This window comes from Malaclemys terrapin, chromosome 7, assembly GCF_027887155.1.
Source record: "Malaclemys terrapin pileata isolate rMalTer1 chromosome 7, rMalTer1.hap1, whole genome shotgun sequence".
NCBI classification, from domain to species: domain Eukaryota; kingdom Metazoa; phylum Chordata; order Testudines; family Emydidae; genus Malaclemys; species Malaclemys terrapin.
In genome coordinates, this window is record NC_071511.1 from 17,656,974 (window position 1) to 17,729,062 (window position 72,089).

At 43.1% G+C, this 72,089-nt stretch overlaps 2 protein-coding genes across 3 annotated transcripts; one reads left to right on the forward strand and one right to left on the reverse strand.

Moving 5' to 3' along the window:
• The first annotated feature begins 523 nt into the window (after positions 1-523).
• CAV3 (caveolin 3) lies at positions 524-8,456 on the forward strand. The gene is made up of 2 exons (XM_054036046.1): positions 524-794; positions 5,934-8,456. The coding sequence occupies exons 1-2, from the start codon at positions 681-683 to the stop codon at positions 6,273-6,275; spliced, it is 456 nt and encodes a 151-aa protein (XP_053892021.1). The 5' UTR covers positions 524-680; the 3' UTR covers positions 6,276-8,456.
• Positions 8,457-11,627: 3,171 nt separating this feature from the next.
• OXTR (oxytocin receptor) lies at positions 11,628-26,385 on the reverse strand. 2 transcript variants are annotated; one of them, XM_054036045.1, is made up of 3 exons: positions 26,260-26,385; positions 24,635-25,900; positions 11,628-13,037 (listed from the first exon to the last, which is right to left on the reverse strand). In XM_054036045.1, the coding sequence occupies exons 2-3, from the start codon at positions 25,554-25,556 to the stop codon at positions 12,790-12,792; spliced, it is 1,170 nt and encodes a 389-aa protein (XP_053892020.1). In that variant the 5' UTR covers positions 25,557-25,900; positions 26,260-26,385; the 3' UTR covers positions 11,628-12,789. The 2 variants fall into 2 exon arrangements, with proteins under 2 accessions (XP_053892020.1, XP_053892019.1); XM_054036044.1 differs by having other exon boundaries at positions 24,635-25,903.
• Positions 26,386-72,089: the final 45,704 nt, after the last annotated feature.

Below are 72,089 nucleotides of genomic sequence, written 5' to 3' on the forward strand. Positions count from 1 at the left end.
AGCCTACTTCCTATCCCCTCCCTCTGCAACAGTAGACGTAACTATGGTGATCAGTCCTGACACTGCATTAGTCTAGCACAGCCACCAGCGTTAGACTGTCCACATGGGAGTAGGATAGTCCAAGTCCCCTCTGCAGTTGCCAGTGGAGCTAAACCTGAAGAGTGTGATCATACTGCACTCTGGAAATGGATGCTAAGTTCCTATTCCAGCATGCACCCCTGTAGAGCCCCTGAAGTTCTCCAGTCTATACTCTGAACGAACACCCCCCTAGAGTGCAGTCCCATTAAAGCCTCCAATAATATATTTTGCATCATTTTCTCTTTAAAATGACCCTTCTTCAATCTCTCTATGAATCATCCAGGCTAACGCCTTTGAAAAGATAGCTCTATGGTGTGAAAGCATAGATGAGTCCAGTGCCCCTTTAAGGAATGCTTTCAGGCCTCAGTGTGAGCTACACTATTAATTTTAGCTTGGAGGTTTGCCACAGGCAGATTTCACAGAGGGTCTTGAAGCTATAGTGCGGCAGCTGTTCACTGGTATCCAGGGTGGGGTTTGCTAAGTAAAGAAGAGCACAAAGCTTGGGATACTGAATGCACAACTTTCTTTCGAGGTATTTTGCCAGCAGAGCAAGGGTTCTGGGACTTTTTTTAAATTGACTTGTGCCCTTCTAGCGAGAAACTATGGCAGAAGAGCAAACTGGACTTGAGGAGAGGATAATAATAAAGGACCAGCACACAAAGGAAATAGACCTGGTGAACAGAGATCCAAAGCACATTAATGAAGATGTTATAAAGGTACATTTTCTGAGCGCCTTTGATTTTTATAAGCATCTCTGCATTTTAGTGCACTAAATCTATTGGTAGTTTGCTTTTATATCAGGCTCAAATTCTACAGTATGTTTAAATCACTAAATATAGGGTGTAGCTGGACAATATGCCAGGGGAAGAGGGATTATCGAGGGCACTAGTTTGAAACTGTGCTGTCAGGGGAAATCCTGCATTGCCAGGGAGATGCATACACTGACTAGGTGATTTCATTAGTCTCTAAGGTGCCACAAGTACTCCTGTTCTTCTTTTTAGGTGATTTCATGTGGCTTTCCCATCTCTGATGAATGTGCTTGTTTGATTCCTTGAACATACTCACTCCAACTTCCGTGGCTGTAGCTTGCCAATTGACTGACATTTTCCCATTAGTCTTGGGGAGCAGGAAGCCAAATATAAAACAGAGACTCATGCCCATGTCACTCTAAATAATTAAAGAGAACCTTTAAAAAAAAACCTCTGCCAAAATTCATGACACTGACTGTCTCAGCAAGTTGTCCCTGTTCAGTGCAGTGCAGGAGACGATGGGGCAGCTGAATGTGTTCACAGTCTTATTTAGAACGGAATTGTTTCTCCCTCATACCGACATGCCCTGATCAACAGAGAGACTGAGCGAGGAATACTGGACTGAATCTCAAAAGGGCGTTGTCTCTAACTTTGACCATTGAAGCATGTGGGCTTGGTGCAACAATATCTTCTTAAATGGAGTTACACCAAGGGTGAATTTGGCCCCAGGAGGGTAAGCGAAAAGATTGAAAAGGCTCTGTTAAATTATTCTTTTTCCTTGAAGCATCACAGGAATGAGATGAATGAGTGTGGATTGAACCTCTTCTTAAAGTCAATAGAGGAGGTCTTGGAATGTGAGCTTTGGTTTCTGCATTTAGAAAAAGAGCCACCTTTGAAAACAGGTGACGCAAAGGCCAGGTTAGTATTCGAAGTGGGAGGCTGAATGATCGGCCACCAAGTGCAACAGCTACTGTGTGGTAGATGGACATTCAGTGAGCAGGGCAAAATGGGATTGGGACAGCTGGGTAGTGGTGTTATATCCAGCATATGTTCCCCACCAAACATGCATTCTTGTATCTCTTCTGCACATCACTATCTGTTTTGTTAGTACCTGTAAATATATTGGTCCAGATACTGCAATCAGCTATACCAATGTACATATGGAGTAAGGCTATTTTTGATCATATAGGGGGGTAAACATAAGCTAGACTGGTATATATTTTGACTGTGTCTCCATACCTAAATGAAAAAGAGTGTAAAGGTGTAAGGTTGCTACCGATGGAACAATAGGATTTTATCAGAATTACAACAAGGAATCGCTTTGAAATTTCCAGGAGGAAAATGGTATTAGATTGAAGTGAGATTAAAAGGAGCCTTGTGGCTGAAAGATCTGTGCTTCTACAGATCTAACACAATTACTTGGATGTTACGATTCCATCTTCAGAAACTGAAGCCCTATGCCACGGCTTGCTACATGGCTCTGAAGGTAGCAAAATGCAGTTGTTTAGGTCCCAATCCTGTGGAGTGTGGGGAAGTGTGGTTCCTGCATTCTCCCTCTGGCTCCCAGACACCACTGAAGCCCAAGAGGATCTGCAGCTTCGAGGTATATACAGGAAGTGGGAGAGACCGGGGAAGAAGTCATGCTGAGTCACATGCTTCCCTCGGGGCCAGGTGGATTTCCATTTACAAATCTCCAAGGCCTTACTGTGCTGGCTGAATCAGTGTCCCTTGCTTGAGTTAAGCAGCGATGCCAGCTTGGAGGAGTTGATCACAGCTCTTTGTCAATGTCCTTAGGCTTCGTGGCTGTCACTTTCAGAAGAATAAGGGAAATGCATATTATTGGCTGCCATGCAGTTTCCTAACAAGTAGAAGAGGTCAACTGACAGCATGCCTAAGTTAGGGGACCCAAGTCCATATTAGGACACTCAAGTCAGCAGTTAGATGCTCATATAAATATGTATTCTATGCACCTAAGATCCAAACTGAATGTCAAGCAAGGTGCTCAGTGCCTTCAACTCCTGTTAGAGCCAGTTGATCTCAGGTGTGTACTGGAAGACAGCTAGAGTTCCTGTTGTAGGGCTCACTCTCCCTCCAAGTATTATTGACTATGTGTGGCACTTCTGGGTCATTGGTAATACAACGATTACCTCCTGTGGAACCTCATCTGTGCTCCCTGAGCCTGTCTGCACCAGAACAGAACAAATGGGGGTTGTTAAGGGCACTCCACTCCCTGAAGAATTAGGACCAGGTGCACCCTTCTTTGAAAAAGGGGCTTCCCCACTAGGAAGTCAAAAGGACTCTTCATGTGGTTAAAGTTAGGCACATGCTGAAGTACTTTCTGGCTTCAAAATCAGGCATGCACTTAAGTATTTTGGATGCAATTCTGGCTCCACTGGTGTCCTGTTGACTTCGGAGCCAGGATATCACTCCTCCACTTCAATGGGACTACTCATGTACTTAAAGTTAGTCATGTCCTTAAACTCTTAATTGAATCAGAGCCTAGGTCAAGCATAAAACCATTCTCTAATGATCAGTCATGCCCACAGGTTCTTTAATGTGGAGAATCAGCAAGCACAATTTATAATGGTTTCATAATAAAATGACAAATGCCTTTTAACCTGTGTTTATCATCCATGATTAATATTTTTTGTCAACACTACAGTGATAAATGCAGCTGATGAATACATTACCCACGAGAAATACGTCAGCTCCTGCTTTCTCGCAGACGTTTCTCAATCACAACTAAGCAGCTCTGTAATTAAAAGAAACCCCACCTCAAAGTTCTGCCGGGTAGCAGCAATGTCCCTGGGAGATGTGGAGAGGAAAGTGGATCTACCTCCCTCAGAGTTTGTAAAGCTGATTAATTGAGCTCTGAATATTTAAAAAAAAAAACAAATAATAAATCGGAAGGTTTGTGGGCATTTTATGAGTGCAGTCCGCCTCTTAGCAGCAAGCCCGCCAATGCCCTTGAAGGCTCGAAAGGGTAGGAATAGGCGGTGTGTGTTATTTCAAGAGTAAACAGTTTCACAGCACATTTCCTGCCCCGGGTGCTCAAGGTGGTGGACCTGCGAGCGTTGTGGTTGGGGGGACAAAGCGTCATGGGGATAAAGACCTGCATGTTTGGAACCTACCTTCCTGAATCACCTTGTGTCGCCTGGTGGCAATTCAGACTGCACGAGATACTAAAAAAACATGCCTACCATTGAACCCTTACGACCAATTGAAGAGCCTCCCCAGCTGAGGGCCCTTGTCTTCGGGATTTGTGAGGCAACCAATGCCATAGACTGGCGCATGTCCGTTAATATTGTTTTTAATTTAATTTAGTCTTTATGTATCTTCCTCTTCCAGTGGGGAGCTTTGTGTTTCTCTGTCCGTTTCTAATGCCCGCATAATCAAGGTATCTAAGCACCAAGAGCTAGCTTAATAAAGGCAATGATTTTCCACAAAAACCACCTCAACTCTTTGGGTCAGATTCTTGTGTGTTACAGCCCCTTTGTGCAGCTCAGTGAAAAAGAGCCATTATCCAGCTGCAAATGAGAATTCCCCCTTGGCATGGGGTAACTCTCTACTGGGTGTAAAAGCACTGCAGCATCTGGCCCCCCCGCCACCCTGACATAGAGGGCTGGGAAGAGTGGGGCTGGGAAGGGATCATGGTGGAGTGGAGCTCCATTCCACCCCACCAATCCTCCATTGTTATAGAGTCCGTGTAGGGCCCTATATCAGGGCTGCTACTTAAAACTGCCCAGCAGTAGCTCTAAGTGGTGTTAGGGTTGGATCAGGAAGATACAACTTGCTCCCCAGTATTCACCCCTACCTCTCTCTGAGCCAGCCTCTCCGTGTGCCTCCTGTTTTTAGTTCTGATATTTCCTGGGGCAGTATTACCCTTCCCAAGAACAGCATTACAACCTGCTGCATTGTCTCCATGCAGGATCAGAATCAGAAGTGCAGACCTCACTAAGCAGCTGCTCTAGTGGCATTTCAGACCCACGGAGAAGGAGGATGTAGGGGAAATCTCACCACAAGTCTGTACCTGCTGAAATGAGTGGGTCCCCAATACAATATCTTAGAATATACCTGGATAAGGTTTAGCTGCATCCTTACGTTTTTTCGTTGCACAGACCAAACCACCGTGGGATTCATTTTCATTACTCAGATATTAAATCATATATGAAAAGGAAGAATCCCAAGAGCAGTAAATGTGTTTCAGACACCAATGTTTTTGCTCTTGCATGCTCTTCATTATATAACTGCCTTCACATAATAACCCTAATAACGCGAGATTTATAGAAGCGAAGAATGTGTGAGGCGAGTAAAAAAGAACTGTGTAATAAGTCATCATGACCTGGTATGTATAGATAAGGTGTAGGAGACCTTGTGTAGATAAGGTATAGAAAATATTGTATGTTGGCAGGAGTCAAAACAATTGAGAAATGAGATATCAAAGAGACAAAATGCAGCTGTCTGTCCCTCATTATTTCTGTGAATGAAAGGTATAAAGGCTTGCCTGTAATTAGTTACCAGAGAGAGATCTGCTTAGCTCTCTCCTCTGCACAATTGTGAGAGTTAATAAAGCTTCTGACTTGCTGTACCTAAACAAAAGAGTGAGAACTCAGTTTTTCTCCGACAGGATGTAAGAAAAAGAGACGGTGATTTGGTGAAGAACTGGCTAAGGGCTCAACATTTTGCAGCTAATTTTGTGCCCCAAACTCAAGTGTGAAGTAGACCTTTTGGACAACGGCAGTTACTCTGGCCTAGCTGCACCAGAGCCAGCTGATGAGAAGTGAATGGAGAGTAGGGAAGACACTTTCACCTCCACACAGGACCCATTTCCCACTGGTTCTTGGCTTGGGTCCTTTATTTTGGAAGGGGTACAGAGTCTGATATCATATACCTAATTTCCTTCACTGTACCCTCTATTTTCTCCAGTTCTTCGGAATCATCACTAGTAGAATAGGGGCATGCCTATGTATGACAGATCTCAGCTGGCCAATAAACAGACGAGTGATTGTGAGCACTGTTCTCCAGTTGGATGATAATTACCTGCCCTGCTTGAATTCTGTGTGAGTGGCACTGCCCTAACCCACCCCTGTCTTGTCTGCATTCCAGGTGGATTTTGAAGACGTCATTGCTGAGCCAGCAGGTACATACAGTTTTGATGGAGTATGGAAAACCAGCTACACCACCTTCACGGTCAGCAAGTACTGGTGCTACCGGCTGCTTTCGGTTGTGTTGGGAATCCCTCTGGCAGTCATCTGGGGCTTCCTCTTTGCTTTAATCTCCTTTTGTCATATCTGGGCAGTAGTGCCCTGCATCAAAAGCTACGTGATCGAAATCCAGTGTGTCAGCAGAATTTACTCCCTGTGCATCCACACCTTCTGTGATCCACTGTGCGAGGCCCTGGGGAAGATCTTTAGCAGCATCAAAGTTGCCCTACGCAAGGAAATCTAGAGCAATTGGTGGAGAAAACTAGCAGAAACAATCACTCACCCAACAATCACACTTTCGAAGTTTTCCTGAAAGACTGTGCACCATATTCTTCTCTCAGTTACATTGGAGTAACTCCAATGACACCTATGCAGCTACTACACATTCAATCTAATGTAAAGGAGAGCAGAACTTCCCCTGTAATTATTTCATGGACCACAACCTTAGATTAACACATGCATTTATTAAGTAACAAATAAGGGTGTGAGAAAGCTAAAGTACATTTGGGTACAATGCAAAATTGTCTGTTTAGTTAGCCATTAGCTCAAAATAGTACCAGGAAGCACAGGTATGTAAGAATTATTATTGCTGCAAATAGTGGTTGTTGTAAACGCTTTTGTTTTAATTCGCAATATGCCCAAAGTGTATGGCTTGATGATGTAAATGACAAAGTTTTGTTTCTGTGTGTGTTTCCATTTAAGCAAAGCTTTTAAATCCAGGTAACCTTATTGGGTACATTTTTGACGGCTCAACATGCTTTTTCGGGAGTGCAGTTTGTGTCTGTTGTTTTGTGGCTGCAAGTGCATATCATGGCATTTGGACCCCTTAACTAACTGTGGGAATAAATCAGATAGTTAAACATGCAGCTATTACAATCTGTATCCAGGATTCAAGGGCAGGCACAAAAACTGCAGACAATTTTTTTCTCAGACCCAAATTACACTTACAAACCAGACGACTGGGCCTCCCTACCACTTCCAAATATTTACCTCAATGACCGCAAACATATTTGACTAATTCACTTAAGTTTTGGCTTATTTGTTGAGGAGGTGGGGGATTTTGTGTTATTTTCTTGTTTGATCACATGATAAACTGGGGAATTCATTTTCCTCCCTAACTGCGTTTAGTCGTAGCTAATCAGTCCTGTTGCCATGTTTCTATGTTCCCTGTAGCTACAGCTGTCTTAACACTGTAGCAAGAATTAGCTAAAATTCCTAGAATTGTGGGGCCCCCCATTAACATCAGTGGCATTGCACTGGTATAAACAAGAATAGATTTTAGCTCATTGGGCCTAATTCATTCATGCAATGTTTAACAAGAGACACCCGAGTGTATTTAATGCAGTTAGTTCAGATATACCTCCGTGTAAGCAAGAAGCGAATGAGACCCTTTGTTTTCAATGGAAGTTGCACATTTCACGTCAGAGGGGTTTTGGCCCATAAAAATTAGGGATTAAAAAAGGCCATTCAGTCAAATGCAAGGGTATTTCCTACTCTGTATTCTCAGGTAATTTATCCAGCCCGTGTTTAATGAATCACACAGTGAGGAACTCATCAATTCCCTAAGAAGATTATTCTGGATGTAAAGCATGTGGGTAATTCCATTACTATCCAGCAAGGCACTTAAGCACATGCTTAACTTTAAACATGCTTAAGTGCCTTGTTGACTCAGTGCCTGAGCTAGCTTACTTTTCAGACATTTTTCCTGGTAGGGTTAATGGTCCTTTCCTCAGTTCAGTGCATTGGCTTCCCACAAGTAGTAGGTCCCAGATCCTCAAAAGGTATTTAGGTGCCTAATTGACTCCTCCAATGACTACTAAGAGCCAAATTCTCTACTGGCACTACTCCAATGCCTTCAGGGATTTGTGCTCTCATTATTGCAAAGTAATGGCACTAAACACGCCAATGACACTAACGTTTTAAAAGGACCAATAGAGGAAAAAAAGAATGTGGTGACTGAAAAAAGAATGGCTCATCTTTGTCTAAGAGTTTGCCTTAAACAGCTGTATTGCTGGTCTAGGCAGACATGTGAGTATGCTCCAAGCTATTCACTATGGGACACATTTTTAAAGAAACTTCAGCCTCACTTCTAATTGTGCAGCCAGTGCAGGCAGAAAGGATACCTATTAGGTAACCAGCTATGTGATTTTAGGGCACAGTCAGGTAGGTAGCAGTCAAAATGCTATAATTTGTGCATAGATTGCAGGTGCAAAACATGAAAACCCAAAAGATGACAGAATTGCTTGAGAAGTTGCATTGGAATAGGACATGTCCATTGTTTCTGAGAGTGAGTTCATCCTTAAAGAAACACTCTAAATTGATTCTTTGTTCTTTGCCTCTTATGACCTGATACCCAGAGAACATCATATGGTTATGAGCAATATATTTAGTTTTTCACTGTAATAAAAGTTATAATGAAAGGTGATATGAGGGTGATTTTGTTCTATTGACTATACACTCAACTCAAAAAGCTACACACATAACTCTTCCCAGCTGTAGTCTTGGGCTATTAGTACGTGTGCAGCCTTTACGGCATTGTATCTGAGCTCATGTGCCTTTTGAAATGCGTTAATGCAATGCATTTATTCATTTTTCTCTTGTGTCAGGTGTCTTGTTTCATCTTTTCAATGTTCTAAAGTTAGCCATTTCAGAGCAGGGGGTCTGGATGATAAAGGGCAGTTCTCCTGGGCTGCCAACCCATTCATCTGCATCTTAGGTTATAACTGCTTTGGGTCAGGGATTCTGCCGTGCAGTGTTCTAGTGAAATCCTTCCAATGGGCTTACTAGCACCTCGCAGTCTAATCAATATTGAGTAGTTGCATCATCCCAGAAGCTTCCCTGCTTCCCTCTCGCTCGGTGGAGGAAGTAAGTGGCATCAGACCTTTTCCTGGTACAGTTCACACACCCATCCATGCTAGTTCAGCTGTGCTGCCTGGTACTTGGTGGGGAGGGAGTGCCAGAGCCTTGGCTCCACCCACTTCACATCTCTGCCCACCCATCACCACTCACCATGCCCTGGAGAAGGAGTGGCTCAGTGGTGGCTGCTCTTCCCCTGCATCCACACACAATACCAATAGCCTAGACAGTGCAGCAAAGTGGCTGACTATGCCGTAGGATTGTATCCAGGATCATGACCTGTCCTAAATAATAAAGGTTAAAAAATAAGTAGATTGCGGGGGGGAGCCTTTATTTTTTATTATTATGATTTGTTGTTCCCTAGGTTTAAATTATAATCAGCGATCATTTCTCAAAAACAATTTACTGAGCTTTCTGGTCGTAAACCATTTCTGCAAAGAAGCTCATCATTCACTTCCTTTAATATACAGAATGCTGATGCAGATGCAGGACAAACCGATTAAACTACCTTACCTAGATGGTGGTAAGAAGAAAGTGCAGGATTGGGCTTTAATAAGAGCACGATCAAGCTCAGTGGACAAAATCCTAAGTCCTTATTCAGGCAAAACTGAAGTTCATTGACGTCAATTGGAGTTTTGCCCAAGTAAGGGTTGAGTAAGAAGGTTACGTGCTGGCCCTCTATTTCCAGCACACTGTGAAATATAATGCAGTGCACAGTAATCAGTTCCAGAAAGATCTGGAATGTACAATGGATGGTAGGAATAACACAAGGAAACCCCAATGGCCCAGGATTCTCCACTGGCTGGCACATTATGGAGTCACTTACGCCTGTGCAAAGTGGCACTAGAACTTTGTCAAAGCAAAACAATAGCATTTAACACCCACTTTCATCATCAATCATCCTATCCAATCCTAAAGGGCCATACCCTCCTGGAGCACCACCTGGCTCAGTCTCTAGGTTGGGCCTCAATTTATGGCCATCATTGGCTATCGTAGTAACACCCAATTTGCCCAGATGCAAATGAGGCCCAGAGGAGAATCAGGTCTACTGTGTTTTATACAAAAAGGCAAAGTCATGGGCAATTTGTAGAGACATGTCCAAGCCACAAAGTTAAATCTAAATAATCCTGAGATATGAGGGCACGTGTGGGTGGGATTTAGGATTTTGGTTGGGCCTATTATATAAATAAGATTCTGAATTTTCCAAACATTGGGAAAGATTAGATTTCGGGTTTTGTTTTGTCCTTTCTCTAGTTTGAATAGGAAATAAGTGCTTTGAAATCTTGCAATTAACTAAATCAGAATCCCACTCCATCAGGCAGTGCATGCTTCAACTCAGTGGGAGTTGTGCGTGATAGAACAATGCAAGATTGGACATCGTCCAACTGGAGTTTTGTGCGTGCTAAGACTGCAGGACTAGCTTGGGGCTCGGCTGTGGGACTGAGTCACAGCTCTGCTGGGGTGAAAGTAACATTAAGCACTTACTGGTACTGGGGCCTGGCTCCGGGTCCCAGGAAGGGGTAGGGTCTCGGGCAGAAGGGTCAGGGCTGGGGGTCAGCCTCCCCCAGCCAGCCCATCTGCACTGCCTGGCCTCTGCCATCCGGGGCTTTGGCGGCGATTTAAAGGGCCCGGGGCTCCAGCCGCTGCTGCGGTAGCAGCAGCAGCAGTCAGGGACCCCAGGCCCTTTTAAATCACTGGCCCTGTGGTAGATGCCCCCTTTGACCCCTCCCCATCAGCAGCGGGCCTGCCGGAGGGTCCCTACTGGCAGGGCCACCGACGGGGGGAGGGGGGAAGCAAAAGGGGCAACGACATTAAAGCGCTGCCACAGTAGCGCTTTAACGTCGGCTGCGTACAGGCCAGTACCGGCGGCCGCTTCTTACTGGTACACCGTATCAGTCTACTTTCACCTATGCTACTTCCACTTTACACCACCGGAACTCCACTCAGGGCTGATGGAGGGGAAGAGGGACAATTGTACCAGTGCCCCAAGCTCATGGGGGGCCCTAAAGCATCTGTAACTGAGGTGAAATGGGAGGGGGGCAGCACACATGATGTACCGGGGACCCAAGTTACTCTCAACAGGCCTGACTCTACTGAAATCAGTGGAGTGCACCAGCATAAAACAAGAGTAAATAGTGATGAATGAGATCCTGTATTTCTAGCTGTAGCTTTTTTCCATGATCACAATAAAATCATTAAAATAAAAGTACATCCTTTCCTTGGGGAGTGCAGAAAGGGGGCAATCTACACCTTTCTCATTTTCCTTGAGTTTAAATGGATAGAGGATGGAGAAAGTGCAGAACTCCACTGTTCCACTGCTTTAGTGCATGAGAACAAGCCGGGATTTAAGCTCCAAGTTGAACTAATGAGTGGCACGGTGCTTTAAAGTCAGTCCCAAGCTACTATTTTTAAAAAGTGCCTGGAGACCAAAACAAAATCTATAGAACTAAAAGCTGAAAATGGATCAGCTGATGATAATGAAACAGCAAAATTGATAAATATGCAGTATTTATATCCCTTGCAAAAATACAGTCAAATCCCTCCTTCATGTGCAGTCATAACTCATGCATGGTGTCCCATTGATTTTGGAACTACTTGTGTGAGAAAGGACGATGAACGTGAGCAAAGAGTTGCCCACTCAGCCTGGCATGGCTTATCTTGCTGTCATTGAATTCAGCGGGGAAATTCACACTGACTTCACCGGGAACAGGATCGTGCCATAACTTTTCCAAAGGGGTACCACAGTGGTGCTAGCTTTATGTTTACGTAATACAATGCTGTACAGGTCATAAATGTTTGGTGCGTTAGTCTAGAAACAAAAGCATTCCATACAATCTAGATATACTTGTATTTTGTGCATGAAGCATTTTTTCCTCCCACGTTTCCTTCACATGCTTTTTTTTTTCCTCACTGCTCCCTGCTTTTCTTCAAGTTGAATTTATAAAACTTAATTTACAAAAAAAACCATCTTTTAACAAATACTCCATGCCATAACCAAGTTCGCGTGAATTACATGGCAAGAAAATTGTACTGGTGTAATACTTCACAACCTATGGTAAACCAAAGAATGAAAGTCTGGCCCCACTGAAGTTTTATCATCGACTTTAATGGAGCCAGAAATTCACCCCACGTATTTGCCTTAATTAAAGCTTTTGAACACAATCAGCATACATGTTACTGTACCGGCACCCTCATCTCATAGGCATTTATGCACATCCTTAAACGGAAACACGTGCATGGTCCCTCTGAAGCCAATGGGACTTACTCACATGCTTCAAGCTAATCATGTGCATACATAGTTTCAGGATCAGGGCCAAAATCCTTACTCAGTCAAAACTCGCTTGATGCCAATGGAGCATTATTGCTGAATAAGGACATATTAGAAGGCCTTCAACAAACCTTGAGCCAAACAGAAATCAATGGAACTGCTTCCATGAGTAATACTTTCTTACTTGAGTAAGGACAGCCCAGGTAGCTTTTACTCAGTGCCATCCCTGTGGTGCAACTCCTTAAAGTCAGTGGAGCTGTATCCACTTACACCAGGTTAGAATTTGGCTCATCAGCTTCAGTAAGTCTACTCAGCTTTCATGACAAGCCCCATAGTTATTATTCAGTCGTTATGCAAAACCTCCATTGACTTGAACGAGTGAAGGATTCAGGATCTGAGCCGTTGAATTGAACTCCATTAAGCGATCCATTCCAAACTGTGCTTTTGACTACAGCAGTTCTTTTCTTATTCCTGCCTCAGTTAAATAAAGAATTCAACACACACACACACACACATATATATACATATATAAATCCCTCCCCACCATATTCTGAATCACAGCTTTTTTACAAATATGTATTAAAGATGGTCAGAGTGAAGTAGTAATGGAGTCCGTGGAGCGCTGGGACAGTTCTCAGGCTGTGGAAGGCTGAGTGAAGCTCTTCTGACTTGAACTCCTGCAACTCAGGACAAACGTGGAGGAGTTGCTTTTTTTGCTGACGCTCAGGTCACATCCTTGCCTGGATTTTAAATAGCGTGTGGAGCAGCAGAGGAACCGGTGTATAAGGTCGTGGAAGAGATGGCCCGTGAAAAGCATGTAGATCCATGGGTTGCAACAGCTGTTTAAACTTGCTAGGAGCATGGCGATGATAAATGGGGATGCTGCAAGGTAGAAAGTATAGCAGGAAAACAACATGAAAGTGCCATTCAGTGATCTTTAGGCATTGGCAAGAAAACCTGGACATGTCCAGTGAGAAGATATTGTGGCTTTTCATAGAATCATAGAATATTAGGATTGGAAGAGACCTCAGGAGGTCATCTAGTCCAACCCCCTGCTCAAAGCAGGACTAACACCAACTAAATCATCCCAAGGCTTTGTCAAGCCTGACCTTAAAGACCTCTAAGGATGGAGATTCCACCACCTCCTTAGGTTAACCCATTCCAGTGCTTCACCACCCTCCTAGTGAAATAGTGGCTTTTGGAGATCCTGATCCCAGAATCCACCTACATCCTGGCCTGACTCCCATGTCCCCAGTTGATCAACACACACATTTGTGGGCCCAACTCTTGCTGATTTAATGCTACCATGACAAACCAATGGAATTTCCCCCCAAACCCTTCCATAGTCCAGTACAGAACAAATTACGTCTCTTTAAGCAAAAATAGCTCAATTGCTGCAAGTGGTAAAAAGAAATTGTGAAAAAATATGGGGAAAATAAATCAATTTATGTTTAAGACACATTGTTTTTAAGTCCTCCCCAGGATAGAAGCCATTTTTCCCCATCTCAGTGATCTTGCTCCTTATTTTGTGTTATGCTGGAAAGCTGAGATACCCCACTACTCAGCAGCCTGATGCCCACTTGCCATTGTCTGATTAGGAAGTGAGTAAGCTCTAAAGAAGTTGTCATATCAAAGAGATAGCCACTTCCTTGCTTTTCCATCCATCTACTTAACTTTTTCCCTACTAGCCAATTTAGAAATGACCAGTCATTGTGTGTGTTCAGGCTGTAGCGTGAAAAGGCCTACATTGCACTTCTAGATCATCAAGGCCATCCGTAGACAGCATTTGCTCACATTCAAGCCACCTAATTAGAGCGAGACTCTTTTAGAATGGGAAGAATCTGTCATTTTGCTTTGACATTTAATTGAACATTTTCATATTCAAAGCTTTGCCATTGGAAATTATGGTTATTTCAAATTTATGTAACAACGTCTAATTGCATAACCACAATTCTTCAATGAACAGTTAAATCAGGGCAGCGGGGAGGAGGGGAAGTGGATGCAGGTGGCATTGTACCAGACCTATATGCATCTGATTGATTGTCAGTGTTGCAAGCACACAGAATACATGGCTTTCCACCCCGCAGGTGAGGTTTGTACATTGAAAACACAAGATGCGTGAAGTCTGCCAGTTCAAGAGGGCAGTTTTGGGGCGGGGCAGGGCAGGTGGGGGGAGAGAACCCTTTGACAATTATTTTTAAATGGGGTTCACGCATAGGCATGTTGCTATAAGTTACTTATAATGGCTTGAATAATTCGTTGGTCTTCCATCCTAATAATATGCCCATACCAAGAAAGCTGCTGAAACCAAATCAGTGCCAATGGAGACAGTCAGTGGGTTCAGCTATGAATAGTCTCATTGCTGATCTTGCCCTGCCACTTAATATGGAGCAGCTGACAATGAGGATGAGAGTAAGAATGTCAATACACCACTCTTCAGTCTTCCTCAGCATGAATTACAAAGCATGTTTACCAAGGAATGCTGCTACATGGTCAGGGATCAATAAAATCACCAGTCATGGACAGGGGCACCAGAACAGGGTGGGTCAGCAGGCCATGGCCCCACCACTTTTTACCTGCCTTAAAGGTGAGCGACTGGGGGGAGGGAGCATAGAACGAGTGGGGGCTGGGGCCTTGGGGAAGAGGCTGGATGAGGATGTGGCCTTAGGGGGAGGAGAGAAGTGGGGGTGGGGCCATGGTTCGGGTGCCGGTGGCCCCTCCACTTCTAGGGAGCTTCTGGTGTTCCTGGTCACTGAATATCCAGCCAGACAGTCTTCAGGACGTATCTATAGATTGATCTGGGTGACACTGGATCTGCAAGGAGGCTACATCCCTGTGGGATTTACCTTGAGAAAGATGAGACCCTACTGTGGCTGAAAGTCATTTAACTCTCATGGGGCCTCATCCAACGCCCAGTGAAGTCAGTGGAAGTCCTTAGTTAAGGACAACAAAGCCCAAGTAGATGATGCACATGTGCATGAGGGATGAAATCTACCGCCCAGCCCAGGGCCTGAATATGGGACTGCACGGTAATTCAGTCTCCTTGCTCATTCACCCCCTGGCTTCTGTCCTAGATTGACAACAAGGTCGGGGGCAGGCTCCACTTTTTGTAAAGGAAACACCAAACAGAAATGGAGATTTAAAAAAAAAAAAACTAGCTAAAGAGTCACTCTCTGGCAGGTGTTTTTTACTCTGCTTAATAACATTCCACTACCACTGTCTTCATTTATGAACGGGATTGAACCTAAGTCCAATCAGTTCAACCTTTGATCAGACCTACTGAGCACCCATAGCAACTGCATGCCAAAATCATCAAGCAACAGCTAACTGGCATCTAGCCACACACCTCCCCGCCATCGGGTTGCATCCCAGCTTTAATGTATTCCCTCGGCATGGTACATGGCTCTTTTTGGCTTTAAAAAATGCAACTGAGGGAGGCCTGATCCTGTGAGGAACTGAGCACCATCCACTCCCAATAGTAGAGCTGGTCAAAAGTTTTGGGGAGACGTGTTCTCAAAAAGCTGTTGAAAATCGAGGAGGTTTGGTTTCATTCCAAAGTTTTCACAACTTTGTTTCCATTTCTCCATGGAAAATATTTTAAATGAAAAATTTCATATTGAATTTTTGGTTCCTTTACCCCCTTTTCTCATTTTATTCCCCCCTCCCCCCTTCTTTGGGGGAAAAAAGTAAGACAAAGGGAGAAGTGGAGGGGAAACTTTTTTTTTCCCTGTTGGTTACGGGAAGTGGGGGGTGAAATGGGAAATTTTCTCACCATTCTGAACAAAAGAAAATTTGGCGGGGAAAATGTTTAAAATATTTTGTTTCAAATTTTAATCCAAAAATGAAAAGGTTTGTCAGCCATGACATTTTGGCAAGAAATTTCATCATCATAGCAACCCTGTTTTTTAACAAAGAAAAATGTATTGTAAAAAAAAATGTTGACTAGCTCTGCATAGTAGGTATTGAGAGTGCACGGCACCCTGTGAATATCTTATAAATGAATGAATATACTAAGTGGTAAAAAGGTCCTCTGGCAAATGAATATCCGGAGACCTGAGCTACAAATGCACTTTAGGAAAGGATAACAGGGCCTTGGTCACAAAACAACAAGGCTGCTTCAGCACATGGAAATCAGTAGCACCGCCTCTGGAAAAACCTTTGGCCAAAAGGCAGTGCCATTTATAGCCACACATGCAAAACTCAAAGGGAAATGAGCTCTCTCTGAGAAAGGCACATGTTGATCAGCAGTAGAGTTCCATTACCTTGGCTAGGCTCTGAGGAAGCTTTGTCAATGAACATGGATTAAAAAAAAACCCCACACATTTCACAACTATCAACATGAGCTGCCACGTAACTTCACCGGATATCTGTTTATAACTGAGATCCTTCTTCTATTTCTTTCTGCCTCGGTAAAAATCAGCCGAAGTTTTTCAGCTTAAAAGAAAAACGTTCACAGTGCACCTTTAACCAAGTCATATAAAAGTCTTGCCCTTGTGATGTTGTGTAGAATACCCTCCACTCCAGAAGTGGGTGCATTCTAGTAGGCCTTGATTCAGCAAAGCACTTAAGCAATGTGCCATAGGCAGGGAAGTGCTTTGGGATCTTTGATGTGAAAGGCAGTACCTACAGGTAAATTATGATTGAGTATCATTAATTATTGACTAGTATGGAGTATTAAAGGTAGCCCAGTATGGATGGGCTTTAGTATCCAATATTAATGTGCCCACTGCACTGGAGACATGCTCATAATTCATTCTCATTTCACTCCAGATTAGGAGTGAAAATAATATGTTGATTAGTTTAAAATGAGTGAGTGACACTGCTGAGGGGAATGTCCCAATATCCTGACAAATATGATGCCATTAGGTGAGTTGCAGCTTCGTATCCATTTACCGATCTTTACAAACATTTAATTTAGTTTTCTTTGCTATAAAGATTAGTATGTCAGATATACTGCATCTTAGCTGTAAGGTTTTTCTGTAGGGAAAGAAAGTGATGATGTGTGATTTGAATGACACCCTAAACAGATCCACATGCTGTCTGTTCTGATCTGCCGTGGTATAACACCCACATACATTTACCCAGACCAAGTCCAGCATCAACAAAAGGGAACATCTGCTGCCAGAACAGAAAATGTTCATGTCATGAAAATGGCTGCAAAATTCCAAAGCATTATGAATTGTTTGTACTGGGCAATGTAGGAAAAACTTCTCCACAAGGGACTGACGGCAGCTATGTGAGCTGGGCCTGTGCTCATACTTCAAACTGAAATGGACAAAGGAGAATTGGGAGGTTTTAATCACCCAGTCAATAAAGCACAGCATTGGGATTCAGGAGACTTGGGTCATATGCCCAGCTCTGCTACTGGACTGCTGAGTGACCCTGGGCAAGTCACTTCACCGCTCCATGCCTCGGTTTCCCCATCTATAAAATGAGGATTATGATATTTGCCTCCTTTGTAAACCACTTTGAGATCTACTGATGAAAAGTGCTATATAAGAAGTAGGTATTCATTACAATTATTAACTGTAGGGTACAGTCTAGTCAGAAAATGGATGAGACCTCTATGGATCTATTCCATCTCTTATTTCTATTAACTTAGTAGCTCTCCTAAGCTAAGTGGGGCTGGGCCTAGCCAGTACTTAGATGACAGATCTGCATGTATGGCAAGAAATGTTGGTGGGTCTGTAGTTGCCTTGTTCTCTCTCCCTCACAGCTGACCCAGTGCTCCTGCACCTGAGAATGATGTTGAGCAATCAGCAACATGGGTGGTGGCACTAAGCTGCTGCTATGGGTCCTGTCTTTCAGGTACAACACAAAACCATGGCCCATCATATAAGAAGGCAAGTGGCATGAAACAGGCATTTTCTTAAGGGCATGGAGCAAGAAGAACTGTATTGGACCTAGATCAAATCTCCCATACCCAGATCTCCTCCCTGAACAGCGGGGAAATTAATGTTTTTTCCCCAGCTGGGCCAGTTCTCTCTCTCTGAAAAGGGCCAGGCTAATCCCCCAAGATCTAAACCCTCCTGAAACGGTGAAAAGTTTCTGGAGCATAAAGTTACTCAGATGTTGAAGTGTTGCTTACTTTTTACTTCAGCCCCATTTAAACTAAGGCTACATCTACACTACAGGGGGGAGTCGATTTAAGATACGCAAATTCAGCTACGTGAATAGCGTAGCTGAATTCGACGTATCGCAGCCGACTTACCCCGCTGGGAGGACAGCAGCAAAATCGACCTCTGCGGCTTCCCATCGACGGCGCTTACTCCCACCTCCGCTGGTGGAGTAAGAGCGTCGATTCGGGGATTGATTGTCGCGATCCCCGGGAGGTCGATTTCTACCCGCCGATTGAGGCGGGTAGTGTAGACCCAGCCATAGGTTAAGACATAGGACACACCACACAAGCCTATGAAACATGTTTAAAAATTACACTATATGGTGTAACCACAAGAGAGTAAAACGGATGAATATTTTAAACATATACATAACTGCTTTTCGGAATTCCCTGACAAATATTTCTAGCCAGTGGGATTCCCAGGAGGAAGATGCAACCATGAAAAAGGACTTGAAGCTGCATTCTGAGTAGATCGGGGTGTCATAACACTAGGTAATGCAAATCACAGAAAAATATAGCAAGGAGGGGAGCGCATGTTCCCATGCTGTGAAGTTAGTAAATAATACGAGTCAGGCAACATATGTATGTACGTGTGGGGGGGGTGTATTTCGAGAACATCCTTATTTCACTTCTTTTTTGAAATGAAGTCAATAGGACTCCTCATATGTGGATAGTATCAGAGGGGTAGCCGTGTTAGTCTGGATCTGTAAAAGCCGCAAAGAGTCCTGTGGCACCTTATAGACTAACAGACGTATTGGAGCATCAGCTTTCGTGGGTGAATACCCATGCATCCGAAGAAGTGGGCATTCACCCACGAAAACTCATGCTCCTATACGTCTGTTAGTCTATAAGGTGCCACAGGACTCTTTGCTGCTTTTACATATGTGGATAGTTTCTCAGGTACCTAAATGTTTGCAGGATCAGGCCTCAAATTAGTAATGTGTTAAACTAGCAAACGACCTTTTAAATTCTTTCTTTAGGGCCCAGTCTTTTATTCCTTACACACTCCAAACTTCCACATCATAGGGAGCTGGGTCTGTTCAAGTGATGCAGGCTCAGGCCTCTTTTAAGCCCCCTGACAAATGCAATAAGACACAATGCAAAGCGCACACAGTGAAGCATAGCACACACAGCCGTTGCAGAGGAACCAAACAGATTGCTTTGATATTGGGGTCATTCATTCCTATTTACTCTGTTGAATTATCAGCAAGGTACTGGAGGGAAGAGTGTTGTTTGTTTAATTCAGTGTAAACGGAACTCAGCTGAGTTAGCGACAGAGACCCCCCCCCGCGAAAAGTAAAAGAAAATTCTAAACTCTTGCCTTAGATTGTAAACTCCTTGGGGCAGGGACTCTCTCTTTTTTCTGTGTTTATATAGTGCCTTGCACAATGGGGTCCTGGTCCATGACTGGGGCTCCCAGGCGCTAACGCAACACACATAATTAATAATAATAATAATTGATAAAGTATTTAGCCTAGGTTTTCATAGGAGAACTGCTCCATGATAAAAGGAAAATCTGACTTCAGAGGAAAAGGTTCTCCAACTTCCCTCTGGAGTACAAAGGCAGAGATTTTGACCCTGTGCGTCATGGCTGGATCTTATTGATCAAGAACATGCAATTAACAACCACTGGACAAGTTTCTAAACAAAGTAGTCCGGTCACGTCCTACAGGTGGCAATATAACTCCATACGCGGCAGCCCGCTCATTGCAATAGGTTTCAGCATCATGCAAAATGACACAGAAATGTTTTGCTTCCATGACAAAATTAAAAGTACGCTTCCCCTTTCATAGGGAGGCATCAAGGGGAAACACTAGAAGGTGACAGTGACTAGCTTACAACAATTTAGAGTAACATTGCATACTCCCTCACTGTTTAGATACGGTGCAAACACACTCAGAGAAGCAGTTGAGGATTTTTTCCTCTTCCAAGACCAATAACTCATTATCTGTTTGATAATTTCTCAGACAGACTTTTCAAACACTGCAGGCTTTGGAGCCCTGGAGTTAATTTGCAGGGGGACAATTTAGGACTAATTTGGAAAACATTTGACATTCATTTGTTTGTGGCCCTTTCCAGATCCCGTGTTGAAGGCTTTCCACATGGTGGCTGACAAACATTTTGTTCATTAAGAAACAGCACATCATGCAGCCTTTTTAAACATGCTTCCTTCCCCCCAACATCTGGCCCCCTAATAACTGTGTGTTCAAGCAGAGGGCTTTGTTTGCTGACTTCTGCAATTTGCATACATCATGTAAACCTTGCCAGCTATTTGTGACGCATTCCCTTTCTTTTACTATTATGCCCAAGAAAACCAGGGGCATTGTGCAATGGCACACAGTTCAGTTACATTTCAATTGATTGTTACACTTCTTTGCACACATCTCTTGAATCCTTCCTTCCAATGAGATACACTCCTTTGCGCAAAGAAACAGAAATCCAGAAAACAGTGCAGACCCACACAAAACTGCAGAGACAAAACATATGGCAAAACAGACACCGAACCCTTTGGAGCCTAATTCATTCTCAAAGAGATATCAGCCAGAACAAGGATAGGCAGCCTTTGGTTTGTTTACTTGCAGCATCCGCAGGTTCGGCCGATCACAGCTCCCACTGGCCACGGTTCGCTGTTCCAGGCCAATGGGGGCTGCGAGAAGCAGCCTGGGCCGAGAGACGTGCTGGCTGCCACTTCCCGCAGCCCCCATTGGCCTGGAACGGCAAACCACAGCCAGTGGGAGCTGTGATCAGCTGAACCTGGAGACACTGAAGGTAAACAAACCGTCCCGGCCTGCCAGCGGATTTCCCTGATGGGCCGCGTGCCAAAGGTTGCCGATCCCTGAGCTAGAATCTGGGTAATTTCCAAGGACCTGGGGGAAACCACTAGTGGGCACTATGCGAGGGAGCAGGTAGATTTTTTGAATCAGTTGGAGGTGAGCATGGGTTGGGTTTGCTGAGTCTGTCTCACCCCACCTCCATCACCTGGTGAAAGCCTTACCTCTACTTTCCACTCCTGCTATGCCCTCTCCCCCCATTCCCCTTTGCTGACTTTCCAAACTGCTCTATCTGATTTAGAAGCAGCAGTAGCAGGGGAAAGGGGCATGAATCAGGAGCCAAGACTAGTGGCTAAGAAGTACTCAGACTCACAGACTTTAAGGTCAGAAGGGACCATTATGATCATCTGGTCTGACCTCCTGCATGCTGCAGGCCACAAAACCGTCCCTACCCTTTCCTTGACTCTGCTAATGAAGTCCCCAAATCCTGTGTTTTAGTGACTTCAATTGGCAGAGAACCCTCCTGCTAGAGATCCCTGCCCCATGCTGCGGAGGAAGGCGAAAAACCTCCAGGGCCTCAGCCAATCTACCCTGGAGGAAAATTCCTTCCCGACCCCAAATATGGCGATCAGTAAGACCCCGAGCATGTAGGCAAGAGTCTCCAGCCTGACCCTTGTTAGCCATTATACTATTTACCTACCATTGCTCGGTATTCCTCAGCTAATATGTTTTACCATTAAACCATTCCCTCCATAAACTTATCTAACTTAATCTTAAAACCAGACAGGTCCCTCGCCCCCACCGTTTCCCTCGGAAGGTTTTCTACAGAAAGCACCAGCACTGCAGCAAAGTAGGTTGGAAGCATGAGGCACTCTACCCACCCAGCAGTGCTGTTTCAACTGCTGGGACTTGGCAGAGAGTTCAGAGGGGTCTTATTTTGTTTAAGGGAGAAAGCAGAGTGAAAAGGGAGGCAGAGTGCTTGCTTAGTGGTGGAAACTTTATATCCACTGGGTTCAAAGGGTTATAGTATCCCAGACTGCTAGGTAACAAATCAGTTATGCGTGCTGGGTGCTGTGTCCCCCTTGAGTTACTGCCCCTCATCAAGGGTAAGAGCCTACTACTGCTGCTAGCTAAAGGAGTTAGTCCTTTAGCTCAAGTGGTGGAAACGTGAGCTTTGGAGAAGGAAGTCAAAGGTGCAATTCACACTATTGACCCTGCTAAGTGTTACTACCATTCACTGTTCCTAATATAACTCAGAAGAGGTTTTCCTCCTGTGCCATTAGATCCTATTATATACTGGATGCTCTTGCTAAAATAACATCCTTTGCTGTAGACAAAACACCTGGCTCCCAAGCCCGATGTGTGAATAACCAGGCTGAGTTATTAACATGCTCTGCCTTCGAAGTCTGCTTCTTCTTAGGTAAAGCACCAAAGTACCGATCATTTGACAGAGTAAATGAGAACGAGTGGCACAACCATGCAGGCCCGGAAAGCAATGTGTAAGCAATCATCGATTCTGAATCTACAATTCTATCCTGTTCTGAAAGGGAGTTCAACAGCGCGACAGAGAGTTATGTTTGCGAGGGCATCATTAGCAAGCCCTTCTTAGCATATGTTTAAAATAAAATGAAAGGAAATAAGGACCCTTCTTATCCCATTAGACATCTACAAAGCAGATGCAATTACTAGTGTGAACAACCAAGACAAATGTGGTGAGCAGCTGGCCAGGACAAAGTTCCCATGGGATACTCCCTCCACCAGCAACAAGGAGAGCAGAGAGAAGACTAAAGAACCGCAGATATATACATTGAGGCACAGCCTGTTTCAGATTTACTGGGGATATGTAAAAATCTCCCATGGGGGGGGGTTCAGTTTTTACACACACTAATTTATCATTGAAAGGAGTTTGCCCGAAGGAGGGAGAGGAGCATCTTGTGGGAAGGCAGGAGCTGCATTGCCCAATGGGCAGCTGTGAATCAGCCGCTGAGGAGCAGGTGGTCTCCAGTAGCATTAGTGTGTCCACTTAGCAGTTATTTTTCCCTCATGTTTATTTTACACCCCCAAACCACGCAAAGGTGCTAGCCCTCAGCGAGGGCTCTGGCCAGGCCAAGTTTCTGTTGATCTGTTTAAAAACTGCCGTTCCCAAGATATATTTTTTTCACTCTCCCCTACCTCAAAAAAGGACTGAAAGGATTTTCCTCAAACTTTCCGACGCCAATTCAGAGCACAGAGTGAGAATAGAAAGGGGAAATAGAAAGCCCAAAGGGGAAGTGCTTTCGAAAGTACTGGGAAAATAGGGAGTTGAGATGGATTTTACTGCCTGTTATCAGCCTTAGCTACTGCAGCGTTCCTGTATGAAAAATGGCACTTCGCCCTTTGAAAAATGTTTTCTTTCCAACTAGCTAATAAATCACTGGAACATTAAGGGAAACGTGCTACCTACAGCCAGCATCAAAGAGCATTGCAGTGAGTGTAGAGAATGGAGAGAAGAGAGAAAGGGAGCGGAGGGAAGAAAGGGAGGAAGGAAAGCAAAAAAGAACAGAGTAAAGAGGAGAGGAGAGGAGAGAGAAGAAAGGGGCATTGAAAGGGAAGAGAAGATGCTGGGGAATGTGAGAATGAGATATCAAACCAGCTGGTTTCAGGGTTTCTCACCCCCAATTCCCCTGCCACTGAGGGCGGATGCTCTGTGCTGTTGATACATTTAACATTAGTCATGGCCAGTACCTGATATTTTTAAAAACCCAGCAGTCGGAAGTATATGCCTGCGAAGCACTGCAGAAAATTACTGGGGAAGCCATCTCTAGGCATTATTATTAATGAAGCTTGACTCCTGTAAATGACCTTGAATTTACACTACGAAGAAGGTGCCCAGTACAGGTGAGCTGGGGACGAATATTCTGTTTTGCAGCAACTTCCGAGGTTTGTATGTTTGTTCCACATTGGAATGACAACCAAACCTCTCAAACTTTTTGTTTGCAAAAACAGATTTGTATTGGAACATCCGGCTTTGCACTGAAACCAGAGCTTTTCTGTTTAGGAAGGGGGAGTGGTGGTGAAGGCCCTGGCTTAAGGTGTGGCAGACCTACTTTCAAGTCTCCAGAAAGGGTCCACGGGCCTAGCCAGGAGGGCTCCCCAGGACCCCAGCCTGGTTCCCTGACACACCCAACCCTGCAGGGTGACATTTCAGCAGACATGCTCAAGCTGCTATTGCTATGCGGTGCTGACAGACAAAAGAGGGAAGTGCACATTGTGTGCAAATGAGAACTGCCTTGGCAAACAGGGAGGGAAACTGTTTTCCAGGTTTCAGTTCAAGACCCCGAGGGGCTGATTCTGGTTCCTTATCCCCCAGAAAACCAGGAGTGACTCCAATGAAGTATCAAAACTGCATGCCTTGGATCAGATGCAAGTCATCAGTCTCTCTCCTTTCAGCACCCGAATGAGCCTTGATTCAGACTGAAATCTCTCTACCACCCCCATCACATCTGGAATGGTTGTTTTGCAGCCAACTGATGTGTTAATTATTAGTCACCAACACTAATGATTACATGCAAATATATATTTTCTATATATGAAATGAGGGAGAACTTTACCTTCTTTGGGAGCATTCTTGTCCCACACAGACCACATCTGCACAAAGAAAAAAGGAGTCCAGCACACTACGAAAGCTAAGACTATGATGAAGGTCATTTTGACTGTCCGGATCTTGGCTTTAGAAATTAGCTTGATGCTGCTGACCCTGGAGAGGCCCGCACCGCTGGAGGACAGGTTCATGTTGTTCTCATGGGCTGTTTTTAGCTTCACGTTCTGCCAGATTTTGAAGCTGATCAAGCCATAGCAGACGCTCAGCATCAGCACAGGGATAATGTAAACAGTCAGGGTTATCCAGGTGATATATGCTTTGGCTCCCCAGGGCTGGATGAAATCTGCCCAGCAGTCATACACCCCATTGCCCACGTCCCGAAGGGAAAATATGTGGATCTGGGGGATGCTGACCAGCAGGCATAGCAGCCAGGTGAGGAGGACAGATACCCGGTCAGACCTCCTGTGCAATGACCTCAGGGGCTGACAGATGGCCAAGCACCGGTCGAAGGACATCAGCAGGAGCATATAGGTGGAAGCAAACATCCCCACCACTTGCAGGTACTTGACCAGCCGGCAGAGGAAATCTGGCCCATAGAACCTGAAGGTGATGTCCCAGATGAGTTGGGGCAGAACCTGGAAAATGGCCACCACTAGGTCAGCGATGCTCAGGTGCTTCATGAAATAGTACATGCGGGAGTGCTTGTGCCGGGTGGTGTGGATGGCCAGCAGCACGCACAGGTTGCCCGTCAGAGCGAGGAAGAGGATGAGGCAGAGCACCGTCACCTCCACCTTGGCCATGTCCTCATTCCTCTTCAGGGGATCAGTGGTGCTGTTGACCCCATAAGTCCGGTTCTCAAGGCTCAGGCTGGAGTTGATCAGTGAGCCGTTGATAGTCCACAGGTCGTTCCCTTCCAGGGACAACTTCTCCATGGCCAGCCCCTTCCCATGCAGCACTTTGCACCAACAAGGGTTTCTGTGTGGGTCTCCTGTGTAGTGTCTCCCCTTTACAGCCTCCCCTTGCAGGAGACCTAATGGTTTTCAGCTCTTCTCTCCTGACTCTGGAACTCCCTTTCCCCCTGTTTCTTTTCTCTTCTCTTCCCAAGTTTTGATTCCTTTCCCTCTCTGTTGGTTTCAGTAGTGGTGACCGCTGGCCTGGGAGCTTGTCCTCTCTTCCTTCCAGATGAGCCAAGGGGAGCCAGTCTCAGTCCTCCTGAGGCAGAGATAGTCCTAGCATCCAAATCCACCTCATCCCCTCCGAAGGCACTTGGCGTGTCCTCCTCAAACAGAAACAAAGCAAGGGAGGGAGCATTACAGCAAACCAACGTCACTGTCCCATCTCAGTAGCAATGTCTCTCCCTCCCCATCCCGTTCAGAGTTACTGCAGGGCCTTCCCAGAGCATTGCTTTTTTCCTACTGAAATCTACATGTCAAGAACCTCTCAATCATTTCCCCCTCATTCACTTCATAGCAACAACCAGCCAGGAGGGTCAGACAAGGAATCATTGGATTTCCCTCTCCCACTTGCAGTGAGTTTTTCCATCTTCATCTGAAAAAGCCACAAGCAGAGCTGGGGACGTAGACCAATCAAAACACTGCTAACATAACAGATCAAAATTAAAAGGTGCTTTCTTACCTTCCTCCGCTCCCTCCGTTGGCAGCTCCCAGCTTTCCTTCTTGAAGTTGCTGTTTTCTGCTTAAAACACAAGACCAAGGAGTTGCATGCTCAGAAGAGCTCAGGTGAGAATCCCCCACTGCCAGACTGCCTGGCTGCTCCACAACTTTGCTCTCAAATGAATCCAGGAGGCGAGAAAGCGGGGAAGCGGGGGAGGAGGAAAGGAGACTGGAGTCAGCCCTTCAAGAGTCACTCATCATGGATAAAATATGCCGCTGCTGGGGTATCTACATACTGTACAATTGCTGCATTTATAGTTCTATCCCCTAGGTGGCGAAAGAGGCCACCGCTTCACCTGCTCATCTAAAGAATAGCTTAAAGAATTAGGATCTGGGTGCTGACGTCAGTTACACTGACATAAATCTGGAGTAACTGCTCAGGGTGTTAGTCTGGATTTACAATGGGGGTAACAAAGGCATTAAAGGAAATATTAACATTTCCCTCTTTAGTTATAGTTGCTCTGTCTTGTGCTACATTTTAATCTGTTACAAACTAAGGTTATTTCCTCAGGAAAATATTTTATTATTTTCCACTCCCCGGTCCCCCCAGGTGTATTTAATTGTTTAGCACAGAGGAACACATCAGAATGTATCATACCTGGGCACACCGTCTTCCAAATAAGTGGGTAAAAACAGTTTTAAGTGAATGATCAACTAAAATAATGAATAACATTGTCCGTAACATTTTCCCTGTTATGCAGAGCCCTGGACTGATTGATCCTCACAGCAGCACCCCTGTGACATAGGTAAATAGAATAGGCTTGAATAGAGACAGGGAATGGTTGAGCCATTACAAATTGAATCTATCTCCCCATGTAAGTATTCTCACACTTCTTATCTAACTGTTTGTACTGGGCTAGCTTGATTATCACTTCAAAAGTTTTTTCTCTTACTTAATTGGCTCCTCAGAGTTGGTAAGATAACTCCCACCTGTTCATGCTCTTTGAATGTGTGTATATATATCTCCTCAATATATGTTCCATCCTATGCATCCGAAGAAGTGGGCTGTAGCCCACGAAAGCTTATGCTCTAATAAATTTGTTAGTCTCTAAGGTGCCACAAGTACTCCTGTTCTTTTTATAGGTAAATCACGTTCTCCTCCTTTTACAGATATGTAAATAGCATCCATGCACCAGAGTTGCCCCAAAAAATAACACTACAGGTTAAACACAAGTCAGCTGCAGTGTGTAACTTTATTTATCTGCTTTAAACTTTTTGTTTCAAATGATGCCTTGAATGTTTTTGTTGCTTTATCTTGTTTCGGTCTCTGGCTGTCTTTGTTAACTGGGCATCAGAATTGCTCCCCAGACTCCGGATGGCTGGCAACAGCAAAAAGCATATGGGGAAACTGGAAGTGAAGCGATGTTGTTTTCTTGAAGTAAAAAATTAGGGTTGTGGTGAAACCTTTGAGAAGCACCCCATCTGTTACCACAGGCTGGAGCTGTAGATTAATTATTCTCTTTTGTGTTGATAATCAGACAACATAAATGAATGTCAAACACTAATGAAACATGCATTTCATAACTACACTGTTTACTGAATATGGGGCTAGAAGGTACACTACAGCTCTGGGGGATTTATAGTTGGTTTAGAAGCAGATTGCAGTTCAGCTCCCAGAACGGCTGTTTGTGGATCTCTTTCATTTACACTGATCTGCAATCACAAGAGGTAGAGACCAAGTTTAAACCTGGAACTCAGGCCTGGACTATTTGACAATAAATTTAAAAAAATCAAAGACTGGGACCCTTCCGAGCAAGACTTTTAGAGTAATAACTTGCTGCTACAAAATAAGAAAGAACACTTTCTTTTTCAATGTCTGCTGGCATCACCACTGCTAACTTCCGTCTCAATATGAATATTTCACAGAATGGAGGGTTTTTTCCTCCAGCAAATTCGGGCCAGATTTTTAAAGATATTTAGCTACTCAGGTGCTTCTGAAACTCCCACTAGATTCCTATCTGCATCTTTAGGCACCTAAATACCTTTAAAATCTGTCCCTTAGGCCCAAATCCTCCAAGATATGTAGGAATCTCACTCCCTTTGCTGATCTGGAGTTTGTAAAAAGCTATCTAAGATGTTCTTTTGCTCAAAGTGAATGTTAATGACACTCATTCACAGTTTCTTGCTAAACTCATCTAGACACTCATTTCTTCTAAATTCTATAGCCTCTTCCCTCCAATCACTGTTCATTACACTGAATACTCATTCCACAGGACTGCTTTTTCCTGATAAAAACATAGCAATTTCTATTTAGAATACACTTGGAATAAACATTTTGTAGTTATCTTACAAAGAAAATGTGTTGGGGGCCTTTAAGTCCATGAGAGATGTAGAAATTCTAAGTGGGCTAGTACTTTGGCATGCTTTTCCCTTATGTTCTTCCTCCTTATGCAATAATCTCTCTGGTATCATTGAAGAGAGTGTTGTGAGAACCATGCACAATGCTTTTTTCACTGTTCTTCCTTTTTCAGGAGAGTTTTGCGAAGAAGAAGTGACATTGGATGAAATCTTGAAGTCAATGGGACCTTTGCCATTGACTTCAGTGGGTCCAGGATTTCATCACGTGTTTTGCTGCTTTAGCATTATTGCAAGATATAGAATGCTGGCACTCATTGGCTGGTGATGGGGACGTCATGGATGGGATGAGCTCCATGGAGCTGCTCCTCCTCCTCCCATGAATGTGGGTGGATCCAGGTTTCTTCCTCCTCAAGGTGCTAACTAGCATATCTGAGCCAACCAGGTATAGATCTGACACAAATTACTTTTACCTGGAACCAGACTGTGACTGAGTCTGCTCCTGGGGCACTGTAATGACATGGTGCCGTGCCCCTCACACAGGGCTGGTGACAAAGCCACACTCTAGCTCTATACACTAGGAGCCCAGATTCTATGGTGATGAGGATCATATAAGTGAGATAAATTAATATTTAGATACACAGGAGCAGAGTCTGATGCCGAGTACCCCCCCATGACAATGGAGGCAACAGAGACACTCAAGATTTACATCCACGTACCTGAGATTAGGGTCTGGCCCCCACAAACATGCTTTGGGATTCTCCAGGATATACACATGTAAGCAGCTGTGATTAATGGAGGGAACAGCTCGAAGAGAAAACTGTGTTTAAAAGTCATTAAGTGACCAAATGACGGATGTTATCTACAAGCCAATAAAAGATAATGCGCTGATCACAGAGGTAATGGGCTCAGGCCTCCCTAGTACAAAATCTAAGAACACTTATATAAATCCAAACTGCAATCAGCTGATGGGCTGGAATTAGACAAGAACAACTGGGAAGATTCATAAAGGGAACCAGATGGGGAGCTCACAGAAGGAACCAGAAGTGCCAATTTTCTCATTTCCTTGGGGGTGCTCAACCCCCGCTCCGTCCCAGGCTCCACCCTCACTCCACCCCTTTCCCCCAAGGTCCCACCCCCACCCTGCCTCTTCCCACCCTGTTTTGCTCCACCTCTTCCTGCCCCCACTCCTCCCTCTCCCCCCACCCAGCACCTCCTGCATGCTGCTGAACAGCTGATCACCAGCAGGTGGGAGAAGCTGGGGGGAGGGGGAGGAGCTGATCGGTGGGGCTGCTGGTAGGTACTCAGCACCCACTATTTTTTTTCCATGGGTGCTCCAACCACGGAGTCAGCGCCTATGCAAGGAATATGTTAAAGACGATTCCACAAAGGGTGGAGGCACATAAAACAAAAACAAACCAACTTCACCTCTAGCTAACTGGGGAAAGGAAGAAACTGCTTCCATGGGCAGATAATTAATCCACTCAGTGATTTCTGACTCTGAAGCAGCTGGTACTGGCCACAGCTCTGGACAGGATACTATACCAGATGGACCCCCAGATTGGGTAATGCCTATGCTCCTAGCAGCCAGTGGCTCTTTGTGCTAGGCACTGTACAAACCTATAGCAAGATAGAGTCCTTGTCCTGAGTAGCTTATTCTCTAAGTATATAACACATAAAGGTGGGAGGGGAAACCGAGGCACAGAGAAAGGCTGTGACTTCCCTAAGGTCACATAGCGGCAATGCCAGGAACAAAACCCAGGTCTGTTGAGGTCCAGTCCAGTGTCCTATCCATTGGAAGACACTACCTCTCAGGCTGTGATGGACACACATTATTTATAAATGTCAAAACAAATAAAGTATCCCCTTGATGGAAAGACTGACATGAATCTAATCTCAGAGCAGCAATACAGGAAAGTTTCAGGATGGAATGAAGCTCTGCTACTTATTAGATCCAGCCAGCACCCATGCTAGCACCTGGATTACGTGTTTCTCCCTACATATGTCTCTTTTCGGTATGTTCAGAGCTGGGGATTGTGGCAATGCCTCCAGTTAGCCCTGTTCATACAATAATTATTTTTTTCCACAGTAAAAAGAACAGGAGTACTTGTGGCACCTTAGAGACTAACAAATGTATTTGAGCATAAACTTTTGTGGGCTAAAATCCACTTCATCGGATGCATGCAGTGGAAAATACAATAGGAAGATATATATATATATATATATATATATATATATATATATATATATACACACACACACAGAGGACATGGAAAAATGGGTGTTGCCATACCAACTATAATGAGAGTAATCAGTTAAGGTGGGCTATAACCAGCAAACTACCACTCAAACTTTTTCACAGTGGAATTTCTGCTGCCTGAGCCTGTCTCAGAGCTACTTTGTACTCACTGGGTTTTCTGAGCCTGTTAAATCCCTAATTATGTGAGATCCACCTCTTCCGTACACCATCCGATAACCCCATTTGAGCCAGAGCAGTCTGGGGACAATTGCATTCAATTTAACAAGCAGTGAAAGTTCAGGCATGAAAATAAAAAGGAAATCTCTATAGCACTATCACGATCTGTAAACCAGGCTCCTGTCAACACCATGTGCCACCAGCGCAGAATCACTTCCTTCCTGTGCCTGATCAACCCGTGCTCCTGCATTGCTTCCAAACCTCCAACGCTGAGCAAAGCTTCAACTCCGGGCTGAGAACACAGCACGTTTAGTCCTCGTGTGATGGAGGGGGAAAGGGGCATACTCATATTTCATAATCAGTCTCCTTGCCCTTAACATTCATCACTGCGCGGGAATGATATTGTCTAACCTTTTCCCCAGCCCCAGCCAGCTCAGCGGTTTGGACTGACTTGAGGGAAGCTCTGCATGAGGGCAGGCGGCCGCACGCACATAGAGCCAAATTCAGGGTTGGAATTTGTGTTGTTGCCCTTTCCCAGCACCCTTAACAGGTCACTTGCCCTCTTAGCCAGTCAGCTCTGCAGTCTGGGGACCCTGATCAAGATTGTCTCAGAGATGAGGGCGTGTGGGTGAGGAGGTCTGTTAAGGGTCGATTGCAGATCCCTGATTCCCAGGGCCAGCCTCAACCAAAATACAACTTACAGCTGTACATTGAACTTAATGGATCCTATGCCAATAGGGGACTGGCATCATGGAGCCCCTCCCTGTGCTCACATGATTCTAGCATGTCCCCTACACCTGGGTGTAGAGGAGTCGTCCTGCACTAAGCAGAGTTCCCCTTTGCCAAAGGAATTCTCTGTTGCTGGGCATTTGTAGCCAGACGAGCCCAGCAGGAAGTATCAAAATACATCCAGGAATTCTGATCTTATTCCAACCCAGCTAGAAGTAGGTCCCTGTAGTCTCATCTCACAAGAGTTACAGCAAATCCCAGGTTTTTTTGCAGACCCTAAAAGTTTCAGATGGTTTGAATCAGCATCCAAGCTGGTGTGTGCTTATTACCAGAACTCAACTGCACTCCCAGACACGGGAGGTTTGCTCATCATTAAGTCTTGGCATTAAAAGGAGAAAGTTTATTTTTCCCTTTTCCGCTTCTCGGGTAATAGCAAGAACACAGTGCACCCCTTCCAACAGGAAGAGGATGCAAAGGTCCCAATTCTCAGAGTCATCCAAGATCTACTTGGCACAGGATCCATTGCTAAGTGGCGTGAAGGAAGTTTTATCCCAACCTTTGCAGCAGTTCAGCCCTGGGCTCAGACCCTGTTTAGTAGCCATGGATTGCCAGAGTACAGACGCTTTGAGATGCTCCAAGTTTAAAGATAACAGATTGTGCATGGCCTGTAATTCACAGAGGAACAAGTCACATTCAGTGCTAGGACTTCTGTGGTTAGACTCTGAGATGGGCATTGTTGCTGACTGCTATAGTCTGCACAACTGTGATTTCCCCCTTGCACCTGGTCACACTCCCTGGCCAGGATCTGTAATGGGTGAGTAGTGCACCAAGGGATTCCCACCACTCCCATTGACTCCTCAGCTAACTGATTAAGGGTCACTTGGCAGTGCCAAGGAGTCATTCAATGGGGAGGGCTCTGAGTTACTACAGAGAATTCTATCCCACGCGTCTGGCTGGTGGGTCTTTCCCACCTGCTCAGTGCCTAACTGATCACCATAGTTGGGGTCAAGAAGGAATTTCCCCCCAGGTCAGATTGGCAGAAACACTGGGGGGGGGAGGGGGTCACCTTCCTCTGCAGCATGGGGCATGGGTCACTTGCAGTTTTAAACTTGTGTAAATGGTGGATTCTCTGTAACTTGAAGTCTTTAAATCATGATTTGAGGACTTCAGTAACTCAGCCAGGGGATAGGGGTCTATTACAGGAGTGGGTGGGTGAGGTTCTGTGGCCTGCAATATACAAGAGATCAGACTAGATGATCACAATGGTCCCTTCTGACCTTAAAGTCTATGAGTTACAGTAGACTACAGAAACTGACCAGGATTTGAGGGACATTTTTTCCCCTTTCCACCTCTAGGAAAGGTGTCAATTAATTAGTCTTACTTCAATCACACAGGCTGATGTATAATGAGGGAAAGCATTTATTTCAGCAAGAAGAGTCCCATACCTCTTATTTTAATAACAAATACTGTGCTTCAGATTAGAAGATGGAAAAGCCCCATCAAGTCATCCAGTCAATGCAGGATGGTTTCCTCTAGCATATTTTTTAGCATTTTGTCCAGTCCAGTTTTAAAAGTCCCAAGTAATGGGGCTTCCATCATTCTGCTTGGGGTTGCTACTCCAGCAGATTTTGCATTTCTGACATTTCCCCAGATATTCACTCATCATGCGAAAAATCAAGGCAGGTCTGTAGAGATCCCAAAGCTATTACCCAGCTGTGATGGATCCCCAGGGATCCAGCACCTTTAACAAGCAGTTGAATAACGACCAGAAAATGGGGGCTGGCATGTATAGGAAGAGGGTAGTCTCTGCTAGTGGCACTCACCCTGTTTTATAAATAACCAGAAAACTCATCAGAGTTGCAGGATGTAAGTAACTAGGTCTAGCATGTGTATGTACTGTATATTTAATAAGCTGTTTCTGTGTGTGATTTCTTTGTGTTGTATAAAGAGCAAAAGACCAACAAGCAGGAAATCAGACGTTTTTGCGATTCCCTCCCTCCCCCCATTTTTTGTTCTAAGTTTTGTTTCAAAGGAAAATTCCCAATCAACTCTAACAGCCACTAAATTCAATCAAAATAAACTCTCTCCACAAATGTCAGCTGCCATAATAATTAATTGCACCGGGGGCATATAAAAGTTAGATTTGAGTAAATGAAGATGGGAGGGAAATATGTAAACCAAGAGCATACAGACATTTCATTTAATAGGATTTCTTCTTGTTCGGAGATTTAGCTGGCACATATCAAGGCATCAGCCCTTCACCACTCAGCCAATAACCTTGACACCAGCCTAAGAAAGAGAGACCAGCTACAGTAATGGTGCGAAGGAAAGGAGTCCTGTTACATGGTGTGCATGAAAAACACATTTAGCTACTATTTCTGGTGGTATTGAATCTGGTAGCGAGTTTACCCTCCTGAACTGTAAATGCAATACAATTGGAGCTGGCTGAAATCCAAACACTATTTTTAATCATGTTTGCTCAGTCCCACTTTATGTGTGGTATAGAAGAACAAACGGATTTGATTTGGGTTCGTTGGCTAATATTTTAAAAGAATCCAAGTTTGGGGGATTTTTAAATTAGGGACTGTCATACATGCATGAGAAGCAGATATAAAGTTTCATCAGCTGATTCTGTTCGGCTAGGACATCAAAGTTATGGCAGGAGTTACAGAGTATGAAATGTAACGCTGATTTTATTAAAACGCAGCTCAGTAAAAATGACTTGGGTACTTGTAGATAGAACTAGATTGTGAGTGCTCAGAATTAATGATACAAGAGATTGGGTACACACAGACTGAAATTTACCAAGGAACAAGTTACATTCACGGCTAAGACTGGCTATTAGATTCCGGCATTGTCACAGTTGCTGAATGCCAGAGTCTACACAGTCCCAACAGTTAAAGGATGATCAAGTGCTGGTCTCTGTTCATGACATTAAAAGGCTCCCTCTAAAAATGTCTAATTGTTGTTTTCTTTTATTTTCTCTGCTGCAAAAGACATTGCTGCAAATAACAACAGTCCTCACCTACCCTTTATGGCATCTCATCTCACTGAACAACATTTAACTGTTAACACACTGAGTCAAAAGTGATGTTTGTTTGTGCTCTTTTCTGCCTAGGATCTTGGACCAAATTTTGGCCTGGCGTAAGCAAGTGCAATTCTAATCCTGCAACGGACATCCCAGTCTTGCAGTCCTTACTCAGGCAATCCTCCTATTGACCTTAAGTGATACTCAATCTTTTAAAAAAGTAGATTTTTAAGAAAATAATCTTGCCAGAATAAATGGATTTTATGACTCACCTTGGGCTCCTTCCAGCTTTAAAAATTCTCTGATTAAGTTGGAAACATTTTTATTTCAAAGACATATTTTAGAATAGTAAAAAACTAAATTTAATTCCATTTTAATTCAGAGCTGGATCTCAAATAGATCTTTTCTGATAGCCATCTTGAATCCCAATTTTGCAGTCCCCATGATACAAGAGGGCTGGCAAAGTTAGCACTTCAAGTCAAGTTCCTTTATAGATGGGACCAGGGCTGTATATGTGCTTCCTTATACGTATATGTTCAGGACATCAGAAAGCCAAAATGTTTTATCTGGCTTGCTTTCCGTGGGAAATTATTTTATCTTGGAATCTTTTCCTAGCCCCGACATCCCTCCCTTTGCAGTGAGTCTGCAAAAAGCTAAGCATCCACATTGGAATATACGTCCACACACACACACTCCAATGCACACACCTCCCCATGAAAATAATTCATATAGCTGAATCAAAGGCCATTCAAGTAAATGGACATGCTCCAGATGACCTCAGTGGGCTTTTAATAAGGCCCGGCAAAAACAATAATTATAGAGAAACTCATCAATATTTAGCTATTGTTGCTAGCAGTCTATATGGCTGTTATATATCAAATGGTAGATATGACTTATTTTTATGTGTATTATCGTAGCACCTAGGAGCCACAGTCACACACCCTATTGTACAGCACCTGGCACAAACACATAACACAAAGAGTCCCTGCCCCAAAGTGCATAGACAGGAAGGAGATCTATCTACCTACCTACCTGATATGCTTTATGGTAGATACACTGGGTGTTATATAGATAAGTATAAGTATGTATGTGGTAAAAATGTATGGCATTTATGCTAAGGGCTACCTGGTAACATAAGTAATACATAGAAGTATTTGGTACAAAATATTTATTTTAAATTATCGCATCAACCTACATTCCCTTTTCAGCTAAGCGGTAACACTACTGAGCTTAAGATTTAAAATATATTTTAAAAGATATGGGTTAAAAAAGTATTGGTAATAATATTATGGGATCATCTGCCCCCAGGTAGATGCCCAATTGCCCATATTTCATAGAAAATATTCTTGGAACAGAATAACCAAATAACATCCTGGAAGAATAAAATGTAAATCTGTTTCCATAGCAAAGATTTTCTTTCTATCAACACACATACTAGCTTGTTATTGTAGGGTTGTTCATATTGGGCATAGATTTTATGTTGGAATAGCATAGATTTTGTTTTTGAAAATATATCATTAGAGCATTTGCTTTGGAAAAAACAGATTAGGAAGAATCTCATTGCCTTGCAAACAGATAAAAGAGGAAGGGCAGATTGGGTTGAATATAGGAACAAGTATTTCTCAATTAAAAAAAGACATGGACAAGCAAGTTTCATATATCAAGAACTTTTTGAAAATTAGCATTTATTTTCTTATCAAGGGAAACTTCGCTTTAACTTTGAGAAGTTCAGACTTCTTCACATCAGGTGAATAAGAAGTTGGGGGTTTTACCCACGAAAGCTTATGCCTAAATAAATCTGTTAGTCTTTAAGGTGCCACTGGACTCCTCATTGTTTTTATAGCTTTACATGGTTCAAAAGACTTCCTTCAAAGAAATCCTATTCCATTTGAAATCTGAAACATCATCCTTAACTCACATGGTTTTGCCTCCTGGCTATGCCATTGCAGAAGTCTAAACAACATCCACTGGCCTTCTACATGTGGAGTGTTGGCCATAACTCTGCATTTCCTGGCATTAGGTCAATACCCAAGAGATACATTTTCCAAGTGTTGGGTGGAGTTTTAGCCATCTGGCTACCATTAAAGTCAATGGGAGTCGTGCCGCTGAAAACTCCCACACAGTGTGTTAAAAATGCACTTCTGGGTTTCTAACCAAACGCCAGCAAATACAGACCTATGGATGAGCTTCCAAGGGCCAGAACTTCAGCTGCTGTAAATTAGCATAGCTCCGCTCAAGTCAATGAAGTTGCATTTATTTACAGCAGATGAGGATCTGGATCACTCCACTGGATTTCAGGTATGCAGAAGACGGAGGGCTGAGCCCGGACATCTTGAATAAAGTAAAGCTCCATTGCTTTCAATAGGAATACCCGAAAAAGGGCTTCAGGACTTAGCCCCCAGCCTGGAACATCAGTGATAGCGTCAAGAGCCCTACGGTGCTAAGGAGCTGAGCTATGCACGAACAGGGAGGGAGGGGGAGAAATGTCTTTACAAATCAGAATGAAAACCCAAAATCTCCACGTTTTTCACAAGAAGGAAAAGGACAGAAAAATGCCATTTGGGGGGGAAATGAAAGGGAATTGTTTAGCTTGCCAGCTGCCTGCCTGGAGGGCGGGCAAACAGACTGCTCAACTCCCCAGGGTCCAGGGCAGCCTGCCTCGCTCCAATGCTGCCCATCACTGGGCCGCAGCCAAAGCCCATTGAAATCAATGAAAGAAATGCCCATGGACTTTAATAGGTTTTAGATCAGGTCACTAGTGTGCAAGTCCGTGCCATGTTCTATCATGTGTTATTCAGCCTAGCACCTAAGAGCAACCCTACAATAACAAACCAGTCTGTGAACATGATGGGGGGGAGGGGGAAGAATGATTTTGTGATATGAGAACCGCTTTCAGTTTCACGCTCCCAGGGGATTTTTAATGGCTTTGCCCTTTTTTATTGTGCTTTAATATAACTTCATCATATTTATTTCAGTTGCCCAGCATGCTCATTCATCAACAGCAAGTAATAACAACCAAAATAATACAGTGAGATCACATTTCCTGCCTACATACCTACCCTGAGATTAACCTGACATGGGAACACACTCACGCACATATAGTCCCACAGCCAGTTTCCTATGGTCAATGGCGTAAGGCATGATGGAAGGTTCCAGGCTGTGACCAAGCATGCAGACACTGGGCTGATTTCTTTATGGTTGGTTTATGCAGTGTATCTTGTAGTGAGCAGTTGATGATCAGGTAAGCTTAAATTGGCTAAGGATTAGGGCTAAATAGCTTAATGTGCATTGGTCATCATGATCATATTTACTCTACATACCTTCATGGAGCAATCTAGAGGTACGATGCTCAGTCCCTCCAGGAAGCTCTTCTTTAGAAAGTAGTTTCCATAGTACTCAAACAAGCTGAGACCACATATTTATTGAGCAGGATACATCTGATTCACTTTTCCATGGCATTGGTCTGAATACATGGATCAATGGAGTGCAATTTATGGATGCCACATCTCTTTATTTATAACCTACACCACCAAACATGTAACACGCAATGTAAAAAAGAGCACACATGGGCTCATACACACGCCATGTACTGAATATACAGGTTTAAAAGAATCTTGCAAACATCTGTAAATTGATTTTTCTGAAAGACATGGCAATTTTTCCTAAATTTTGTAAATTTTTTTTTTTTTTTTGCTTCATGCAATTTACATATACATTTTACACACCATATTTGTCTTACTATTTGGTTAAATCAGTAGTTGCTAGACTTTGCCCATTTGAAGGCTGCACTAGTGACTTTCCAGAAAATGCAGCATCACATGGCTATGTTTATTTTAATTAGGTAATGTGGTCTGCAGAAACTTCAGATCCCAGCATGCACTGCTCAGTCTTAATCAAAGCTATTGTTCCCTTTGGCTACTACTGGTGGGATAATATGTGATTGCAGCAAGCACTAAACAATGGGAAAGGTCATCCAAATGAACGCTCTAGGTTGGAACATTTTTAGAGATAAAAGCATGCGTGGGCTAGCGCGATATGTACATTGACAATAAGAAGCTATTAAGTCAGTCCCCTAAAAGGAATATGCATATCAGCAATCACAAATAGGAGTGAGAACAAAGGAACATCAAGCAAAATAACATAAGTTCATCTTACGTTAACACAGCACAATAAGATCTACTGTCATCCTCTTCAATCCAGTCTCTAAACCTGTACAATTCCCTGCTAATTGTAAATGATTCAAACCTGGAATTTAATATTTAAATATTTACAGACAACTAGGTGGTCGAATTATCTTCTGATAATAATACTATTCACCAGGAGGTAACAGATAATTGAAAAAGTGGTACCATGAGACATCAGTGAATCAGAGAGAAATATTTTTATTTTTAAAGGTGCTTTGAAATGGGTAATTATTAATTAAATGGAGCAGTAGATAAATATGGTTTGGAACGTGTACAACTGCAGGGACGTAATTACACAACCAGAACCGAAGATCTCTGTTAAGATCCGTTTGCACTACAGGCCACACAATAAGAAGCATAAGAACTGAAGAGGTGTGCTTGCAAATCAGTTCTCTCTCTCTCTCTGGACACTTTTCCTTTATTTTTCATTTAATTCGTTTTTAGACTTGAATGCTGGAAATTACTGACATGTCTGTCTCCAAGCAAAATGTTTAATCCCCACCCTCATCTGCCTACAAAGTCCATGTAACTTGCAAAGTTAATTATGTGGGAAGATCTTTTTTGGTAGAGGAATTGGTATGTTTATGTAACATTTCTACTTCTGGAATGGGGAATGGCTTCAGAAATTTTTGTTGTTGTTGTTAGTCTCCCATTTCTTACACTCAACAGCCTGTATTTTGTTCTTATTTGAGCACCCTGGCAGATCTAATATTGGCATAGCCTCTCTGTTTTATTTTAATAATTTATTTGGATTTATAAAAGCACCAGTCCAAAAACTGAGGTGCTAGGCAGGTGTGGCAGATACCATCTTTGCCAGCATAATGGGCATTGAGCCACTGCCCTTCCGAGCTAAAAGTGGGAATTACTACAGGATGAACTAAATCTCTCGAGTTAGGGCTGCAACAGACTCATATCTCTTGGGAAATGGGCACTTGTAACACCCACTCACTGGGGTTAAAGTAGATCAAAAGACAAAAAAATAGATTGTCCCCCACATCCCCACACAAAATACTCTCTAAATATCCTTCCACGGTGAATTACTGAGAGTCTCTCTTTGAGAAGTAAATAGAGTACACCTTGGAGTACACTTTGTCTTCATAACTCATTTGTCTTGTATCAGTCCCCCCACCCCACCGTTCCTGAGTCTTTTTATTACATTATTTCACGTTGCAAAATAAGAAAATTTACTCTCTTTGATCTCTCCCTCATGAACTCTGAAGGGGTTGATCGTGGCAAGACACTTTAAACATTTGTGTTTAAACCTTCTGCTTTTTAATGATTCTCTTTTCATGAAACACTTAGCAGCCCAACAGGATATTTTTGATGTGGTTACTTCTCTCATTGGAAATAATTCTGTCCTGTTCCCGTGAAACTACAGAAGTTTGATCTGGGTTTTCTTTGTATTTTGGAGGACGTGGCAGGGGGAGGTTTTGGTTGGGTTTTTTTTGTTTTGTTTTGGTTTTTTTGTGGTTTTTGTTTTTGTTTTTTGTTTTTTGGGGTTTTTTTGCGCTAAATAACTTGTGTAAATAAGAACCTGAGAACAATCACTCAACTGAAACAGATCTGAAAATCCTATAATGGGTGAAATTAGATTAAAAGATGTGCATGCTGCTGTACAATGCTTTGAGTTACAGCTGTTAAGAATTTCTCCCCGCTTCATAGGTCTGTATGTCCTGATCTCTCCTCACTTCCATTTTCATATACCTGGGTCGCTCTCTGTTTTAAAGCTGAACTTCATTTAACCAAATTAGACTGGATTTGTCAAAGTGGAAAAATTCCACTGCCAAAGGAGATTATTAGACCTGAAGAGACATTTCGTCCAGGCAATTGGAAAAGATTTAAAAACATAGAAGTCTAAATCACAGTTTTAGAAGGAAAGGGAATCTCAAAATATAACTCTACTTCTCAAACACTTCTAGACAAAAAAGAACGGTTGACACTAGTCAAGCATTATTCAAAGTATCACGATGACAATGGGCTAGAGCGGAGATGGTATAAATCAAGATAGTCCTTTTGATTTCAGTGAAGCCAGGCTGATTTACACCAGCTAAGAATTTGGTCCAGTATCTGTTCTCCTTGAAAAGAGAGTGTGCCATGTACTAGTAATCTCTCAACCACGCTGTCCTTCATAAAGTAATCTCTCAACCACGCTGTCCTTCATAAATCCCCTCAAATTATTTGTTCTCAGGTACGTCAATTATCCAAAAAAATGAAATCCAAGATATAAAAAGTGTAGGCATAATAATGAAAAAATCCAGCAAGGGGCCTGCTTCTCAATGCTCTGCACCTCATGGAGGCCATTTACATCTATGTAAAGTGAGTCCAAAGTGGGAGTCAAATCCCTTTTATAGTGATTATTTTCCATTCACTTTGTGCAGATGTAAACAACGACACAAGATTCAAGGCAATGGAGAGTCAAACTCTAGCTGTATACCATTTTTTTTTATTTAAAGAGAAAAGCCATTGGGCCAGTCAAATTTATTGCACTGAATGAACTGCATTGACTTCAGTGGGATTATACCAGGGATGCATCTGACACCTTGCTTGTAAAATAATCAAGCAGATAATGTTTCTGTCATAGATGAGACAAGACAAAACAAGCAAAGGCAGAACGAACTAGTAAAGCAGAAAACCAAGCTGTAATTTGTCATCCATTACAGAGGTAAAGACAAACCAGCCAGCTCATTAATTAATTAAGAGCACCAAATGCAAACAGGCATACAAGGAATAAACTGCACTGTACACATTCTCCTGACAATGGTTTTATACGGCTACGCGGATGCAGAATGCCCAATCAGCCATGAAACAAAGAAACCAGGGGCTTAAACAGTGATGGCGGATAACACAGATACCTCAGGGAGAACCACAGCATCAAAGTCACAGAGGCAGCTGCATGAGACTGCCGAGTTCTCTTTCTTGATGCTTGTACAAATAAATGTGCTATTACCCCCTCCCTGAAGGGTTTTAGCGAATGTATCCAAATGGCGAACAACGTGACAAAACTGTCTCACTACGTAGCAGCACCTCTGAAGGAAAACGATCAAGGTTAGATCTAGGCTCCTGACACTCCTGTTCAGATCCAAACGCTTTCTATTTAGCAACGTAATTAACTATGGCTAGAGAGATTGGGCCGGATTCTCATTTACACTAAGACCGCTTGCGCACTTTAAAGCCCCGTAATGCTGCTCTCAAGCAGACAATGGGTCTTAGTTTAAAGGCCCTGGAACTGCCACGTGCTTTCCACTGTGCCATTAACAGACACATTTCCGTGGACTAACAGTAATGGCATTACTTTGCAGTCACTCTGCACCTTCCATCGGACGATCTCAATGGGTTTACGACCCCAGTCTGGCCATTTCACACCTTTGATTTAAAACCACTGCCAACACAAACAGCAGGACTTTACATGCTCATTTTCACTCGGGTCATAGCCATGATCAAGTGGTTATTGTGACAGGTTGGATCACAGAAACCCCCCTGGGAGCTGCCAACCGATGTGCCAAGACTACCCCTTTTCCTATTTTCCCTGCCAGCTCAGGACTCCAGCACCCTGTCTTGCTAAGACAGACACTCCTGTCTGCTCCAACACAGACCCAGGGACTGAATTACTTGCCCCAAAGCTGCAGGTTTACCTGAAGACAACTCACAGAAGTATGCTTGTCTTTAGCACTCAGATGCCCAACTCCCAATGGGGTCTAAACCCAAATAAATCCATTTTACCCTGCTTATGCAGGGTAAACTCATAAATTGTTCACCCTCTATAACACTGATAGAGAGACATGCACAGCTGTTTGCTCCCCCAGGTATTAACACATACTCTGAGTTAATTAATAAGTAAAAAGCGATTTTTTTAAATACAGAAAGTAGGATTTAAGTGATTCCAAGTAGTAACGGACAGAACAAAGTAAGTTACCAAGCAAAAATAAAATAAAATGCACAAATCTATGTCTAATCAAACTGAATACAAATAATCTCATCCTCAGAGATGCTTCAGTACGTTTTTTTCTCAGACTGGACCCCTTCCAGGCCTGGGCACAATTCTTTCCCCTGGTACAGCTCTTGTTCCAGCTTAGGTGGTAGCGAGGGGATTCTTCATGATGGCTCCTCTCTCCTCCTCTCTTCTGTTCCACCCCTTTATATATCTTTTGCATAAGGCGGGAACTCTTTGTCCCTCTGGGTTTCCACCCCAACCCCCCACTGGAAAAGCACCAGGTTAAAGATGGATTCCAGTTCAGGTGACATGATCACATGTCACTGCAAGACTTCATTACCCACTTGCCACACACACGTATACAGGAAGACTCACAGGTAAAACACAGCCATCTGCAGACAATGGTTCTGGTTAATGGGAGTCATCAAGATTCCAAACCACCATTAATGGCTCACACTTTGCATAATTACAATAGGCCTTCAGAGTTATATTTTATATTTCTAGTTTTAGATACAAGAGTGGTAAATTTATACAAATAGGGTGTACACACTCAGTAGATTAGAAGCTTTGTAATGATACCTTATAAGAGACCTTTTGCATGAAGCATATCCCAGTTACATTATATTCACTTATGTTTTTATAAAACTATTCCAGTTACATTATAGTCACTGATCATGTTTTTATAAAACCATATAGACTGCACAACGTCACAGTTATATCTGGTAAATTCATCCAGCTCACTATTTGAATGGTCCAATTAATTATTACTGCTGAAAAGATCTTTAAGTTTTGATCAATGTGTGATGCAAAATGTAGTCCTGACAGGAAGCCAGCTGAGTGTATTTCCCCTTATTATGCACTGCTCTGCACTAACTTCCTTTCTGAGCTAGCTGGAGCCTCCCGGAGAGTCAATCTCTGGGGCAGATCCTCAACTGGTGCAAACTGTCGCAGCTCCTCTGTTGCTAGATGTCTTCATCTACAATAAACAAGGCTGGAGTTAGCTCCCGTGTTAGGACTCTGTTGCCACTAGAACTGGGTGGAATTTTTCGGACAAATAGTTTATTTGCCAAAAAATGCAGTTTGGAGTCAACCAAAACTATCTGCAAATTCAAGCCGCAGCGAACCAGCTGCTTTGAAGTCTATTCCCAACTCCCAGGGTGAGCCACATAAACCAGTTTCGCCATGTTCAAGAGAACCAAGGCAGACAATAAAGTTTGGGTCTAATAAAATGTCTGCCCCTGATGCCCTGGAAAAGAGAAAGAGAGACAGAGACTGGGAGAAAGCAGATTAAACCCCAGTCTCTGACAGTGGGAGGGTGTCTGGATAAGCAAGGTCTAACTAAGCTTTAGGTAAGATAGATATGCATGTTGACTGTTTGCTGTGTTAAAAACCCTTCGCGCTTGTTGTGTTTTGTTTTTATTGGTGAGATTAAACAACACTTTGTTTTGTTCACACACGGGTCACAGCTCCCAAAAGGAAGATTTGCAAGCTCAAACCTCCTCAGGCCTGCTGAGGAATCAGTTACTGTACAGAGAACTGTCCACCAGGGCCCGGACTGAGAGTTAGAGAATCGTGGGATTCCACCCTGAAAGGGGTGAGGCTGCAACACCTGTCACACCAAGAAGGTGCACTTGGAGAGCACTAGAGTGGGGTTAAAGGTGAAGAGAGCCCTGAACCATGAAAACAGCCATCAGATGATAATTTATGGTCATTAGTGACAATCCTGGGAATAACTCTACACTCTAAAAGAAAACCGATGTACTTTATTGGAAAAAAATAAATAAATGTGCATTTCTGTTATGAAAAATACCTTGGGTAAAATGTTCAAAAGGGCGTGGGTGACTTCAAAATGTAAGACCCATTTTCAAAAGAGACTTAGGTGATTAGGAGCCTGAATCTCACTGAAAGTCAATAGGATTTAATGTCCAGGTCACTGCTAACTCACTTAGGCACTTTCGAGAATTTACTCCTTGTGCAAATGGACACAATTCCCATCCGGAGTGCCAGCAAGGTGCTTTGTTTTTAAATCTATGAGTGATGTGGGTGTCCTAAAGGGTTTTAGTGCCAAGCAAGTTGTACGGCAGGAAAAGCAACTCCAAAATTGGAAGCTGGGCTTGCTTGACAGGACCATTTCCATCACAACAAAAAAATAATTCTATTATGAAACTAATACAATGAGTATAATGTAAGCTTTTGGGGCAAGAACTGTCTTTTTTCCCCTGTATTTGTACAGCACCTAGCACAGTATGGTCCTGGGCCATGATTAGGGTTCCCAGCTGTTACAGGAATACAAATAAACAAACAATTTTACATCCTTTGTTACTCCTCACTGTGGCTCAAACATTCTAAAGCAAGGTAAGCAAAAGCCAGAATTATGTGCCAGCTTTGAAAGGTTAGATGGGATCAAACGGATTAGAAACTTAATTAGAAACATTTCTTACTTCCATGGTGGAATGCGTGATTAATGGTACACCTTGCACGTGTCCTGATTGCAGGTGCAGACAAGGGACAGGCTTGGGTCAAATATCTGTAAATTCCAATGGTGCCAAAATGAATTGAGTGATTACCTCATTGGCAGTGCTGCATTGTGATTAGCAAGCAAAGGGGTGGCTAATCTGATAGTGACACGTTGTGTTCAGCATAAATGTTTCATTATGATGCCAGCATCAAAAATTTCCCTTTTAGCTTAATCTGCCTCCTACACATGATATTCCTCAGAGTACACTGCTTCCTTTATATAACTGATGTGCAGCCCACCTTCCAAAAGGTGCCAGCCATTACCTACACAAACCAGCCATTACTACACAAAAATCCCCATTGGCTGCTGTCATTCTTTACTACAATAGGGAATTTTTTTGCTTGAGCAGGCACTTTGTAAAGACTGCAGGACTTGGCCCAGGCATCGTTTTGGAAGAAATGGTGTATTTATAACATTTTAGAGGACTGTGATTGCACAAAAATCTACTGGCAATGGTAGTAAATCAAAATTCAAATATATATTAACCCTCAGCCATGCAGCTTTGCATCTATCATCTGCAGATTATTCTTGTAGTCAGAGATGTAGCAGAAATCTTAATGTTCGATTACAAGAGTTTTCTTGTCAAGGCTAAATTCTACTCTCCTATCAGAGGGAACTGATTAATTAATATTCCATAATTATCTTTACTATAATATTTATCAGAAGTCAAAGACTTGCCTGATTCTCAAGGGCACTGGAGCAGGACTCAGCACAAATCAGGCTTTCCACCACTTTTCCATACACCCCCAATGCACCTGCTCTAAGCTGTGACACATTATAACAGTGGCCCTTTTAGCTATTTAAGGTACTTAGATGGCCACCATCACCATGGTATCTGAGCATCTCACTATCTTTAAGGTGTCTGTCCTCTCCACACACTTGTGAGGTGGAAGTACTATTACTGCCTTTGCACAAAGAGATTAAGGCCCAAATCCTTTCAGGTATCTAGGTGCCTAATTGTGGGCCTAAGTGATTTGCCCAGGAAATCTCTGGTTTCTCAAGTGCCCAGCCACTGAACCATCCTCCCTCTCCTTTAATGTCAAAAGCAACAACGGATGACGTAAAATGGCTCAGCCTGCATGACATCCTTATTGCATTGATAACATTTTCTTAATGAGGAATTTGCTTGCTGTGGTTGCTTTATGTAGGGTCATAGTTTTGATCAATGTATAATGCAGATTTCTGAATATTGGTACTGATAATTCGTTGACTCTTTTGGTGAGTGTTTGGTTTTTATACTGGATTTCAGTTTAAAATCCTAGTGTATTTTATCATATGTTACAATCTACGCAAATCAGTAGGTCCATTGGCATTTTTACTTGGGGCCGACTGAAGCCTATATAATTTGATCACAGATGGATGTTTTAGTCGGATCAGAGGAGGGAGAGGACGTATTTCCTTTTGTGGAATTTCTGTTCCCTTTGTATGTATGGCTAGTCCACTTCCCTCTGGAAGGATATTGCTTTTGTTTCATTGCTGCTTTCAGGAAAGATCCCTACCATCCCAAGATAACAGCTGAGTGTTTTGAATTTTTATCCCTGAATCTAATTTGTATAGTTAAGAGAAGAACCCTGCGTTCAATCCAGGACTTGACCCTGAGCCAATGGAGTGAAAAATTAAAAACATTAATTGGCTGATTGCTTAGTAAAAGCATGTAAACGTATCAGAAAGTGAGGTTCACAACTGCAGCAAAGATGGAAATGGGATAATAAAGATGACAAAATGTCCATCCCCATTATGTATCAGTATATTGTGTATATGGTAATAGGCCACATTTTCCCTTTGGCTGGCTTTTCCCATATAGGATGTCAAGTTTCAACTTGCAAAATGTCCAACTTATTGGCCCACCAGAGCCCCAAAGCAGCAGAACTCATAAGATCTACGTATGTTCTCACATAGCCACACTGCTTCACCACCTTCCGGCTGCATCCTCCCCTTGTGGCTACAGAGTAGACTTTGTGGAGAGGACACAGGGGAATTAATGCTCTTTAAAGAGCATTGTTACCCAACTACATATCTGGTCAGAAAGCCCCAAGGCATGGTAAGTGGCTGACCCTCATTCTACCATTTCTCATGTTGGTCATGACCCCCCAAAACCCAAAAGACTGAGTTCCAGCAGATGGGTTCCAAGGAGGGAAAGCTCCATTCTTTCCCACTTCCATGCTGCTAGGCCAAATTTCACTGGATTTTTATACCCTCAGGAAGAATATTGCCCAGTGAATTTATGAACCAGAGTGAGCAGCCAATCATAGAGCAAGAACATTAAGAAGTCAGTCCTATAGCTTGTTGGCCATGCTGCACACTGTATGTGAAACATCTGCGTTCCAGAATGACCACACACTCACAAAAGAGGAACTAAATACGAACCCCCCTGTATACATAGGGTAGTATCCTGCCAAGAGATTCAGTTAGACCACCAAGACTTTTAGCCTAGAGTTTTAGAAAATATCATCAGAGGTGTGAAGGGAGGTGTAAAGAATGAAAATATGTGATCTCAACCAACCCTAAGGAAGATTGTGAATGTGTCTAGCCATGTAGCTGCACTTAACTGTAAAAAGAAAGAATCCAATGAAGAGTGAAAATGTTATTATCAGGTGAGCCTTGTGTAATGTGATTTCACCTACAGGGTGTTGTTATTGCTCTGAGTGACACTGAGAGCTAGTTAGGAAAAAAGTAGCAGCAGCAGAATAATTTTTAAAAATGGAATATTATTCAAAACCATGCAAACTCAAATTACGTTTCTTAAGAAATACGTGTACCGCCAGACACTTTATTATGAAAGAAACAGTTCAATCAGAGCAAGTGATGCGCTCTTTGAGAAACTCAAGGAACAAAGCTGAAGCCTACTATAACATGAAAGTAACATACCACCAAGCAGTTCCATACCACTTTTTATTCTTAGATCTCAAAGCACTTCACAAAGGAGGGGAAGCCCTTCACAGATGAGGAAACATAGGCACAGACAGGTGAAGTGATGTGACCAAGGGCCAGATTCAAAGGCGAAGATGGGAACTCAAGTCTCCTGACTCCCTGCCCACTGCCCCAACTACTGCAGCATGCTGCCTCCTGGACTAGATTACACTCTTGTGTGGGTGGTGTTTTTGCTTGTTTTCCCAGTCCTCATGATTTAATTAGGCTGTAAATGAAATAAACTTCAAAAGCTCTCTCTAATTAATTGAGAATGATCCTACAAGTGGCAGAACTAAATGATATCGTCGTGCCAGGATTCCAAAATGAAGAGCGATTTGGTAATATCAGAATGTGCAATAACTTGTGATGATCTCCATGCCCCCATGCAGCTGCTTCTCTTGTTGTTGCTGCTCCAGGAGAAGTTCTTCATTCAAAAAAATGTTCTACCACTCCCCAGACCACGCTCTCAAGGTTGTATGAAATCTTAATGACGGCCTTGCAGTCTTCTTCCTTCCCCTTCCTTCTTTATACTTATAGATGTAGCTTCATAATGTGCATAAAGTTCTCAGGTAAGAGTAACAGAGTTCCCATCTGGACTAAGTTCCCCTTCTTTACAGATCTCACAGGAGATATGGATTGCCCAGACATTAGATAGCAAATGCCTTCTCTCATCCTCTACATTCATTTTTCTATGAATCATTCCTAATCAGATCCCTCCTGCAACAATCTCACCAAACCCTACGCTGTGTTCAAAAGTCAAATCTCCCGAGCTGGGACCATGGACTCAATCCTGATCCTTCTGAAATTAATGGGAGCTTTGCCATTAACTCCATTGGGAGCAGAAATGGGCCCCACATCTTATCCTATGTTTTTCAAAGTACTCGGAATATCATTCAACCACGTATACTCATGATAAATTGTTAAGCATTTATAAAGCACTGTAAATATTCAAACACTTTGAGGGAGAAAGCAACATAGATTTGAGCATACGTTCTCCTATCAAAAGAAACCCACTATTATTGATAGTGTGCTAGGTCATGCAATACTTCTCTCTCAGGCAGTCCTTGTTCACACTCGGACTAGAAGGCCATTCCTGATAGGCTGAAGATACTGGAATGGTCTTTAGCTACCACAATGTATTGTACTGGGGAGATGAAGGGTAAAATCCTGGACCCACTGAAGCAAAAGCAAAATTCCCATTGACTTCAGGGGGGCAAAGTTTTCACCCAGAGTGCCTTTTTTGGACTAATTTTAAATTACACCTTTGTGTTGCTAACATATGTTGCATTCTAACATGCCAAAACCTTAGGGCTTGAGCCTGCATCACTGAGGTCAATGGGAGTTTTACAATTGACTTCAATATGTTAGAATCTGACCTTTGGACCTTCCAACATTTCTAGGCAGTCAAAAACCAAACCTGATGCAGCCACTGTTTTTACTAGCTTTAAAGTGATTCTTTATTCTGAGTAATATTAGCCTAACATGAAAATCAAGCACCTTTTAAACCAATGCATGTTCCAAATTTCGTCTGAAGACTGCTCCGAGGGGTATCACTCACCCCACCTGAACGCCCTTTATCAGGTCAGAGCCTTCTATTCTAGTGCGTTTTCTGCTATTCTGACTCCTCCTTTCTGTCTGCATTAGAAAAAGAAGAGTATGCTAGAGGTGCAAAAATGCACCTGGTAGCATGAAATTATCTATGAAATTTGGGAGAAAATACTCAGTGCTATAAAAGAGATTATAGGGTAGGATTCATGGCAATCCCGGTACCTCTATGCATTAAACAACACAGAAGTGATATCTGGAGCTTCCTCTACCAACTGGAATTAAAGCAGCACTAATGACAGCTAAAAATATATGAAGACATTGGAACATTGAGACAAATCCCTCTGTTACAGAATGGATATTTCCTCATAAATATGTCAGCACCACAAGCATTTAAGAAGGTATCTTACCAACTTGAGGCTAGGATGGGCCAAAACTGGTTGAAATGGGATCCTGGTCTGGTGTCTGTCTGAGAACAGGGGTCAACTAACTTCTGGATAGCAAGTGGCAAGGCAAGATGTTGTGGGATTGGACACAGCAAAACCCTGGCTGAAGTCTCCCAGAACCTGGCCTCAGATACTGATTATGTGAAAAGAAACCTAGTTTGGGCAGAGATTGCAATTCAGCCTCATATCAAAAGTTGTGTTAGGATATGATTTATACTGATGCCCATGAGAGCTCAGAGGATTTTTTATTTCCACAGAATATGTTGACTTTTGGTTAAAAAAAATGTAAACCACCAAAAATTGAATTTTTGGCCACTTGAAAATTCTAGGGTTTCCAGTTACAAGTCAAACTGCTTTTTGAGGAAAGCATACACTTCCTTTAACATTTTTATTTAGTCAAACCCCCGAATTTTCGATCAAAAACATTTTTGATAGAAATTTTCAATCTGCCTTACCCTACACTGATTTTCTAAAACTTTGAGGAAATTTAACCATTTTCAGCCTGTTCAAAATCTGAACCAACCATGAAACATGACTGTTATTATATAGCACTGGTTTAAGATTTCATTGTTCCACTGCGGGAATGTTTTAGCAGAACATCAAAACAAAGACAAGAATTTGATTGAGGTTCCATTTCAAAAAGAGACCCTTTAGAAAAACAAACTATCCTTACTTCAATCCATCCATTCAACTGCAAACACACCTTCCTCCCTGTTGGAAAAATAGCTAAATGTGGCAAAATAAAAGCGAATTACTGATTATTTCTTTCAAAACACTAACATTTATAGAGGTCAAAAACAAGATTAGAATGATACCCTGCAACTCTCATCAGTCTTTTAATCACACAAAGTACATCTACTAAATTGTATGATCCCCATATCAGATGGCTTTAGAATATAACCTACTTTCTTGGGATGACTGGTTCTCTCACTGAGGACCTGTTGTCCAAATGGAACCTCACAAAAGGTACAGAAAGAAGCTCATGGTGGCATTTCCTATTGCTTCCAATTTAGATGCCTTTGCCTTTTGACAAAGGCTAACAGAAATTCCCTCCAATACTTTTATTCAAATCTCTGGAAGCTGCATTTCAACAAACACAATATTGTTATGGGAAGAAGTACAAACTGTTAGCCCCATCATGTATTATTTCTATTATTTCTGTCCCACTACTCCCAGGACAATATCTCCTTTCTTCTCACATGGCACCAGTCTAGGGGCTTGGGCATTTGTTTTCGTGTTTTGTTTATATTTGCTCATTTTGTTTTAATATGCCTCCAAGCCCTTGCCTGCTGGGCCATTCCATGGCTAAATTAATTATGGCATGAAAGGATTTTTCTTCCTGAAGATGGATAAAACCACCATGGGAGAAAAAGGAAAGAATTTAAAGTAGGCCTGAGGCAGGTGTGTAAAGATTATAGAAGACAAAGGGCAAGAAGCTGGAGGCAGCTGATGGAAGGTCATTGTGCTAGGACATAAGGCCCCAGGTAGGACCTAAAACCATTTGTGGTTAAATGGCCAAGGGAAAGAATTTGCAACATGCCTTATAGAAGCAAGACATGTGAGTGTCAATCAGGAGTAACTCCACTGAAGTCGGAGCAGTTATACTGGTACAAATGAGAAAACAAGGTACACCATCATGCAGCCAAGTAACATCACTTGCAAAAGACCACTTTGTGCTTTGTCTCTCTCTACAAAGCTCTACAGGGTAGATTCTAATACTCTTCCTCATGCTGGGTAGTAGTTCTTCTCAAGTAGTCCCACTGAAATCAATGGGCTATTCATGAGGAAAGATACTTCTCAAATCTCAGTGTGAGTAAGGGTATCACAAACTGGTCCTAGATGAGCACTTGTAAGAGCTGTCTTTGCTTTTCTTTGTTTGTTCCAAGCCCAGCTGGGGATATCTGACACTTTTTAGCTGGGGGGCAGGTGGTTCTTTCTTGCTACCCTAATTATTTCTCGAATTACATATGGACTCAATCATGACAGAATGGAGCTCACCAGTCAGCTCCAAACATGTTCTAATCTAGAGGAATTGTCTCTAGGAATGAATAAGTAAGCTACTCTCTATTCTCACTGATTCATTGGTGTCCTGCTGGGCTTGCCAATAAGGCAGACACTCCAACTGGAGCTAATGGGGTGAGATAGCATTTTTATTACAAAAACTAACTTAGAAACTGGAATGAGGCCCATCAACTCATTTTACATCAGCCATCAAAACCACACAGCCTTTTTCTAAGCCTTTGTCCTTCTAGGACCAGATGCTCAGCAGAGCTGAGGAGTGGGGATGAAGGAAAATGGCATTAAGTCACCTTGAGCTGAAAACTTAAACAGCCCAATGTTATTCATAACAGCCTAAGGGGTGCTCTAGATTCCGCTGTTGAAACAATCCCACGGAGACTGTTGTGCTGGCAAAGTATCAGCTATCTAGCTGTGCCCTATCTCTTACCTGCCCCCAGCACAGCCCCTGTGCCAGAGAGGGTTTGTGTGGTATAAAACTGACTACAGCTCTATCTCAGCTAACAATTCCACTCCCTGGGAGAAACCTTCAGGAACGGTGTCAGCACTGATTTAAGGTTCTATTGATCCATTCCAGGCCCACACAGGAAAGCACAGTAAGGGACGAGGATCAAGCCCCAATTTTATCATGTTAATGTTCCTGATACTTGGAAACATCAGACTCATTTATTCATGTAAATTGCTCTGGCTCTGACTCACTGCCCATTAGAAAAAAAAAACCTGGCTTACTAAATCTTAGTAAACATACCAGGGCTTCTACTTCTCATTAAGCTCACTTATGGCACAGAATAGTCAGCTCCCACTGTCCCATTTTAAATGTAGCTTTTCTCTCACTCCAACACACACCACATGTTTCAGTCAGGCTTAAAACACGAATTCTGAATGTCTTAGATAGTTTTCCACTATATTTTAAGCCATTATGCATGGGAGGAGGTGACATCTGTCAATCTCAAGCTTTCACAAGCCATCTGAAGCTAGTGCAGACCTGTTAAATATGAGGAGCCACCTAACTCTACTAGATGAGTAATTTCATAATAATTATTAGAACAAACACCCATTAAGACCCCAAAGTGCTTTTTTAACCCAGTGCTTCGTAGATATGAGAGAGGAGGCTCATAGCAGATGAGCCAAATTAATGCACAAGCTTCATCCCTGATAAAGATAACAATATTTTGGGCTTTGAACTGTGATTTTACTAATATGCAATGTGAAAAACGAACCTAGTGAGCATGCCCACAAAGCACATTGATTTATGTCTGTATTTAACGTTCTATAGTTGTTCCTGTCTCTGTTCTATTACACTGAGTAATCCCATCTTAATGCTCCAATCACGGCATTAGCATGGCTCTTGAACATGTTTTCAACTAAATTTTAGTTCTCCATAACCAAGCGGACTCCTGCCGATCAGAGATGTTAGAGAATGGCTACCCTAAGTTCATCTTTTCATGCAAATTCATTTCTGGGATTGCCAAACATTAGCAATCTGACGTATTTGCCACTGCTAAGAGGAAAAAGCCTTTGGAATATAATTGATTTTCTAAAACAAAAGTCTCAAGAGCTTGTTTCATGATGTATGTCGGCATTATAATGTTTGAGTTTTCATTAAAAGATCATTCATAACATGCTGGCACCTGAAGAATTCAAGGCCTGATTTGTACAGTTGAATGCACAATGCATGTTGTACAGTAGGGAGGAGCTCTCCTAGGGGGAAACTTTCTTCTCTGGAAGAGTTGTTACCCACTGGCCATGGGTACATCCTATTAGATGCCATGCTACTCCTGGGAGCCAAGGTTGCTCAACTCTTTGCAGGCCTGGATCCAATTTGAATGACAGCTACGATAATGTGCAATGCATTTGCTGCATATTCACCAAATTCCTGGTGAAATGGGAAAACTCCAATTGGCAAGATCTACTCAGGCTCTGATCACCACCAATCAGAGGGCACAAGGCCAACTACTTAGCTTTGCCCCAGACTGTACAACAAAGAAAATCCAATATTTTTAACCTTTGATGTAAATATATCCCCCTTGACTACATATCCAGGAACCAGGTTGACAGGACACTTCTCAAGGTTGTTGCAATGTTCAGAGTTCAGCCACCTATGAAGCCATGTGTCCAAAAGGCAGTGCTTCTCTGAGATAAAAGCATGAATCATGACCATCAAAAACACAATGAATGAGCATTTGAATCATGTGCTTGTACCACAGTTACAAGACATGCAAAATGCCAGGTTGATGCACCAAATGACAGTAACACAACAGACTCTTGGTAAATTGTTTCAATAATAAATACTTAGATAGATACTTTTCATTCCAAAATCTCAAAGCATTCTGAAAAGCTGGTTAAGTATTTGCATTTCATAGATGAGGACACTAGACACGGAGGGTGAAATTCTGTGCTGTACCTCCAAGACGTGCAGCACAGAACTCTCAGACCAAGGAGAATGGGGGCTAAGGTGGCTTTAAGCCATGTTTACATCTCCTGGATTCTGAGCTACTCAGGAAGCCAGATCAGCCCCTGACATAATTTAAACAACACAGGATGGCCAAGTTACAACCTCCCTAAGTGGGTGCCTGGCTGGGTATCAGGAATGCCCTGAAGTGCTATGTGCATGTCTTTTCCCTCTTCTTCAAACCCTGCCCTCAGTATACCCCACATCAAAGCTTACAAAGAACCTTCCATAGATCCACTTAGGGTGGCTTTATGCAGTGCTTGGTGAATTCTCTCCCTACAAGGCATGGAAGCTTTTCCAGTGTACAGGCTAAGCAAAGAGAACACACACACACACACACACACACACACACACACACACAGTCTAAGAACCATTGCAGCAGCCAGAATGAGCACTGCATTGTGCAGCGAAGTTCCCAGATCTGATTCAGGCCTATGAATCCATGAATCTCGAGGCGGCCCCACAGGCAGTGCCAGGTAGGATCAGGGCATGCACCCCTTCATGCATTAATGGAGAGCGTGAGAACATGGTTTGCTGGGGTGCTTTTGTCCATCCTGTTTTTGGACACAGTGAGCCACTGAAGGGAGGCTTTGCAAGATTGTGACATTTTGCACAAAGTCAAACCACTTTCTGCTCAGGATTTGGTGTTGACTGCGCATGTGGAATGCCTCTAGGTTTTCCAAGTCTGCCTGTAGGAGGGTTCAGGTTTCTGGTACATATGGCAATTTGATAGATCCTGAACTTTGTCTCAGTGCAAAGACATTTTGACTTCATGCAGGAAGAGGCAAGACATCTGGTTTGCTATGATTATTTGAACGCTGCTTGCAGCCTAGGTAGATGAACTCATCAACACTCTTCATGGTACTTGATCCTACCTGCACCGGGGGGCTCGGGTGACCCAAAGTTCTGGACCTTGGTCTTCTGCCATGAGATGTTCAAACCCATAGTACAGGAGACCTCTTGGAGACCTTGGAGGGGATTTGGGGGCTGAAATTCTCTGACTTCTCCTCAAGTAAGGTGGCATGATCAGCAAACACTTCTTGACCAACCCTGGTTCTGGCATGTGGAACAGCAAGCCCTAATATTCAGTGAATAGCTCAACAGACCAATGCCAGGGCAAGAATGTATCCCTACTGCACGCCCGAGGTTGTGCAGGAATGTGGTGAGGTTGTGCAGAATCCATCCTGGAGACAGGAAATGACTTTTCAAATGTCACACAGTGAGACAGTGTCAGAGAAAGGAGTAGAATCCATGATACCTGCTTCCTAATCCTTTGTTCTAACCACCAGACCATGCTTCTTTAAAGGCCTCATTATCTCTGCTGCCTCCTATATACTGAAAATCTGTGATCATTAGTGGTGATGGGTAAACAGAAAACAGTTGGGAGCTCAGTTAGATACTTCTCTGATCTTCCCTTTTCTGAAACACAGCTAAATCTCAAACCTCAGAGATGAGAAATTCTTCCACGTAAAGAACACCCATCGCAAACAGGCTGATCAGCTCAGCCTAAAAGATGCCCAAGCCTCATACTCATAAGTAGATGCTCTTTAGGAGAATGGAAACTTGAAGGGCACTAATTAAAAACTGAATGCGGAGAAACACCCTGTGACTAGCTCAATGAATAGTGCAAGTTCTAACCGCAGTAGCTTGGTCGATGTGACTCAGCACCACCTCTACTCATGGGATAAAGTAGTGTCATGGACTAGAAACCAGCTAAAAGATAGACAGTAAACAATAGGAATACGTGCCAAATTTTCTGCATTGTAAGAGCTCAACTGTGGTGCCTTAAGTTTCTGTACCAAGTCCTAGAGTAGGATATGAACTGATAGTCTTCTCAGCTTAGAGGCAGGATTGCTAAGTACCAAGCCGTGTCGATACTACCCTTCTATAATGGCTGACAGTAGCATCTATAGCTATGTAATCATTATGATTTTATTTCATACACTGCAATTTTATATTACTAGAAGTTAGCTATTTGGCTGGAGGCAGCTGCCATTTTGCAATCAGCTCCATGAAGACTGCTGAAGGCACGCACACTGCATGTTCTCTCTCAGAGGTCCCCTTCTACCTTGTTTTGCTCTCGTTGGTCTCAAACAGAAATCATGAAGGCTGAAAGATATTGGCTTGCTGTTTGCTTACAGAGTGATGAAGCAAAAAGTGAGTTTACAGTGACTGGTAGGCCAATCCTATCAAGGGACTACAGAGCTTGTTTGCCATTACACAATTCACTTCATGGCGCCATATGAACAAATAATCTTTAAAGCCGACACAGAAGCTGCCATACATCCGTGGTAGAGAGCTGGCAATATTTATTCAAACAGGAGAACATAATGACACAGATAAGGCAGCCAGTTCCTGCCTCTAAAGAGTCCGATTTGTCCCCATATCTCCAATCAGCTAGAACCAACTGGTAGAAACGGTATGCCTTCAAAAGCGGCATCTCAGCAATGTGCCTATTGGGTTTACGAAGAGCCAGCCATGGAGTGCTCTGAGGTGGAGCAGCGAGAGAAAAAACAACAGAAGGCCTTGCTTATGCATCAGAGCAAAGAGTGCTCCTTGGGAGTTAAGAAGTAGGGAATGTCCTATTCACTTCCTTTCTGCTCATAATGCACTGAGGGGGAGCTACAGTGTGGTGGCAGAGTGAGGGGCAGCAGTGGATGGGAACAGCAGCGGGCAGGCTGAACTGCTCCACAGCTACTCTTATAAACGTTTTCCCCATTCTATTCCATTCTCCATAGGTTCTTACACTGACCACCTCACGATAGTACCAGAGCACCTTTGTGTCATGCAGTAAACAATGTGATGAGCAGCTGTTACGTGTAGACCTAGTGGTTTGGTGGCTGTCCTGAATAATTGCAAAAAGAATTTGGTTTGGGTCAAACTGAATCTGAAATTTTTCAGAATTTTCAGGGACTCAAAAAAGTCTGTGTTGGGTCTATCCTAGAGTGGAGAATTGAACCTCAGTCTGCTTCATCCCAAGTGAGTGCTGTAATCACTGGGGATTATGGGAGAGGAGGGAGCAGCACCAGCACCACCACTACCACCTCCTCCTCCTCTGGCCATTTTATGAATGGTCAAAAGTAATCATGTCAAGTTTGTGACTAGTTTTAGGCTGACCCACGCTGCATTTTTCATCAAATAAACAATTAGTCCAAAAAATGTCCCCCAGCTCTAGTTACATGGGGTTCATTCTCTTTCTCATCCAGGGGGACAGAATCAGAGAGTAAATACCACACGTGAGTGACACTAGCAGGAAAGTCACATGTCATATTTGGGACCAATCCTACAAGATACTGAACAATTCTTGAGTGATGGAAGGGGTTTGCCACCTCAGCTCCGCACCTAGGACTTCAGACAGGTTTGTACACATGAACTAGCCTGTCCCACCACTTATGTCACCACAGCTATGCTTCTGCTTTGAGCTCCTTAGCTCAATTGGAGCTAGCATGGGTATGGCTGCCTGAGCTGGAAGTTAGACATACCTGCTGAGCATACGCTGCTGCAGCATGGGGCAGATCTTTCCTAAACCGTCTTGCTATCCTCCTGAGTATGTGTGTACTGATGAACTTCCCCAATGCCGCAGCTGCATTCACACCACAGCCCATAATTCAATGGACTGCCAGCCCATCTGTAACCGAAAGAATTCAAGGGCACATCCAGAAATTTAACGTGAGGGGGAGGGATAGCTCAGTGGTTTGAGCATTGGCCTGCTAAACCCAGCGTTGTGAGTTCAATCCTTGAGGGGGCCACTTAGGGATCAGGGGCAAAAACAGTACTTGGTCTTGCTAGTGAAGGCAGGGGGCTGGACTCAATGACCTTTCAGGGTCCCTTCCAGTTCTAGGAGATAGGATATCTCCATCTATAAATAAATATGTGCTTTTGGGATAAAACCTATTTCATTTGCATAAATCCGTAAGGCCTGACCCTCAGTCACTCTGCTGGCCATGTGGAAGTGATCTTGTTGGAAAATGCAGAGTAAACTCTATAGCTCCTTCTCTGAAAACAAGTCCAGAGATGCCAACGAGGGAGCCCTGGATAGATTATTCTCATTCCACTGAACTCCAGACCTCTCTCAAGGCTGGCAGTACATCCACCCCAAACACTGTTCATCCCAAACATTCCCAGACCCATCTTGCTAAAGCTCCCCCATGCTTCCCTCTTTCACAAGTCTCCTTTTCTTCAAACCTCCTTCCTCCTGCACAGTCCCCACCATCCTCTCCAACTCTAGGCTTCCTAATAAATTTGTTAGTCTCTAAGGTGCCACAAGTACTCCTGTTCTTCTTTTCCTTACTTGCACACATGGTGGTCATCTTGACAAGCAAGATTCCATGTTACCATATGCAAGTCAAGAACTACTCGGAACAGAAAGAGCAGTAGGACGGCAATAGCAGATCTAGCCCCTGGTGAAACCCCTTAGGAAAGGGATTTACTGGACATTTTTATAAAAATCTGAGACATTCTTACAGTTAAATTGTTAAAGGTATCCTGGGAAATGGAAATCTGAAATAAACTGCTCAGGACAAGATGTGAGCTGCGAAAATCCTCATCTATAAACCAAACAGGAGATTTGAAGGTGAGCTCTCTAGGCCTAACTCACTGCTAATAGAGCAGAAAATGTTGGCAACATGGTTTTAAAACTTTTCTTACTAAAATGATGTATTGAAGCTACACCAGCTGCCACGTGTACAGTATAGACAGTGTCCTTCCCCAAACTCTTTAATTGACTAGATATTTAAACAAAAGAGGAGAAAACAGGTAATTGGAAAGTTCCCCTCTGTGTTCTTGATCATGGCTTTGCCACGAACAAAATGAAACCCACATGCTAAAGAACAAGTTTTACATAAGACTTCATTCAGGCTTGATTGATACTTTAGTGGTGTTGAGTCAGTACTATGCAGATACCCAGACAGTCAGGATGCAGCCAATAAATCTCTGAATGATTTCACTTATACAACGCCAGGCTCTGTGTGGCCCAGTAAAACTGCCAGGGGAAGTGTTATGAAAAAATGAAACATTTTGATAATGTCAACAATTTTTCACCCAAAACATTACTTTGAAAAAAGGCAATTCTTTTTGCCAAATAAACAAACAAACAATGTCCTTCGAAACACGTCTACCTGGTCTACTTTTGAAGATCTGGCCTTGATTGTGGGTGCTGAGCACTGGAGCTCGTTGAAAATCTTACCATATATTTGAAAGCCTTTTGTCTGGCTGAGATTTCAATGGCTGAAGCATTGGGACTTCCACCGTTTCTCTTAGAAGACTACGATGTGGCATTGGCTGTTGAAAGGATAGCAGAATAGCCACTCCTCAGAGGAATAAACATTGCACTGATAGAGACAGATGAGCTCATTGAAGTATACTAAAGAAGTTGGAGGTGGAGAAATCAGCAAATGCCAGGGTCCCAGTGAGCTTAGCTAATGGGTTTAAGCGTATGCTGGGGCAGAACCAAAGGAATTGTTTTTAAATTAATAAACAACACCTAACTTTTCTATAGTCCTTGTTATCCAAAGCTCTCAAAGCACTTTGCAAAGGAAGGAGGTATCCTTATCCCCATTTTACAGATGGGGAGACTGAGTCACTGTGCAAGGAACTGACTTACCCAAGGCCATTTAGCAACAGAGCCAGGAATAGAACCCATATCTCCTGAGTCTCAGACCAGTGGTCTATGCATTAGAACACGCTGCCTCGCAAAAATTCTACCAGCAGTCCAGTGAACTATGATTCAAAACCATATTCCTCTAATAAACTTGCCCCTGCATTATTTTGGAGGGGAAGGGATGAAAATGAGGCTGCCAGTCATGTTGAAAATTTTGCTGATGTGGTTTACAAACATCCCTGCATGCCATTTCCCCTTCATGCAGCGTCAGCTACAGCAAAGCACAGTCCTCTATTTGCAGGATCCCATTGTGTTGTATGGCTAGATCGCCATGATTATGATGATTAACACAAAAGGAGGTGGAAGAGAATAGAAGGAAACTTGATAAGCGGTAAAAAGAGGATGTTGGTCCTTGATGTTCTCTATAGCAAGGAGCTTCTTACCTGTTTTGGTTTTCCTGAATTAGATGATCACTGGAAATGTTTTTTTCCCCTCTTATTCTTTTCAAAAACATAATCCTTCTGCTAGGTGCCAATGACTGCAACCAGGGCAGGGGGCAAAGTTTCTAGGACTACCTCTTGAAAATAAATAAAATGACAATTTCCCACCCAGAGCTGTGCTCCTATTTCTGTCTCTGGGAAATGAAATGACTCTTCCCTGGTCCCACTCACAAGCCTTGGGTCCTTTAGGACCATGGGACACAAGAAAACTTATTTGGGGAAAGAGGGGAACACAGGCAAAGGAAACATGAAAATTCCCTATCTATATATATATTCATATTCAAACTGGAGCAATCCAAAATTAACATTAAAGGAGTTTGATCAATCCTTCCCTGTCTGCAGCAATAAACATTGAGCTGATGGAGAAGCCCGTGTCACCAGAAACCTCACCCACCAAAAACCCCACTCACAGGTCAAGTCATGCTGAGTGGTATCCACGTGGTATCCAAGAGAGGTTCTCCTCTGCTGGTCTGCTCTGGTCCTGAGATAACTGCTCAGCCAGGTCCCACTCTGGGATGCATCCGTCCGCTCTGATGTGCAGTTCAGTGGTTCAACTCTGCTTGCACTAGCTGCATGGATCGGGGCACTGTGAAATCAGCGCAAAGTCCACCACCGACAGATCGGTTGATCTTCACCAGGGAGTCAGCTCTGCTCTTTCATTACTGATCTAATCCAGTCTATGTGCAGTCATCTCTGCTTCATTGCCAGTCCAGTCGGGCCTCTCCAAGGAGTCATTGCTGCTTTATAGATACTGCTGGTTTGGTCTTGGAGGAAACTATATCACTACTGGCACCTCCTCCCTCAGATTCCTCCACACAGGAATGTGGATCTCCAGATTGAGAACTCCAGGACAAGAATGGGTCTGCAGAACAGAGTACTTCCTGCCTCCCTCTTTCTGCTGGATCCAAGCTTCATTACCCACATAAATGCCATTTCTTGTCCACCCATGGTGACCCCTCACCTGACAAAGTGGGTATTCACCCATGAAAAGTCATGCTCCAATATGTCTGTTAGTCTATAAGGTGCCACAGGACTCTTTGCTGCTTTTACAGATCCAGACTAACATGGCTACCCCTCTGATACCTCACTCAAGGCAAATCCTGCACAGTTCTTGTGCCCTTTCATTAGACAGTAAGAATAATTATTATCTACTTTACACATCAAAACTTAAGCAAATATCAACCAAAACAACCAAACTTAGAAGGTGGAATTGTAGGTAAACAAGATGTAAACAAAGTTGGTTGAGCTGTTTTTTTCACTTCTCCCTAACAGCGGGAACAGAGTTCCACTCTTCAGCTCCTCTGGGCATGGGTCTTACGAGAACATGGAAGTGAACTTAGTGGTCATGAACGTGGAAAACAAATAGCTCTACTTGTAGCACAGTCCAAGCCTTGTATGCGTCACACACACAGTTTAGCCTTAATCCTGACCTGCAATGACCCCTTGAGTCCAAGCAGCATAGAAATCCCAAGTTCCTTTTGTTTGGGGTTTTTATCCCTCTCCTGCCATGTGCTCTGATCTGCAAACTCAGCTGATGGGAGGAATTCACTTGCATGACTCATCTTCATGGGCAAGTGGCGGGGGAGAGCAGAACAAACAAACCCCTTTTGTCTTCAACACCCCACAATAGTCCATCTGGTGTCAAAGGACCTTCCTATTGGGAAGGGCATAACATCTTCTGTTGGAGATCAGCCCTTCACACTAGTTAATGTCTCTCTCCTGTCGGTGATTTACAGTCACAGAAGTTCACAATATAACTGCTCAAATATTACCTTACAATATGGGATATAGATGTTATGATATTAATACATGAAGCAACTCACAAGCATTCACAAAAGTCTAAACACTAATACGAATACTAACACTAACAGACAGGTGATCCCAATTGATTCCAGCTATGTATTTATCAGTGTTCAAATGACACATGGGGACCTAGGCATGAGCTGGCATCTGGTCTGCCAGCATCACACCGGCATCTGTGTCCAGATAGTCAGCTGAAGCAAGCCCAGAAATTCCAGCAAGAGGGTGATGGTAATAAATCACTTGTGGTTTTCAAAGCAGCAGAACATAAGGAAGGAGTTATGCACTTCATTGTAAATGACCCGTTTGGTGCAACAGAAATAACACTTTCTGGGAAACTTGCTGCTTTATTTAACTGCATCATAGCAAACTGACTGGGGGAAAACTCACCCTAACAAAACAGCAAGTAAGGGAGGGTTAGAACATGGCTCTGTCTACTGGTACTCTGTTAACCCTGTTAACCCCATGATGACCACTTTACCACAGTCTTGAATTATATGAACATCTGTTTTCAATTACATGGTTGCTTATAGGGGAGGAAGGAGGATTGTGCTTAAGACATATGACCGCGGGGTCAGGGGTTGCCTAATTATTCCTGCCTTGGACTGTCCATGTAAGTCACTTAGGCCAAGATTTAGAAAGTTGGGTGCCTAAATTTAGGCATCGAAATTCCTGTTTAGATACCTCATTAAATGGTCTGATTTAATGGGACCCAGATGCTCAGAACCTCAGAAGATGAGGGCAATAATATTTCCCTACCATTCAAGGGCATTGTGAGCTCTAACTCATAAATGTTTGCAAAGAACTTTAAGACCCATGTTTGGATGGCTGAATAGAAATGCAAAGCATTGCTATATTTTCTTCAGTTTAGAATACTACATATTGTGTAATGTCATCGTGACATGAATGTTGACTATAAATATTGGATAATTATAATTATATAGAGATGTGCTCCTACTGGTCTCCAGAGATGTAAACCAAGCTCTGTCACTGCATTACCTCTCTGGTCTAAAGGAAATTTTGTATCTACCCTGCCTCAATTTCCCTATCTGTAAAATGGGGTTAATAATTAATAATGTTGCATGGATTAATTACTATTGGTACAGCATTTCATTGATTAAAAGAGTTGTGAGAGAATTGTGATTACTCCATTTATTCTATACACTTGTAGAGGCATCGACTCTGGGGCTAGAGCTACAGGCACCAACTTTCCAATGTGCCGGTGGGTGCTCACTGCTCAACCCCTGGCTCTGCCACAGGACCTGCCCCCACTCCACCCCTTCCCACTCCCTCCCTTGAGCCTGCCATGCCCTCACTACTTCCCCCGCCCACCAGAGCCTCCTGCATGCCACGAAACAGCTGATCGGAAGGTGCGGGAAGGGGAGGGAGCAGGAGGTGCTGGGAGCTGCCAGTGGGTGGGAGGTGCTGGGAGCAGGGGTAGCTGCTGACGTATTACTGTGGCTCTTTGGCAACGTACATTGGTAAATTCTGGCTCCTTCTGAGGCTCAGGTTGGCCACCCCTGCTCTAGTCCTACAGGCCATGATAGGCAGGTTCTAAATCAACCAGACAAACAAAGAGGCTTCACACGCTGCAACCTCAGGTAATGTGGCCAGATGCAGGAATCTTATAAAACCTGCAGAAGAAAAGAAGCCGTTCTGTGCCGAGACACATTCAGGGATGGTGGATTTGCCATTGCAGAGGCATCCTTAGTAACTAGCTGCAGAAATCTTCACTTTAAAGTGTAAACCTGAGGTCATAAAATACAAACTGTCCTCTTTACAGCTCTCCTCTTTCTTCCTTCTGTAGAGTCAAATCCCCATGCCAGTACATACAGTGAGTAACCAGGCTGTGAGCAGAGGAGTTTTGTGAGGGAAAGCAATTCTACACCTTGCTTGTAGAACTACTCTGGGGCCTCTACTTAGAAGATTTCATCCTGCAACTCAGTACCACACCTCCCATCACGGCAGATAGCCACCCTTCTCCTGCAATGGATTCACCCATCTCCCTGGGTAAAGCAACCAGTGGTCATGCCCTGCCCCTAAAATCCCTCACCCTACTGGATGGGTGGAAGCAGGGGAAAGAAAAAAAGAGAGAATGCGGACCCCCTAAACATGGTCCCTAAACCCTTTCACCTTGCACAGAGCAAAACGTGTTGCACCTGCAGAAGTTGAAGGAACTGGAGTTTTCTATCCCTGAGTTATCAATCCCTGCTGCTGCTGTTTTGCTTTGCACAGGCACAGAGCAAGAAAGCACAGTCATTAGCCATTCATTCCAAAATGCTGATTTCTTTTGATACCATCTCTTACTAGATGAAACCAAAGGTGCCAAGCAGTTTCTTGCAGCTCAGGGTCTGTACATCTGCTGGGCAATGCTGCAAACAGCATCCCCTAAGCCAAAAATGGAAGCTTCACGCCATGCAGAAGTCCCAGCGTGTCACTCATGCTAAGGTTCAGAGGCTGCTGTGAGAAAGCCCATTTAATTAACACATCGTCCTCAAAGGAATTCTCTGCCCAGGACAAGACGGTTCTCAAGATTAGAAGAGCCAAGGGGAAAGTCGAGGACGGAGTTATTTTGCTGTTCCAAATGAGAGGAATACAGAGAAATGTAGTGTCATTGTGAGAGTTAAAGACAGAACGTGAGATACCCAGCAACCTCGCTGTTCTATCCCCCAATCCCGCAAGAATTTTGAAGTAACGTACCCCACCCCAATCAAATAGAAGCTTTTCATTTATTCAGTAAATAACAATCACTGTAAAGGGAAAGAGGAAGGTGGCTTTATCATTGCTAAGATTATAAATTCCTATAGGATATGTGCTGCCATGCCAACATGAACAAATACACGGAAAACAGATACCAAAGTGAGACACTTTAACTGGTGGAATTGAGGAATGCCTAGCATGTAATCCACTGTTCTATTATTAGTGATTATTTCACTCATGTTACCTTCCTTTGCTCAGTGTTTTTGATTTTCTAATAGCCATCAGTCATCAAATGGGTGAATGGGAGGTTGTGTTAACCTTAGAAATACTGCAATACTAAGAGTCAGGAAAGAATCTCAAGGTTCGTCACTATCTGCCCATACATATGCAGAAGAAACATGTCACCTTTAATTTGACAATATAATTCACAGCATACACCTAAGTGAGTATGTTTTCCAACAAGAAGAACGAGGAGTTCTTGTGGCACCTTAGAGACTAACAAATTTATTTGAGCATAAGCTTTCGTGGACTACAGCCCACTTCTTCGGATGCATATAGAATGGAACATATATTGAGGAGATATATATACACACATACAGAGAGCATAAACAGGTGGGAGTTATCTTACCAACTCTGAGAGGCCAATTAATTAAGAGAAAAAAAACCAATCCCTCGGATAGAGACAAGCACCTACAAGATCTCTATCAAGCATTCTTAAAACTACAATACCCACCTGCTGAAGTGAAAAAACAGATTGACAGAGCCAGACGAGTACCCAGAAGTCACCTCCTACAAGACAGGCCCAACAAAGAAAATAACAGAACACCACTAGCTGTCACCTTCAGCCCCCAACTAAAACCTCTCCAGCGCATCATCAGAGATCTACAACCTATCCTGAAAGATGATCCTTTACTCTCACAGATCTTGGGAGACAGACCTGTCCTCGCTTACAGACAACCCCCCAACCTAAAGCAAATACTCACCAGCAACCACACATCACTGAACAAAACCACTAACCCAGGAACCTATCCTTGTAACAAACCTCGATGCCAACTCTGTCCACATATCTATTCAAGTGACATCATCATAGGACCTAATCACATCAGCCATACCATCAGGGGCTCGTTCACCTGCACATCTACCAATGTGATATATGCCATCATGTGCCAGCAATGCCCCTCTGCCATGTACATTGGCCAAACCGGACAGTCTCTACGCAAAAGAATTAATGGACACAAATCTGACATCAGGAATCAAAATACTCAAAAACCAGTGGGAGAACACTTTAACCTGTCTGGTCATTCAGTGACAGACCTGCGGGTGGCTATATTACAACAGAAAAACTTCAAAAACAGACTCCAACGAGAGACTGCTGAGCTAGAATTGATATGCAAACTAGACACAATCAACTCCGGTTTGAATAAGGACTGGGAATGGCTGAGCCATTACAAACATTGACTCTATCTCCCCTTGTAAGTACTCTCACACTTCTTATCAAACTGTCTGTACTGGGCTAGCTTGATTATCACTTCAAAAGTTTTTTTTCTCTTAATTAATTGGCCTCTCAGAGTTGGTAAGACAACTCCCACCTGTTTATGCTCTCTGTATGTGTGTATACATATATCCTCAATATATGTTCCATTCTATATGCATCCGAAGAAGTGGGCTGTAGTCCACGAAAGCTTATGCTCTAATAAATTTGTTAGTCTCTAAGGTGCCACAAGTACTCCTGTTCTTTTTAGTAAGAAGATAGATAGATAGATAGATATACACATATACATATATAAATATACACACACACACACACACACACACACAGAGAGAGAGAGAGAGAGAGAGAACATGAAAAAATGGGGGTTGCCATACCAACTCTAATAAGACTAATCAATTTTTTCTCCTGCTGATAATAGCTCACCTTAATCGATTAGTCTCATTAGAATTGGTATGGCAACCCCCATTTTTCATGTTCTCTGTGTGTATATAGATCTCCCTACTGTATTTTCCACTGCATGCATCTGCTTTAGCCCACGAAAGCTTATGCTCAAATAAATTTGTTAGTCTCTAAGGTGCCACAAGTACTCCTGTTCTTTTTGATGATACAGACTAACACGGCTACCACTCTGAAACCTTTTCCAACAAGGTTTCACTGATTCCACTTGAAGTGACCTGACTCTACTTAAATCATTTTCTTGTGTCATGTTGACAGATTAGTCTGTAGTACAAACACCTTTGATGCAAAGAAATGTGGGCTGATTTGCTTATACACATGTATCTTCAGTACAGGACCACTTCTTTTTTTTTTTTTAAATAGATCTACTCCCAAAAGACAATCTCTAGAACCATTTTTATTTAAACTATATAGAACTTCTACAGCTAATCTCTGATTATCATTTTTACAGCACTTTGCACATATAAAGGGTTATGTCTGTGCTAGGCAACACTACTAATCTTGATTCATAATTCATACCCACACCACACAAGTCATTTGGGTTGCTTTTCTCTGTCCTTTTGCAGCCTTCTTACAATGGTGGTGGGAATTCTACTAATTCAAATAAGTAGATAAAGCAACTGCGCGTGGATCATTAGGATACACTTTGTTACTGTGATTTTTTTTTTTCTACAGTGACTTGGATCCTGCCAACCCTTACCAAATGTACACCAGGAAGTGCGAAGCTGCTGCACTGCATTGCAGCTTTGAGCAGGGTCTATGCATCAGTGGATAAGGATAAGGGTCTATGGATCAGCGGATAAGGATAAGGGTCTATGCATCAGTGGATAAGGATAAGGGCCTTAGCACCAGGCTGTACTAAGTCTGACACCTCTTGCGTGTTCACTCCCCTACTCTCAAAAGCTCAAGGTAAAAATGAGTCAGGTTGAGGGTGGCAAATGAAGACCCATTGACTTACGTGCTCTCCTCAACGCGCAGATGAACGGCTTGGCTACATGCTCCCTTCCTTGATCTCATTGCTTTTATTAGGCAGACATACATTAGTAGCCAAGTCGCAGCTCTCATTAATGCAGGATGGGATTCCCTGTGGTCCTTGCTCTCTGCTCAGTACTTTTTGCTTACGTGAGCCACACTCCGTGTCTGCACCATGCGGGATAAAGCCCAGCGAACGTGCTGTATCACTACAGCAAATTTATTTCTGCCCTGCTCATTTCAGACCCCCACTTTGTCCTCTGTTCTTAAGCAGAAAGTACTTGCTTACAAAGTAGTGCTAATAGGGTGTATCGTGTCAAACAGCATTGCCATGAGTCATGGCTATGTGGAGGCAATTGAAGTGGGGCGGGGGGGGTGAGGGCTGGTCCTGAGTCGATCCTGTTAGCTATTTCTAAGCACACTGACTCCACCAAGTATTTGTAAAAGAGCCCAATTGTAATTCCGAACACTCTTTGCCTGAGAAAAGGAGAAGAGAGGCAAGAAATCGGCTTTCCATAAAGCTCCCTGAAGGGCTAAGTGGAGTTATCGGTTGTGGATGGAGAGAATAAACATGTAGCTGCCTCCCTAAGGAGTGATTTAGTCTCAAGAGAAGCAGTCCAGCTGCTGTTCAAATGAATGATGTCAGGTTGGAATATCTCAGACACACTGAGAGCACGTCACAGAATATGTCACCGTGGGGGGTGGGGTGGAAGGGGAGGAAGGTGTGTTCTTAACTCAGGTTAGCTATCCCACATTAGCTAACTTGGGTTAAAATAGCAGTGAAGGCCAGCAAGTCAGCTTTTAATCTGCGTTAGCAGCTTCAGTTAAAGCCCACAGAGGAGCCTGGGGTTGAACTCAAGCAGCTAACCTGCATTAAAAGCTGAGTTACTGCGTCTTCACAGCTATTTTAACTCCGTTCCCGAACAGATGTTAGCCAACCCCAATTAAGAACATGCGTCTCTTTGCAGTGGGTTTACCCCTCACACAATGGAAGCTCAGGAGAGAAAACTGGCAATAAGAATTTGAATTATGAGCAAGCCCGTTGCCAACAGAGATAGTCCCAACAATCCCTTTGCTGCACTTAATGATAGACTTGTCAGTATTTATCTGAAAGAAGGTGAAGTTAGAAAGGCCCAGCTTAGAAATCTGCCTGCAGCATCACTCCAAGTTACAGCAGCAAAGGTGTCTTTCGGCTAGCAAGAAACTATTAAATCTCTGTTTATCCCATGGTAGAGTCCATGGTCTTAAAAAACACAGCGATGACTCAGAGGGCTGATTTTAGAAGGATTGAACCAGACACAAACTTGGATGGAAATATCCAAATTGGGGAAAAAGTTACATACATAATGGGACCCCGACAGTCCTATTCCCAAGCAACAGCTCCTACAAGTGAACTGAGACATGCAGAGGGTTGAGCTATCTAATATTCTCTTTCCACTAGTCTCTCTGTTTCCTTCTAATCCGTCTCTTTCCTGCCATATTTTTTCATCTCGTTTCCTCCCCATCTGCCCACCTTTGGTTCTTTTCAAGTATGGATTAGTCTGGTGCTATAAGCACAGAGCCAAAAACTACAGGGCTCTTATCCAGGTTCTGACACTCATTCCTTTCATGCATCTGACGAAGTGGGTATTCACCCACGAAAACTTATGCTCCAATACGTCTGTTAGTCTATAAGGTGCCACAGGACACTTTGTTGCTTTTTACAGATCTAGACTAACACGGCTACCCCTTTGATACTTCACTCCTTTCAGTAACTTTGGCCAAGTCACTGAACTCTCTGTCTCACAAGGCACTCAGCTACCTTGAAGACACTCAGCTACCATAGTGATCGACATAATGCGAGAAGCTGCATGGAACAGAACAGACAGGTATATTGAAAGATAAATGGTTACAAGACACTTTGAAAACCAAAAGGGCTATATGCAGTTAGTGCGCAGTACTATTATTAGCGATAACCAATAATGAGGGCTAAATAGTGTCTCTAGCCCAAACAAAATGAAGTCAAGGAGGATGGCCAAATGTAATTATTATAGGTGGTCTAGATATCTTCAATGTTTATCACTGCCACTGAATCATCATCTCCTACAAACCTTGGTTAGGGTTATACCAAACTGCAAGGCAACTAAGAATACAGATTTCACTGATTTGAGAATTCTACTAATGAAGATGCTCCGTGTAGCATAGAGTAACACTTTGAGACAGAAGGAGGTCACATGGCCCATCTAGGTTCATCCATCTACCATACCATCTAAGAAAACTTTAAAACAGTTTATTCAACAACATGCAAAACTACATTGATGTAGCTGCTATAATTCTGGATTACAGAAGCTCCACTGGAACCACTCCTACCACTGATTAGCAGATGAGCCTGACAACTGAAGTGCTCTCTGCATCAGAAAGCTGTGGAGTTTAATTAAAATTAGACTTGAATTTGGAGCCAGTTCCGATAGCACATTCCAATTGCAATGAAGGATTAAATAATTTATAGTCTGAAGAATCGAACCAAAGAGCAATATCCCCTTATCTACGGATTACTTCAGATATTAAAGATGATCTCATGGATGGGTACAACATGTCTCAAGCATCTTAGCCAACTCATTTCTTACATTTAATACCACTACAAGCTCTCTGATAACACCAGTTTTTACATGGGATCTCTGCAGGAAGTATGCAGGTATTCAGACCTGTATTCAAAATGTTGCCTACTTAGCATTAGTGCACAGATAAGAAAAACAGTTTCACTTTTGGTAACTATCTGCTTAGACCCAACACGTTGCTGTGAGACAACTGCATTTGTTTAGACTAGTACAGGTCCAAACTCACACTACATAAATCAGCCACGTTTTATAAGGGCTACTTTGACTAGGGATTTAGGAACAACATACATCACAGTCTTCTACTAGAGATTGTAAAGTGAAAGTCAAATTGATTTTGATTATGACTAGCAAACGTCGACTATTTTCCTTTCTGGGAACCAAAGTTTCCCCAAATGTTGGTAGCTAAAGGAGACTCACAAGAAGAGAGGGACTCAAATGGTGGTTGTATCTATAGTAAAGAAAATAGAACTGATGTATTTAGCAAGGATGATGAAACTTGGGAGTTTTACAAGAAACATGGCAGAGAAAGACCTCATACAGAGCATACAAGATTCCTTATCTGGCCATGACAATAGGGACACAATAAATTTCTAACCATTGTTAACATGGGTTCACCCCCACGGCTTTTAGCAGTATTGGGATCCCCAGTGGAGGGGCAATGCCATAGGCAGCCAGCAACTGATCTCTACTCCCTACGTTGCCGACACCAGTAGAGCCAAACTGGTTTTAGTACAGTGGAAAAATTTTCCCTAGTGCAGATAAGGTTTTTGAGGTTGAGTATCTCTAGATATTCAACATAGCCCATACTGTCTACAATGTTTCTGGAACATGTCTTAGGAAGCTGCGGCATGGGAATAATTACAGCCCCTTTGATGTTTTCCTATTATAATTTTTATTGATATAAATGCCTAGACAAGATCAGATTCCACGAGGCCGATCAGGATTCAAAAGGCTAGATTAGCCTATATATATGTAGCCAAAACAAACGGTTGCCATACCAAATTAACAGCTGTTTAAGCATCTCCAAACCACTAGGTTTAACCCCTTTCCCTAACCAAAACCAAAACAAAAAACAAATCTTAATAAACATTCATTATTCCCCTGCAGGCAGGTAGGGTTTTCAGGGGATAAAAGTCACAATTAGTGCCTGGAGAATCCAAGTGCCCTGATATACTTTTGTCTATAATTGGCTTTTTCTAACCGCTT

Excerpts from the sequence above, each read along its gene's own strand:
- CAV3 (XM_054036046.1), top strand. The coding sequence starts at position 681 with ATGGCAGAAGAGCAAACTGGACTTGAGGAGAGGATAATAATAAAGGAC. Across the intron at positions 795-5,933 it reads TTAATGAAGATGTTATAAAG|GTGGATTTTGAAGACGTCAT; the intron begins GTACATTTTCTG and ends TCTGCATTCCAG.
- OXTR (XM_054036045.1), bottom strand. The coding sequence starts at position 25,556 with ATGGAGAAGTTGTCCCTGGAAGGGAACGACCTGTGGACTATCAACGGC. Across the intron at positions 13,038-24,634 it reads CAAGAATGCTCCCAAAGAAG|CATCCCCATTTATCATCGCC; the intron begins GTAAAGTTCTCC and ends TCTACCTTGCAG.